The sequence below is a fragment of the Nothoprocta perdicaria genome, unplaced genomic scaffold (assembly GCF_003342845.1).
Source record: "Nothoprocta perdicaria isolate Ctin4 unplaced genomic scaffold, notPer1 scaffold_111, whole genome shotgun sequence".
NCBI lineage: Eukaryota > Metazoa > Chordata > Aves > Tinamiformes > Tinamidae > Nothoprocta > Nothoprocta perdicaria.
Window position 1 is genome coordinate 48764 of NW_020454217.1, and position 72089 is coordinate 120852.

The 72089-nt window shown below is 39.7% G+C and overlaps 2 protein-coding genes across 2 annotated transcripts; both read right to left on the minus strand.

The window, feature by feature from the left end:
* Positions 1-5571: 5571 nt before the first annotated feature.
* Positions 5572-10532, minus strand: LOC112958058 (bone morphogenetic protein 7-like). The gene is made up of 5 exons (XM_026051867.1): positions 10223-10532; positions 9863-10002; positions 8463-8579; positions 7098-7299; positions 5572-6020 (listed from the first exon to the last, which is right to left on the minus strand). The coding sequence occupies exons 1-5, from the start codon at positions 10530-10532 to the stop codon at positions 5572-5574; spliced, it is 1218 nt and encodes a 405-aa protein (XP_025907652.1).
* A 5701-nt stretch (positions 10533-16233) lies between these two features.
* On the minus strand, positions 16234-54422 carry ERCC6 (ERCC excision repair 6, chromatin remodeling factor). Its single transcript, XM_026051458.1, has 21 exons — positions 54372-54422; positions 53032-53465; positions 51515-51635; positions 49882-49990; positions 48501-49257; positions 41926-42051; positions 37729-37887; positions 35148-35283; positions 30044-30214; positions 29493-29669; positions 28013-28129; positions 26454-26549; positions 25481-25699; positions 24731-24841; positions 24155-24274; positions 23055-23149; positions 21044-21189; positions 20215-20943; positions 19428-19629; positions 19015-19093; positions 16234-18578 (listed from the first exon to the last, which is right to left on the minus strand). Exons 2-21 carry the CDS (start codon positions 53460-53462, stop codon positions 18144-18146), a joined length of 4536 nt encoding a protein of 1511 aa, XP_025907243.1. The 5' UTR covers positions 53463-53465; positions 54372-54422; the 3' UTR covers positions 16234-18143.
* Positions 54423-72089: the final 17667 nt, after the last annotated feature.

The following is a 72089-nucleotide window of genomic DNA, read 5'->3' on the forward strand; positions in this document are numbered from 1 at the left end:
CCAGGCCACATGAAGTTTAAACCACACACACACACAAGCAAAACTTACTCAGCAATCACATGTTGTTATTTCACCTGTGTGCGCTGTGCGTTTCTTTTCGGAGCCAGTTGGGACTATTCTGCTGTGGTCAGAACTGCATGAACATGTAGGTGATGGTCCATAACCCATACTTCACCTCCTTCTCTTGGAGAATAAGAAGATACTTCGTGGCATCTTCAGTGTCCTGCATGTTAGTGACCTGGTTTGCTAAAATTGCCAGGAAACTTTATTCAACAGCAACAGTCCCTACCTGGAACTATGCTTTTACCAAATACACACCTCATCCCTTCACTGCTTACCATTTGCAGTGATTCAGTGAGTAAAGACTGGAGGTATCTCCTTATCTTTAGACATATGGAAAGGAGTTTTCACACTGGGTGTGGGTGAGCAGTGAAACAGAGGCCCACAGAGGCCTTTGGTTCTCCATCCTTGGAAATTCTTAATTGAAATTGAGCAGCTCAAAGGCCTGAGCATGAACTTGAAGTCAACCCTGATTTGAGCAGAAGTTTGGACTACGTCTCCTGCAAAGGTCCTTTCCAGACTAATTTTTTTATGTAAATCCATTCTCAAGTAGTTTTTGATAAATCAAACAGAAATGTATTTTTACTATATCAAACTAAACCAATTTTTCCATTTCTCAGACTGCTGCATAACTCTCTTCATTTTGAGGTATGTTATGCAAGACTTTCAATGAAGAAATTGAAACAATTTCCAGAGATACATTGGCTTATCTTGTTAATTTAGATACAAAATAAATGAGTATCTAATACGCTTAAAACATTATAATTAACATACTGCTTTAGAAAATGCCTGCCCTCTTCTGTCAAAAAAACAGGTTTTACTGTCTATCCTTCCATTCTTTTTCTCACATCATCATCTGTTCCAACACTGATTTTGTCCTGCTGAAGTTTTGACACCTTTCACTGATGGCTTGGGACCAGCAATGACTATCGGTGGCTTAGCAGATTATATAGCAAATTTGATGTGGACTAGGTACAGACAAAGAATTGCACTTCTTTCAAGCTAGCTAGATTACACAGTAGAGCTTATATTGACATTTAAGTATATATGATGGTTTTGAGCTGCCTGATAATTCTAATTGATAGTTCAGATTTTTTGTTTGTTTGTTTGTTTTAAAAGAGCAGATCTGAACCAGTAGATTGGGATTTATGCCATAACAATGTCTTATGCTATGAAGTCAGCACACGTTTGGATTCTAAAATTTGATTTATAGTATCACCAAATCATGGTTTCAGTTAAACGTCAAACACACTTTGGTAACAAGTAATTTTCCTACTTGCAGGGAAATCTTACAGCTCTTTTTTTCTCACACAAGAAAATACAGACTGAGACCTAGCTCTGAATTAGGGCCGTTAGTATCTGCACGAATCCATATGCTCACATATCCCTGCATCAACAGAATTTAGCAGACTTTCTTATTCTGTGAACTACTTCTGGCAATAAACCCAGGTGGAAGAAAGGAAACATTTAATAAGCTGCTTGAAGGCACAATTGTCTTATTCAGCAGCGGTCAGTTCACACCTGCTAACTGCTCTCCTTGAAGGTGAGCTGCACACACCAGCAGGGGACAAATGGCCTAGGCGGGACATATTTTTTTGCACAAAGCCATTGAAATGCATCCCAGGGATGTGGCAATGTTCTCCCATTAGCCCTGAGTGCTCCACCTCAGTTATGGGTAAGGCAGACCAGCCTTCGGGAAGCAGTTTAGGATGAACCAGGAGGAAGGGTGTCTCTATAGGAAGAACACCATGGAAAACATTAATGTGTAGGTATTTGCTAATGGGTGCACATGTGACCTTAAAGAAGCTCAGCTGGGCACCAGCTGGAGAGTTCAGTGTCAGTGACAGAAACTCAGCTTCTCTCCTCCTTTCAGGAGACAAAGCTCCAGGGCTGTGAGCCAAATCCTACCCTCTGCAGACCTCTCAAATAAAACACACACTTAACACCTTTCCTGCAAAGAGCACAAGGCCATTACCAAAACAACTACCCAGTCACTTTGGAAACAGCTCTGACTCTTCCTGATAGATGTCCCATGCTGAATATAGGTTTTCAAGGGTCAGAGTAGAGGCAGCAGGGCATAGACCCGTTGGTTACAGCATTGCATGTGCTCCAGACTCGTCAAGCAGGACATTTAAGACAGTTTCCTCCTTGCAGAGGAAGCCACCAGTCCACCCAGGCCAATTCCTTCCACCCTAGTAGCCACCATGCCCTTACTTTTTATGATCAGTCCCACTTGGGCTCTTCCATTTCAAACCCGGGCCAACATCTGAGCTATGGGAAGGGCTTTGCCACCTGGATGGGTTCTTGTGCTCGCCACAGAGTCTTTCTGCCTCTGAAAGCTGCCCGTGGGAGTAGAGAGCGAGTTGTGTGATTTACCAGATGAAAACAACAGGCGCCACACTGACCCCACACATGTAGGGACAAGGCAAAGACTCGTGGTCTGGCACAGACCGGGCCTGAGTGTGCAGCTGGACGGGCGCAGATCCGCCCATGTGAGGGCACCACGACATGAGGCCTCCAGCCATGGCCTGCCCACAGGGATCGCCTCTGTTTACCTCTGATTTCCTGGGTGTGAACAGTTCCTGGCGGCTCCCTTAGGAGAGATCTGCAGTCCCTCCCTTTTGCTTCTGCTGCTCCGCAGGACTAGGTGGGGCCCTCGCTGGCATCTCCACAGCATCCGTCATGATCGGGGCTTGCTGCCGCTCCCACCTTCGTTTGCTGCTAGAGTGGTATAAAAAGGAATAAAAACAGAAAACCCGACTGCATCACTGGTCCTTCTCCAGACTCCCCATTCTGAATATTAACTCTATTCCCTCCCAAACTCTAGCTGCCGTTTCTTGCATGCCGCCAAAACACAAGGTGCTGTGAATAAAGCAAGGCTCAAAGGGGAAGTATTTATTATTTGGGTCTTTGTATTCATTCCAGTTAAATAATAGCAAGAATATCACAAAAAAAAAAAAAAAAAAAGGACCTGACTTGTGCCTAATTGTTATTCTAATTACAAGTCCTGCTGTAGTGTAAATTTTTTCCCTTGGCATTATTATGAACCTCATTTCCTTACAAAGTCCAGGATAAACAATTCCAATATATTTTGTTTTAATTATCAGAGTTTAATGGAGCATAATGAGACTATGTTGAGTGGTGCAGAAAAAAATAATAATTTAATGCGTGCAAAACTACTGAGTGCTTCTAGCTTGACTGTGCATATTTCACCTATTGTGGTGCAGCACTTCGTTAGCTAATATTCAGTGTGCCCATCATTTATTTATTAATTATACCTGCTTTTCAATGGAAAAATCTGTCTTTTTTTCCTGGCATCTGAAACAAGAGGAAACCCATTAAGATAGTCTGGAAAAAGTGGGCAATTTTCTGAGTTGAGCAGCAAGAGATGCAGCAAATATGCTGCTGATGGTGCTTGAAGGAAGGTTTACCATGTTACAGATACAAGACCAGGGTGTGCTGGATGCAGAAACCGTTCCAAACGCAGCCCCTCTCCCAGCAGTACCTCACAGTGCAAACTTGAGGCTTCAGTTTGTTAAGATCTCTACTAACACAAGCATTGATAATATGAGCTGAAGTCACCGACCCACAGTGACCTTGCCTGGGCTCTCACTCTGGACACCTTTTCCCGGTCACAAGCTATGGTTCCTGCAGATTGAAAATCCCACAGCCATCTTTGCAGTAAAAGGGAAATACAGCAAAACGACATCCAGGAAAAAACAACTTAGTAAGGTAAAATTATGACCTTTACTCTTCCCAAGTCCCTTTGACTGAATCAAACAGACAGGAGAGGCTAATAGCCCCATTGCATTAGCAGTTAGCACCACCCAACTACTAAGCACTTCACCTTACTAAGCAAACCATATACAAAGATAGGTTTTTTTCCTTCTTCTACACAGAAATTCTACTTAGGCCAGGGAGTATTTTACCCATTTGACTGGGAAGCCATGACATTCACACATGCACGTTTGCACAGAATCCTGCACACTTCTGAGGGGTGGCTCCTCCACCTCACACTGCTCCAGGCTGCATGTCCAAGTAAGTACATCCGTTGAAGTCACAGGGAATGACCTCTCTTCCAGAAAGAATTTGATCATAGCTTTAGGAAGAAGGTTCAAATAATAAGACCAATATTACATTGTACACTTTTATTTGAAAATTTATATTTTATATTACAGATTAAGTTAATATACTCAAAATACTTGTTTTTTTTTTAAATAAAATTATATAAATCAGTATTTACAGAAAAACATTTACATGAATATTTTTCTGGTAACTTCCCCCCCCCCCCCCTTTTTTTTTTAATCTCACTGGAGTGAAAAATTCTCCATAAACTTTCTGTCCATGGGAGGTGCCCAGTGTCAGGTGTCAGCCTCTTTCAGTGAGCAACGGAGGCAAGGAACCTAACTGGGCCTAAGATACAGTTCAGTGAGCTGATCGGGGAGCTGCTGTGGTCTGATTGCCTGCATGAAAATGTAACCAGACATCAAGAAGGCAGGGGTCCTCTTCTATGCCTGTGTCCTATGTGTCAAGGAAGAATGAAAGGGACTTCCCTTTCATTCCCATGAAAGTTTCATCTCCCATGAAACTTTCCTTGGACACAGGAGCAGGGCACCATCCAACACGTCCTCACAGGCTTCTCAGGTTGGCTCTTTTGCTTCCTTCCTCCTGTGCGATACGGGTTCCTAGTCAAGCTGAGGATATTCAGTGTGTACAAACACACACTGAAACACAGGCTCTGTTGTCCCAACACACAGTTAAACAGTTACAGCAGAGCACAGTGGAAGAAAATGAACACAAAGAGGGACACTTGCTGGCCCTTCATTATGCAGAAGAGCAACCCTCCAGACAGAAGCCACATTTCCTAATTCCCACATAGCTACTACCTCTATGTTCCCTTGGATTTCTTAGTGGGCAGCAAGTCCCAGATGGACTCCATGTCCCTCTGCGTTTGGCAGATAGAAAAGTGGCGTGAAGTGCTGTTCTGGCAAATGCATAAATTGCAGATGGAGGCCTCTGGTGAGAGCTCTGAACAACTTGTCCCTGCAAAAGTTCAAGGTAGGAAGGAAGAAGCCTTTTGGATCACACAGCCAAAGCTGAGTACTGAGGTTCTGTTACTAAGGGAGCTGCACCCCCATCTGGCCTTGAAGCAGGAGGAGATGACTGTTGAGCTGTCTCCATATACTAAACAGCACCTTTGGTTGAAAGTTCACTTCACGTATTTGGATTCTTTTACACAACAGCCCTAGTTTCTCATGTCTTCCTCTGGATCTTAGGCAGTCAAACTGCTTTCCATGCAGGTCGGCACACCCACGGGAAGCCCATAGCTCTTTGAAAGGCAGCCTTACACTTCTTTCCACATGGCCACAGGGTAGGTTGGTGGATCGGAAACACAGCTGAGCTGCTGGCTCTCTTGCCCCATAATCTGAAATGCCATTTCTCTTGATGTCTTCAGCAGCAAATGCAGGTACATGTAAAATGCAGGGGAAAAAAAGCATGGGGGGTGCCCTGTTAATGACATCCACACCTTGTTGCCACCATGTCTTTATAATTTTTAAGGACCACATTCTCTTTGTCATCAAAGTAGAGAAGATTGAGGGACTTCAATTCATCTGGCACACAGCATGGTGTGCTAACATCTTGAGACAACTTGAGTGTATGGACTATGGACTGGACAGTTGCATGGTTGGTTGCGTTTTGATTTTCCCCCAAGGGAAACAGACAGGTCCCTCTGCAATAAAAGGCGTTGTAGCCACTCGGGTAAATGATCCACCCTGACCAGCCGATAGCGCGGAAGTCCACGTAGAGCTCCCTTCGGTGACACGCTGCTCCCTGGCCGGTGGTGGAAGGCACTTCGGCCGCCCGAGGTCTCCTGCCTGCGTGGTCGTTGTGGCCGTCGACGCGAGTTTGGCGAGGCACCCGCAACAACGCGTTAGTTCTCACAGGGTTCGGCTCTGGTTCTGAAAGGAAGTTGTTTGTTAAAACTTTCTCAAAACAAAACTACCTCTTTTCTAAGCACAGTAAGGTTAATGTTCTACAAGAAGGTCTATCTCATGAAATTTCATCAAATTCTTTGGAATAGAGTCCAAAATGACAAACTGTGGAAGTGCTGAAAGGCAGGTATATCCATTTCAACTGTATTTCACAAACTGTCCATCTTTCCCAAAGGGGAATTTCCTGTTTGTGGCCTGAAAAGCCACAGCTCATCAGAAATATAAAGCAAAAAATCACAGCCTACTACCCCATGCAATGCTTGTTACTGACTAAACCTGAATCTAGGATTCCCTTGTAATGTCTGTCTTTAATGTCCGGACACTTTTGGAAACTGATTAAAAAAATGACAGTGACCTGTTCAATTTTATTTTCAAATAAAATCATTTTTGCCCCTCCTCTCAGGTTTTCTCTGCCGTGTATCAGGCTGTAAAACCCAGCCTTACTTGGTTTTATTGGAAGACCAGTGGGAGTGGTAAGAGAAGAGACTGTTTGTAATTTAAGGGATGAGGGCGTTGTCTGATGAAAGCAGCCTTAGTCACAATGCTAATTAGTCACTGAAGTTAAATAGGTGCTTAAACACCAAGGCAAGGACAGAGAGGCTTAAATTGCTTATCTAACAACCCCTTCTACTCTTCAAAATTGCACTTAATGATGCCATGTTTAGTCGCATTACCGGCATTTTAGAAAACTTTTCCAGGTCACCGAGGTTTCTAGCCTAAACTGAATTATACATTTTGGACAATAAGTATATGTATAGAAATTCCTATCATATTTCAAGCAAAATAAATCAATCTGGAATAAAATATTTCCTGCAAACATTCTTTTTTTTTTTTTTTTTTTTTTTTTGAGGAAGGTAGAGGTGCCTTATAGGAGTTGAGTAACCTACCCACAATTTTATCAAAGCAAAGTGGTCAGTGATAAAGCTGGACAGGCATTCAACATTGCAAGTAAATACTGAGGAATATTATCAGGCAGCAGAAGGCATTAGAAAACGAATAAGAATTTCATGTGCTAAAAAGAGAGCTGTTTTTCTATGAACCTACTTGCAGAAGAGGGTACAAAGCTGGAAGACCTCCGTTTGTGACTGTTTGTGAAGAGGACAAGGAAGGCATTTCTGCTCTCCTGCAGAGCTCCCTGGCTCTTAGCAAACTTCACCAGGTTGTGCTCAATTCTGTTGTTGAAAACGTGTGTTGTAGTTATCAAAAAGCCATGGTTATAGCTGCTGTTTCCAACCCATTTGGAAACCTGGTAATGAAAATGAGATGAGAAAATATTACTTCAATAACCCCACCACAGCATTAAGGAATTTCCATATTCAGAAAAGGGAACAGACTGTGAGAGTATAAGAACATACATATATTATCACAGATGTGAGGTGGGAGTATAGTTGAATGGATTGAATTTAACACTTAAGCCAATAATTCAACATTTAAAAGTAAAAAAGACAGTATATATTTTTCCAAATTATATTCTCAGGATTTTTCCTGATAATTTCTAGCACAGATCAATCTGTGAGTTAACATTGACATTATAATTTAATATTTCCCAGCTTTTGCCAGAATTTTATTTTTATTAGTAATCAAAGTTTCTACATTTTCTCCAGATTTTTACTTAGTACTATAAACACATTTAAATGTCTCACATATACACGTGACTTGAAGAAATTAACTTGCTATCAAGCAAATTTACTTTACCTAATTGTTATAATTGTAGGCTAATAGATGAGGCCAAACCATTCTCAAACAAGGCTAACAATGGCCTAAGATATAACCCTGCCAAACAGCCAACCACTATGTTGAATCTGACCTTAAAGCTTAAAAAAAATAAAAAACACTATCAGAGATTATATATTTAAAGCTGAGATTTTTTTTTCTAAAATCGTTTTTGTTTGCTATTAAAAATAATTCAGACACTGACAGTTTAAGGATATCTACAAAAAATCTTTTAAACTAACATTAGGAATTTTATAGCTTAAATGAGAAGAAAAATAAGTCAAACATTATAAATTCCGGAAAAACAGTGTTAAAGCCCCAAAACAACCACACTTTTGCTCTGTAGCAATGCCACGAGGACAAGAAAAACTAAAACCTACTATTGCCCCACCTGCAACACCACCTGCTTTGGCAGCATAAACACTAACATGTTTTAATCATAACGACATTTTAGCCTCACGTCCCTTTCTGACTTTCTTTCTGGTTCTGGGTCTTCCTGTCTGTGCTGCCGGCAAGTAAACATCTCTAATTTATGTAGCACTGCCTGTACCTCTGAGTGAGGAGGCTAAATCTGTCTGTTTGCTGCCACCCCAGGGCTCGACTTGACCCAGCATAAAGGCAGCACCGAAGTTGTGACCTGTCCATTATCATAAATGGAGTTTGAACTAAAAATGAAATTCAAATTTCTCTGCTTACTGTCTGTGTGACATTGAACACTTCCCAGCCCTCCGTGTACAATGACAATAATCTTGAGGCAATGAGGTGCTTTTTCTGCGGCTTACTTCCACTCTCCAGGAGCTCATACACTTCCACCTACAAAAGAGGAAAACCACCAAACTGGAGATGAAATTTTTTTTTTCCTTTACAGTGTTAAAAAAAAAATAGAATCGGGATTATAGTAACTTCTACCACATCACGGGTGAAAAACTATTCCGGAGGCCCAAATTAGGCAAAAAGTTGCTTGTAGCAACTAAAGTAAAAGCTAAACAAGGACCACAGGCACAAAGAACCCCCTCGACCCATCGCAGGGGATGACACAAGCATTAGTGTCACAGAGTGATGAACTGCACCAGGAAACAGATCCAAGCAGAAACCTTTTCCCTTCTTGCCAGTCAGTTTTCATGTGGATTAGGGAACTTCGGTGGCTATTGAAACGCTTGCGTTACAAGCAATGAACACTGCAGGGTGGGAACAAGACACTGAGGGGTGGGGAAGGAAGAAATATGGGTTTAATTGATGTCTTCTATTGTTAGTGGAATTACAGCCTAACAAATAAGAGTATTTATTTTCAGATCGTAATGAAAAAATTAAATGTGCAGCAGAGCATTTATAGTTGCACATAGTCCCTAAACATTAAAAAAATTAACTCAAAAAGAAGCGTGCACACATAGAAAAATATCTTGACCAACCTTTTCTTTTTTTGCACGTATGGCACCACTCTGTGCCTCTGCCCTCAAGTTTGCAAAAAGACTGACTGCAGCTTTTGTCACTGGAACAGGTGAGCTAAACTTTACAGTCCAGGCTATTTTCCTACGATTACCCCTGCTATTTGTGTGATTACAAACACACACAAAAATAATACTCATATATATATTTATATACACACACACATCACTTTTTTGAGTTTTTATAAATGCACACACACACATGTATATATACAAACTCTTTTTTTTTTTTTTTTTTTTTTTTTTTTTTTTTTTTTTTTGGGTGGTGCAAGCAGAAAACTTTGAATCTGGGTTTCAAAATATCTCAGTAGTCAGAAAAGCAAAAGTATGAACTACTTTCTAGGCAAAAACACCCTGACAGTTACGCCAAGATAAAACCATAGATTGTAGTATCTGCAGGGAGAGCTCAGCAACAGATAGCGAGAAGCGGAACCCGCTGCCTAAGTCCACACCGACGTGCAGTCCTCTGCATGCTGGAGACGGAGAAAGGCCCTGCCTTTTGCTTTGGGGGCCATAAACAAGCACACAAAAGTAAAGTAGGTTTATCCGCTAGGTGTTCACACTAATCCCTTTTCTCTTTCTCATTTTCTTTCAGCATTATTATCAACAAAAGCCTAATTTACTTAATCGAGAGATTATTTCCCCCCTCACCTTGCAAAAGTGCGACGAATCCGACCTCCTAGCCAGGGCTTTCTTCTTGAGCTTGAAGACTCTGAACTCGGCTTTGAGCATCTGCTCGCCCCTCTCCATGGCGCTGATGTCGAAGTAGAAGTGATGCTGGTCTACGAGCACTGCGGAGGGAAGGCGCGTTAGGCGCGGGCTAAAACCCCACTGCACTTTGCACCGTAGCGGTTAGATCTGCTCAAAAGTGGGTTACAACTGGTGACCGCGGGCAGGAGGTGGAAAATAAGCCCGGGTTCCCCAGCAGAGCCCTCAGAGCACGGAGGCTCTTCCCGCGGGGGAAGCGCGGAGAGGCTCCCGCGGGCCGCCCCGTCCCCGTCCCCGTCCCACCTCGGTCCTCGAAGCTGCGCACCACGTTGCCCTGCAGCAGCCCGGGCGCGCGCGTGATGCCGTTGGCGTCGGCCACCTTGTTGAAGAGGTCCACCATGAACTGCGGCGGCTTCTTGCGCGGCAGCACGTCGGGCGGCAGCTCCTCGATGTCGAAGACCTCGCGCAGCCGCTGCAGGGCGGCCGCCAGCACCTCCCGCCGCGGCCCGGGCGCCAGCGGCAGCGCGGCCGCCGCCGGGGGCCGGCTCGGCAGCCAGGGCAGCGCCAGGGCCAGGGCCAGGACTAGCGGCAGGCGCGGCCTGCGGGGCGCCATGGGCGCGGGGAGGCTGCGGGGCTGCCCCGGGCCCCGGCCGCGCCCCGAGGGGCCGCGCGCGGAGCTGCCTCCCGGCGCTGCCCCGAGGAGCCTCCGAGCCCCGGCTCGAGGGGCAGCCCCGCGGGACGAGCCGCTCTCAAAGCCCCGTCCCGAGGCGGGCTGCGGGAGCCGGAGCCCGCGCCCCCGCTCCAAGGCCCTAAGCCGGACCCGGCGCTGGCCCGGGCGAGGGGGTAGGAACCGCGGCCCGGCCTCCAGTACAATGGGCAAGAGCAGCCACGTTTCAAAGCAATTAGACACGGCGGGGAGCGGAGGGGGAGGGAGGAGAGAATGTGTAAACACACGCATTTAGAAAGTCTTTTCTAAAACTTCACTCTGAAACAAGCTTCCAGTAGCAGTTTTTTCCCCATGATTGATGAGAACTGCAGCAATCAGAGCAGCAATCATTTTAAGGCAGCTTCTCTTAAAGAACAATTTTAGATACCTGATTGTGCCACATAACCCAGAATCCCTAGGATTTCCAGAGAAAGAAAAAGGAGAGTAAATTGTCTATCAGGTAGAAATGTCTCCTGGCTCCTTTCCTTAAGGCACCCTCTGTGATACTAAGAGGCACTTGCACCATGTGAGAAGTATGCGGCAAGGAGCTAGGTGGGGAAGAAGTGGCACATCTGTGCCAATTAAGGGTATCAATCCACTCTTACAACTGGCCATTTGAGGGAGAGGGAGAAATCATTCATTCCAAGAGTTCTGACAGGGAAACTTGCTCACCTTTTGCTGCTTTAAGGCTCAGGTTCCTGGGGCACTCACTCAGCCATGGGTTTTTCAGCTCCAGACACCCTCCTGCTTCCATCCTTCGAGCCTCCGGCTGTTGCTGTAGCCACGTGGCTGAAATAATTTTGAAATAGTTATTATTGCATTTTTCTCCCCCAGCAAGCCAGTTTGCCATGTGAAGTGCAAGGGCTGATGGAAGAAAACAAGAAGCACCTCTGGGTTAATGAAATCATTTTAGAGAGTTCTATTGCAGCACATACTGCAGCAAGTCTAAAGCCAATGTTGATTCTCAAAGCTCTCCGTTGCCTTGTAAGGGCTGTAATGGATCTCATCTAACAGCAGAGCTCGTTTAAGTAAAGCCATTGCTACTACCTGCACCAGGCTATTGAAGGAGACTGGTAATACACGGGGAAACCATCACCAGACTGTTTTTCAGTTATCCCAAAAGCTTAGTTTCCACTCAACTGTTTCTTTACATGCTCATCCTCACAAACACCACCCTGCCCTTGGGCTTCTTCATTTACAACCAGTATCTTCCCTACACGTATACTTCCATTCCTTCTCCCATGGTGCTGCTTCCAGACATTAATGTCTGGAAATGCGTAGCTAGGGTTCCCGAACAACCTTAAGTCTGCCCTAGAGGGAAGGATTTATGAAAATGTCCTCCCGTTTAATATAAGCTGGGACCACAAACAATGAAGTGCCTCAATCATAGTAGTACAACTGCAGATTTTCCAGCCTACTGCTAGCCAAACATAACCCACTGAGTGCTGTGTTCTTTTATTTTCATATTTCTGATTAGGCAAACAACATAATGAAAGCCTCGCTCCCTATTCTTTCGTAAGCCTGCATGACTCACCACTTATGTAAGCCCTGCACCGGAGCGGGTCTTGCCTTCCCGACGATCCTGCCTACTGACTGCAAGGAGCGTGAGGCTTCAACCACCTTGCTCTGCACAAGCAAAGCAGAGCTCGTCTTACGTGTGATGAACAGAGCAGCTCTGGGAAGCCAGGGGTATGGAATTTGTAGGGATACTTGGTTAGTGACATAACATTCTAGGCAAATTGTCTAAAATATTCAGTATTCAGCCTTGTCCTTCTCTCTTTCAAATGAGTGTATAAAGAGTTGGTCTATAGATTCCAAAAATCAAGCATAGCTTACAGCTGAGAACAATATGATTCTTATATGGTCTCCCTTTTTGATGCTTTCTCCATCTTCGATGCTATTGTAATTAATATGGGACACCATGAAAATATGGGATAATATGGGACACTACTGAAATACCATGGCTATTATTAGCCACATGCTATTATTAGCAGATAGAGAAAAGTTTATTTAGGAGCTTCCACCAAGCATTTCAGAGTCTTAACAATTCTGGATATGGATAATGGATAAATGAAAGATACAGAGATAAAGAATATACTTCCCCTTAATTTACCAATATTTTTTTCATTTTAGCACCACCAACAAAACTAGTGGACAGAAGAAGCTGAAAGTTGCTTTTTTTCTCCCCACAGTTGCCCTGACACTTCTCATACACTCATTGTATCCAAGTTCTGTCATTCTTAGCTCAGTGACTCGCTATAGATATCTTCTTTTCTGGAAAAGAAATGAAAAAGACTGTTTTCTGCTTGCTCAATACAGCTTAAAATATTGTAGTCCTCACTCTGGCTTTTGCAGGCAGGGAGAAAGAAAGCACTCGAAGCACAGAAGTTCTCTCATCCACATTTAAAAATGAAGAGAAGAACGACCTCTGTCAGACTCGACCTTGCTTGTAACTACAGTAGAGGCAGCAAAAGCATTATTGCCAACAGGAATTAGGGATTATCCTCTGAGTCTCAGGTGAAGGAACACAACTATACCACATCAGCAATCCATGTGAAGTAGGAGTGTTGACCTCACCCCAGAGCCTAGAATAGCAGTCCCTGAAGGGGCAGGTAGATTGAGAGCACTACAGAGCTTGTAAGAGTATATTCAGCATTTAGCTTGAACATTGGAACAGGAAAATTATAAATGGCCTTAAGTAGCAAAGAGTGTTTTTACCATGTACCTAATATATAAATACCTTTCCCTGAGGAGATAAGCTCCCAAGCGCAGACTTGCCAGCACATCCTGACTCCAAGGCATGTGCCCTACTCAAGCCCTTCAAGGAAGTGGACTGTCAGCATTTTGCATGATAGTTTTGTGCAAAGTACAGTTGCTGAAATCATGTTCCAGAAAGTAAGATGCTATATTATCTCTGCTTTTCCAGCCAGGTCATCTTTGCACTCTGCCATCACTTCCTGGAGCATCTCCCAAGGCTCGAAAGATTTCCTGCCTTCCCTAAGGGCTACACCTTGGTTAAATGTGGGAAACAAAGCGAAAAGGTAGTAAGGCACCTCACCCAAGGTCACCCAGCAATTAGTGGCATTTGAATCAGCTTTCTCTTAGAAGATCAAAATAGGTAGATTATTTCACATTTTAAAGCATCTCAGTGACTATGCATGATGATGTACTTCTCTCCCACCAAGGCTGGCTTCCCTGTAAACATCACCCAAGTAGAGGCTAATTGGGTAATCTTGTAGACACAAACCCTTGACTAGGATTGGATCCAGCTGCACCCAGACTCCTCTCAGGAGAAGTTTTGAAAGTCAATTTTGTCAACTCAATTGCTTAAACTCCTGATTCCTGTGACATCTTTCTCCCAAAGACGCATTCTGCAACCATAACTATCATGGTGCTTTTTCTAGTGATACGGGGCTGAATGGACATTTTGTTTCAGTCAAGAGCATCCAAAAGAGGCAATGTATTTCTCTAAAAGTAAGCTGTATCTTTATACTGATTTTTTTTTTTTTTTTTTTTTTTTTTGGTGATAATTTCCAATGAGTAACACTAAAAGGTCTATTGGAAAATTCCCCTCCTTGCCACAAAGCTGTCACGAAGGCTCCTCTGCCTCATTTTCAGTTACACACTAACATCATACTTTACTGAAAAGATTTTGTGCATCTGCTCTCTTGGTAAATGCCAACCACTCTGCTTCTGTATTTTCTTTCCATACTAGTGATGGAGCACTACTGATCCTAGTAGTATTCTTTCACCACCAAAGTGAGCTAGCTGCTAGAGGAGGTAAAAGACCTATATTCAATTTTACACTACATATTTATATATATTATGCAGTATAACCAGCAACTCATATGTAACTTCATTATGTTGTGATTAGCAAGAATGTGAAAAATCAAAACATAATTTAAGATCAACTGTTCCAGTCACTGTCATCATCATCTACTAGTCAGATTTTTGAAAAGCACATCTCAAAAAACTGTCTGCAATCCAGTGAAGGTCCTTCTTTGTGAGGGAGAAAAAAAATCAACCAAAGCCCCCATGCAACAGACTATTTCTTTTCAATAACATAGCCATGGATAACGGTCCTTTCCATTCAGCCGAGTCAATAAACACATGCAAATTGGAGAAAAGTCAGCTTGTAGTGATTGTGCCAATCATGCACATATAACACCCCCTTTTCCATGTCGCAGATATACCTTTTTTTGTGTTTCTGATGAAAGCTTTCATCAGAAAGCTGGTCTTCAAGAAATGGCATAATAGGTCCATCATTGGTAATATATTTACAGCAGCTAAGGATCTGAAAAATTCTTAGCTTTTAGTTGTTCATAAAACCCTTCAGCACTTCATTTCTTTGAACTATTAAGTACTTGTTCTTTAACAACAAACCCACCATGTCCTTCTGGTAAAAACAAACAAACAAACAAACAAACAAACCCCTAACCCTTCTGCTGCAGCTCCTTGTAAAGAGAATAATTACCCTACTAATACAAGTCAAGATCAGCTAAATTCTATCCATTTTGGAATCAAAAGAGTGCAAAAGTGCAAATTAAGAGTGCAACTGTCTATAGGTGACTCCCAGCTGAAACCAAAGCTTACAAATATGAAAGCGCCATTCTTCACAGGTTTAGTTGGGAGGGTCACATTTCTTAGCTGTAGTAGACTCATTTCTCCACATGGTGTAGCCCTTTGAGAGATGCTGAGCCAAGTATCAGGTTGTGGATTTAGAAATACTCCCTTCCATTTTTATTACGATTTACCTCCATCCTTGCAGTCAGCATCTTGCCAATACTTCTTGTTGCTTACTTGAGACACACACACACCCCCGCCAGCACAACATTCACTTCTCTGCAGGTTTGAGTTTGCACTCGGGTTTCAAGGTTAGTTTTGACATTAGAAATGAACTGTATACAGCCAACTCATGCAAACGCTCAGCAAATGGATGAACAAAGGAGAACAAAACAAAACAACACACATCTGAAAGCATGCAAGGGAGGAAGGGACAGAAGTGGGGAAAAGGCAAGCAGTTATTCAACTTATTAAACAAACTTTCCTCCCCTGTCCCCCTTTTTACATTTATGCCTTGAAACTAGAGCAAGCATTATGATAATTTCTAACTTTACCTGTTGACATACGCCACATATTTAATCCAGCAAATAGTGCTTCCAGTTGACACTCCCCATAATCATCTCCAATCCAAATTTTTGTCCTTTGGCTTTCTAGATTTTGGTAATTTAGTACTTTTATCTTATATAGTCTTTTAAATCTCCACCAATAACAGAAATACTTAGTTGCTAGAATTTGTAATTTGGAGTTTCATGGAATAAAATATACATAAATACAATAATTTGGTCAAGGAGTCTCACGCAACACAGGAAAAGACTGTTTCCCCAAACCATCCCTATTTGTCTAAGTAAGACTTCTAGAACAGTTTTGTTTTAGTTATTTTAATAACTCCATAAAAGTCAGAGATTTATAAAAGCACATGCAAGTCCATTTACATCAAGTAAACATCAGTGAGATGTGACAAACTTTCTCTAGGACAGAAACCATGTCTTTAAGACTGAATGTAGTACTAAAAGAGGACACACAAACTGACAGCTAAGGCAACAAGGACAGCTTTGCTGACAGCTGAATTCCTGGGTTATTTCAGGGTAGGGGGAAAGCTCAAAACCAATTAAAATTCCCTAGAGCTCTGGAGAAGAGCAAAATGGCTTTATTTATACTCTTTTTGCTGATCCATTATAAGTCATATCAACAGACTTACCATTTTCTGAGCATTTTTGTTATTGAAAGCTAGGTTTTTTTATTTAATCTCTCTCCTGAAAGCCCTTATGAACTGGATCAGAAAAAGAGATGTCAGAAAAAGGTGCCACAATCCTGCATTCAAACTCCTGGACTTCCCGGGCTGTCTGCCCTCTCCAGCTCCAGTCTGAAAAGCCTGGTCCTGTGACAAGTTACTGAAAGGGTGATGCAGCATCTTCTGCAACCTCTCTACCCATTCTTTAGCATGGAGCAAAAACAACAGGAAAAGCTCCTGGAAGCATCTGAAATACCACCTTTCTTTAGCATAGCAAAGTAACACAGTTTGTATGCTTGCTTCAACACTTATCTTTCACGTTTTATTTGTATTTTCACTTGTAGTAAAAAAGATGCTGTAACTTGTAGAAAAAAATGCTGCAGCTCATTTTTTCCCTAAAGCTTAGGGAGTAGAAGGACATTAACCACATTTAGCTGATACTAGTTTAATCCATACAACGATTCAATATTGCTGCAAAAATGTGCAAGAATGTCATTTTTTTTTCTCATTATCTATTCAGTACTTCTTTCCCTTCTTCACAGAAGATTTCTTTACCTGGCACATCAACACCTTGAAAACAGGCCCAAAAGAAGAGTCAGGCTTGCCAAGTTAAACTGACTCTTTCATCCTTGGAAAGAAATGAGAGTATTAATTTAAAGCCTAACTGATAAATAGGCTGATATTTTCTCTATTTACAGAATACATGTGACTTGTAACTTTGGAATGTGCTCCCATTATGCCTCTGGTTGACCAGAAGTGATTATGTTTAGTGACACACATGGAACTCATTCTCCTTCTGAGGAACGAACATCTCAGTTCTTGCCAAGGTAAGAGATTCCAGGTGCTAAGAGGGAACTGTAAAGATGTTCAAATTAATAACAGAGAGATCCACAAATATATCTCACAGAATCCCACTACCAATCCATAGTGTGCAAGCATCATCTTTATCATTACCCTAATAATACAAGGGTACTGTACATTGCCAGTGGTGTATGGGACTGTAACCAAATCACTGATTATGGGTTAAAATGGGTTTTCCATAATCCTGTCTATTTTTCATAAATAACAAACTTCAGAGTCATCTCAATACTTTGCCAAGATCTCAACCGTGATTAAACTTCCATGTCAGTAAAATTATTTCCAAGAAAATCAGTCATGTAAGCTATACTTCATATGCTAGCTTCTGACAACAGTGAAAACAGCGACATCAAAACACATCCCCATCATTGATGCCAATTTTTTACAGTGATTTTGTAATATGAGTACAAGTGAATTTCTTACACTGACCACCTCAATCTTCTTATTCATGTTTCTTTTGGTGGTACGTGGTGTATCCCATGAACATTCAAGTATTACACAGCAAATGGAGAAAAAGTTCTTGGAATTTCACAGAAATCAAAAAAAGTCTCACAACCCACGGTAGCATCCATGGCTCTTCTTGCAAGGAAAATCAGTACACATGTTCATCATCCATTTATATTTTCTTTTCAAGAAAATGCACTGATACTGTGTATTGTTTTCATCTGTGAGGTAGATTGCACTTTCATATAAATAGTGTAAATTACAGTGAAGTTAGCCCTGAGCCTGCAATGAGTACCGTGCCACTGACTGCGCTCAAACCAATTAAATCAGGACCACAAAACAGCTCCTCATTTTGAAAAATAAATATTACATCTTTGCAAGTGGAGCTGAAAACACCCCTAGGTGCCTTCCCTTAGCCAAGGTCAGCGGAATTCTGGCTTCAGTCTCCAGACACCTTCACCATTTGGGCTCCTATGGAAAGTACAGAGATTGCGGAGAAGTTCTCGGAAGACGCAAGCCTGCGCCGTGGGCAGTTTGCCCTCGAATTCCTGCAGGATTTCCTGAGTACTGGCCTCACCATCCACACGAGCCTGGAAGGCGATGAAGTTCCGGACATCCACTAGCAATTCATCATACTCTGTTGAACCTGGGACGGGGGCTGAGGCTTGTTGAAGGTTCTCATCTGCCTCATTCCCTGTCCTTTGTGGCAAAATAAGGTGGTTTCTTGCCCTCATCTTTGCCAATAAAGATGAAGAATCTAGTGCACCAGAAGATGACTCTCCAGTGACTGATTTCCCATCGAAGTGCTCATTGGAATTATTCCCCTGATCATTTTCTTTCTTTATTGTACTTGGATCCTGCAAATAAACATATGGATTATGAAAAAAAGATGCATTTTGAGATCCACAACATCTGTTTAGTGGAATCTATCTAACTACGACTGTGAACATACTGAAGCCACCCATCTAAAATACATAATAAGCAGGCAATATGCTCTAGTCACAACTTAATTATGTACTTTATCCCTGAGGAAGCCAAAAAGAAAAGCAGCCTTGGTCTTGAAGCTGGGTAAGCAGAGAATGTTTTAATTTGCAACTGCTCGATCTGTTTAGATCCAGATGCCCTATGAAAACAAGACAAATCAAGCTATAGACTGATTAAAATTCTGGAGTTCTGCATAACTGTAGGGCAAGTAGATATGGGAGACATGCACTTATTGCTTAGGTCAGATTCCTTGTTCAAATAAAAACATTTAATTCATCATCTAATAGAAATCTAGCTCCTTTATCCTACCTTGCTCTTGTTTCCAGGTGATGCACAAGCAGAATGTGGAGAAAGCAGCATAGGATTTCTTTTCTGACCAAACCGACTCCTAAAAACACACAAACATAGAAAGTAATCAAAATAAACCTCTCGAAAAGGTCTGGTTATGCTTAACATAGACACCGACGGGTTCTGGTTTGAGAGCTCTCAAGCACTCTCTGCCAACCTCTGTTCTCTACGGTACAACAGTAAAGCCCTCCTTGTATGTCAGGATGGACTAGCTGCTGCTCCTGTGATATGCCTTCACATGCTTATCAAATGCCAAGCACAAGTCTTTGAGATATGATACTGCAAATATCAGGTGCAAAAGCCAACAAAATCTTGCAATAGCAACATAAGGAACTCTATTCTCTTTGGAAAAGCAGTGCAAAAACTGAACTTACTTTATTCCTGATGGTGCACCTGAAAGACCACTTGTGCCTGTCCAGGTGGGCACACCAGAAGCAGCTCCTAAACATCGCTGTCGAGAGACTTTCAAGGCTCTTAAGGCATCCTGGGCCACTCGGTTTGCTTCTGCTTCCACCAGCACATAATCCGCACTAGAAGCTTCCATAATGGCATCATGCTTCATAACACTGTGTACCCCTAATGGAACACACAAGGAAAAGATGAGGGAAGAAATCTGTTAATTTACAGGTTAATCTGTAAAAATGCATATGTACTAAGTGAATGCAACAATCACTCCCCCCTCTTTTCCTGATTGTTTATATTCCAGTTATTTCCAGTAACAGAAAGCTCTTGCATCAAGTAAGCAATCAACTGACAGCAAATCACTCTGGGTGTGCTGATGAGGTCATTATTCACAACAGACTTAGCGATTATGTGTGTCAACTGATCATTTCTCTTGTCATGTACAAGACCGAAAGAAGTGAAGCCCTAGTATGAATATAGGTTGACTACATCCTTAATTCCAGAAGAAACAACATAGTACCAAATCCATAAATCCATAGTACCATATCCAAAAGTGTTCCTGGAACGCTGCACATATTCTGAACACTTTGACAGGGAACATTTTAACTTTTCATTAATAACCAAATGGATAGAACCCATTTTTTGTACTACAGGTTTAACCACCAGGATAAGGGAACTGCTCCATCCCTCACTTGCTAAGTTTTATACACATCTAGTTAAATAGTGTGTCACTGTAACTAACTGAATAACAAAAGCTACCTGTTTTTTTGAAAAGTTTCTCCAAGACATAATCGTCATTTTTCTTCAGCTCTTCCTCCTTTTCTTCACTGTTCTCCTTTCTATATTGCTTTTGTTTTACTAGATGAGGAATACGCTCTCCTTCAAACTTGGCGTCTTTGGGATGCTTCTTCCTCTTAGACTTATCTTTGGGGCTCTCACGTGGCAGCACATCCACCCTGTGTTTTGTTTTTGAGGTGCATTTATAATGATTATTATTTAACTGGCCATCTTCAGCTTTAGCATCCTGCTCTTCCCAAGAGCCAGCTGCACCAGAGGCGAGACTAAAACCTCCCTCTGCATTTACACTGACTGCTCCACATACTTCCTCAGGTGCCACGCTGCCAAGGCATTCTGCATTCTCTGAACACCCCACATTATTTGGCAATGACTGGGACACAGATGCCTCATCTCTTTCCAAACCCTTCTCCTCACTTTCACTCCATGAATTTATATTAGTAATAGTTTGTGTATTATCTTTTGCAGAGATATTTTGGTCAAAGTTTTCCAAATCTCCTTTCATTTCTTCACTTGACTTTATTGCTTTAGAAGAAGAACTAGGCATGGGGCTGGCTGAACTGGATGGCTTGCTGTACTTTCGTGAGCTGCTTTCTGTAAGATGGAGACCACCTTTGGAAGTGTTATTATCAGGTGACTTTTCAAGTTTCCTTTTCAACCGGTGTTTTGGGACTTGAACATCCGAACCAGTACCTAAGAGATGAATTAAATTAACATCAATTTATATAACATTTCAAACATTTTTGCTTTTAATAGATTGGAGGAAAAAGTAAAAATAATTAAAAAAACGTACCTGCAAAAATAGCACTAGTTTCTGTTCCCTGAGACACATCTGGGCTGCTCAGAGTAAAAAGCTCATAAAGGTCATTGGATTTGAAAAAGCGCCTTTGCTTGGGGTCTTTCAGCACTCTGTTTGTTAAAAACTGTTTGAAGATTTGTCTAAAAATGGAAATAAAAAAAAGTACTCGTACTCTGCATATAAAACAATGTTTAGCTATGTTTAAGTATTGAATAGATTACTTGAACAGAAAACTCTATCAGCACAAATTTTACCCTGCAGAACAATTAAGCAGTTGGAAGATGGTGATAGTTTTCAGAAGACAATCTTGAGTTAGTAACTTTCAAACAACCCACAAAATCGTTAAACACAGGCATTTATTGCACAGCAACAATCCCTTAACACAACAGGTAACCACCATTCTGAAATGTCCTATGAGGTATTCCTTAGATAAGTAATAAATAAGTTCACAGCTAGCAATTTCTGTCCATTAAAATTGAAAGCCTACATATATTATAATAAAGCCATCAAAAATTTCTTTCCAAGAAAAACAAGACCTTGTTAAAATGCCAACATTTAAATAATTCAGTTGGTTGGAGGAATCAAAAACAGCAGAGGAGCTCAGTGGGATGGTGAGGAATGTAAGAAACATTGAAAAGAGAAATCAGACACAGGATGTGAGAAAGAGGAAAGAAAAAGACATCTATAGAGGATGGAAGGGAACACATTTATACGAAAGAAAGTTGTCAAGTCTGTTAGCAGAAGTAAATCTATTCCTATGCTAGGCTTATACTAGATGGCTTTTGGATGGAAGTTTTAAGCATCATTTTCCTGTCAAAAAAACCAACCAACCAACCAAAAACGCTCAAATTAAACACAGATTCCAGCTCCATGGTTTTGTTCTGCTGGCACCAAACAGGAATACTACATCCAAACCTACCCGGCAAAAAATCTATGTTGAAAAATTGTTTTCAGCTACCATAATGCATCCATTGGAAGACTTTTATAATCTGTAACAATTAACTGAGATCCATAGCCTCCCGAAAGGCTGATCTAATACTTACAGAGAGAAAAAACAGAGGCAAAAAGGTAAGAAAACTTGTTTGAAGTTCACTGTACTGCTCTCGTAGTAAAATTCATTTCTGATGGTTGTCCTAAGACTCTGAGCTCACTTCCTCAATGTGGTCAGTGTTTTTCAAACCAACATATGCCAGGGGGAACAAAGCCAACTAACAGCGGATACTTTGTGTCCATGTGGTAAAGCAGATTTAAAAAATGCACTGAATAAGTGGAGCTATTTCATTATTTAGAGCTTTTCATTCATCTGCATTTTCAAAGAGGCTATTCCAGTTCTAAAGACTGATGCCTAGCCAGAGGATTCCCAAGTATATTCATTTGGAATTCATGTGAATGAAGCTAACTACTCGAACAGTTGGATGGGAAACCAAGCAAAAAGATTTAATTGATTCAGAAGCATAAACACTTTAAGGCTCTAGCTACATTGTGGAGTAAATAACCTGACTATGAACAGGCTGCTCTTAAGGACTTAATTCTTGCACTTCGAAACAATCTTGGAACAGCATTAAACTATGTTTGCAGTGTAGGAAATGCATGTATGTGCCACACTCCTCTTCACATATCCTAAGGAGAGCATACCTAGTTTATTTCAAATTGCATTGCATTGTCAAGTCTAAAATTCTAAATAAAAGTCATTTTCTGGTGTCAGCCTCATGTTCATGCCATTTGCAGTGAATTCTGGATGTGCTGCACACAATTGCAGCCGCCAGACAGACCGATGTTTGGCAGGTGGTCTCACAGCTACAGAAGCAGCAGCAGAGCTAGAAATGCGACACTCCAAGGCAAACTTCCCAACAGAAACTGTGTAGGCTTCCCCTGTTACCCTCCATCACCACAACCCAGATTAGGGGTTGCACACCATGGGAGTGCATTGCAGATGTGCCACTCAGGCTCACCGCACATACCTTCTTGATCATAGACCTGTACCCAGAGAATCAGCCCAACTGACCTGTGGTAGATCTTCTCTTCAATGGTACCTGCAGTGAGAAGCCTGTACACAGTCACCTGTTTCTTCTGGCCTATTCTCCAAGCACGCTCCCGAGCCTAGAATAAAAATTCGTTTATTACACATTAACCTTCCGGACACACATCTGATAGGGAGATACAGATACCATTTTAGATCTAGTTTGAGCATTTGGCAAATAGCTCATGAAGTCAGGTCCATTTTATTTCCATAACATTAGGAAAATAAAATTGGAAGCGGAGCGAAAAAAACAGGAAGACAACATAAGTAGAAAGACAAAAATGACTAGGCAAAAAAAGAAGTTGCTCTGTTAAAATTAGAACTCATATCTGGAATGTTGTACTTCAGAAGTCACCATTAATTTTATGTGTACATTGCCTGCATTTTTTCCCTTTTTCTTAACTGAAAGCTTGAACCAACAACTAAAACGGACTATCCCAAATGTGTATAGCCTGTCTTAGAGAAACTAATTTTCACCCCTGCTCAAACATGTAAGTCCCATGAATTCTCAAGCGATCTGATAACCCTGAATCCATCACAGATCATCACATACAGAACAATTCCTCTAGCATATCTGCAACGGCAGCCTGTCTCGAGAACTTATATAACATGATCTAGTGACAAAGTTGTCTCTCCCGCCTCCCTCTTCTTGCGCCCAACAGTGGCTCTGTTTTTTCTACCCTGCACAGATCACCACTCCTTCAAGTTGCTTGTTCCACTGCTCTGTACACTACCTTTGGAAACATGTAGTAAAAAATAAATAAATAAAAAAACAAAGCAAGCAAAGCAAAGCTAGATAATTTTGACTACTTATCTGACTACACTCTAAATTGCATACATGAATCAACAGTATTGAGGAGTGATAAGGTAAGAGAGTTTAAAAAGGATGTGGTAGGAACCACTTAAACTGGCTTTCCCATGCAAGCAATTATAAAGTGGAACTGCCCCCTAAGCGAGCATTTCTAGCAAGTGCAACTTCGGGAAGAGCAACACAGTGCTTTAACAAACAATTTATGGAGAAAAATGTCATTCCATCTCCAATTTTATTTTCAAATTAGCTAGTAAATGTAATGAACCAAACACACCTGTGTGTCTGTACTGGGATTCCAGTCAGGATCATAAATAATAACCCGGTCAGCACCTGTCAAGTTAACTCCAATTCCACCAACACGAGTTGTCAGAAGAAAAATAAATATGGATTTGTCCTACAACACAAGAGAAAATTTTTAAAACTGGAATTACTAAAACACAAGCTTGTTCTTGTTATTTCCTTTTTTAAATTGAAATAACATTAAATTTAATAAAAAATTGAAAAAAATCTGCATTTAGCAGTATATATCGCAAGTATGCAAAGTGAGTCAGGAGGAGAATTAAACTCGCCAGATGAAAGCAATTTGGTATTAAGTTTATTGAATGTATTTATTTACTGTTTTTCAGTTAAAGCTTCTTTTCCTCCTCTTTCATTTCTTTTCCTTAAGCACAATATCTAACTTTAGTATAAGGAAAATATGGTGACTACTTTTCCTCTCACAAGGCAAGTGGTTTCACTTAATTGAACTTCTCAGATTCATTTCTCAGAAATGAAGTAGTGTATTTACAAACAGACAAAAACAAACAAACAAAACCTTAAACAGGCATTTGTGTGGGATGCAACATCTTACCTCATTATATCTTGTTATAAGGGGCTGTCTGGACGCTATTGTTGTGGTGCCATCCATCCTGAGGTAGGAATAGTTTCTCTCTCTCACAAAGACTTCAAGGATCTGCAGCATCTGTTATGAGAGAAAAGGAAAAAAATAAAGATCAAAAACAGTTTTAGAAAAGAAAAAAGAAATAACAATTTGTGAAAGCCAAACAAGCAGAAAATTCATTATCTTATGTAATCCAGAGAAATTAGAGAAATGAGTAGCTATTCTGTTGCTGGAGTGCAGGAGCAGAATGCTTTTTGGGGATCGTGCAAGTGTTGGCCATGTTTGGTGTGGGAGTGTGGGGGCTATGGGATCAAGACAGTTTAACCAGGTAAGGGGCTGTCCACCAACCTCCCAGAAACAAGGCAAAGTCATGAATATTTAGGAGGCCAAAGGAAGGTCAGTGGCTGTGGTACTCATGTAAAGTACACAGTTCTGCAGCCTGGCTGTGCATGTGCACTAAACAGTGAGCAAAGAGTCATTTTGTTCTGTTCAAAGCAGTTCTATCCTCAAGCTACAGAGCAGGGATAATAAATACATCACTGCTGCTTCAGCCTGGTATCGTACGAGTGTAACCGATATAAGCTTTGATGCAGTATATTCAATTGGGGTAAATTTGCTAATTTTTAATTAGAAATCTTTGGGATGCAATGACAGGTTTTGCCTTTAGTAACTAAAATAAACTTTTAGTAACTAAAATAAACTAAAACCAGTTAATCTTACCTGTCTTGACTGGGTGAAAAACAGCACTCTGTGCCCTTGCTTATGCCATATTTTCAGCAAGGACTCGACCACTATCATTTTTCCGGAACGTTTCCAGTACCCAAACTGATCTGCTTCTTCCACTTCAGTATCTGGGAAAGCCTTCAAAGTACTGGGACCACCAGAGAAGAGATCAGGATGGTTACAAATTTTTCTCAGTGCTACCAGTCCTGAGAAAATCTAAAAAATATAGAAAAAAAGGGAAATATTTTTAGGAGACTTTTTTGTTTTTTTAATCTATATGGGTTGTGATTAAGGAAAAGAAATAGCAATGCGTTAATCTACTTATCTTCAAGAAGGGTAGTTATAATGTCAGGTTGCTCTTTAGAAGAGTCAGACACTAATATTGATTTCAATGAATATTTCAGGAAAAATCAGTATAAGACAGAATCAATGAAATTCTACATTATTTGGGAGTCTATTACTAGAGTAAAACTAAGTATTCTGAAAAAACGCACATGTGCAGGCAGATACAACCTGGGAGAAGAAAGAGAAGCAGGAAAGCCTATTTGCTTTGCGGTATCATAAGAATCCGTGAAATCCTCAGCTGTCACAAGCAGTAGTTACAATCTCTCTATTGCAGTCTTGTCAGAGCAAGCTCCTCTTCTTCCATTCACATTTGCAGTTTATTAAGAGCACACATACAGTAAACTATAGCAGGTCATCTAGCAAGCTCCAGTTTGTTCCAAGGACCACAAACATTTCAAACCCCTTTCTACTTCTACTTTTGTCCTGTCACCCCACTATACAGGGAACACTAAGGATTCCACAAAACAGCTGTGAGATAAAAGAGAGCAGACATTCACAACAACAGAATTGAGATTAATGTGTTTGGTTCCCTTTCTGTCAGAAACCAGCTAGAAGCAGGCAAAGGTCAGTCTATGATTTCATGTATCAAACTCCACTTGCCATCACTGACTGTAAGAATGCCAACCTGCATCTCCCCATTGAGGATCTGGTAAACTTCCTTAGAGTCGATGAAATTCTGATAGACTCGACGCTGCTCATCTGTCAAACGACAAAACAGGACCTATAAAAACAAACAAAAAAACCCCTCAAGCTGTAAACTCCAGATATAATAAGTTACAGATATAATAAGCAACAAGGAAACTTCAAAGGCAGGTCTAGACATGTTGATATAATAAGTTAAAACATACCACTGTACTACACAGAGATCACCATATACTGAGGGGGAAAAAAAATAAGAAAAAATCTAACAGGCATTTTTTCTAAGAACTAACACAATCATTAAGATTGTTTCAGTATCTTTTATAAACCCTTTTCTATTTATTAAACTTTTCTCAGAAATTTCTTTAATTTTGGAAGTGCTGCCACTTTCCAGTTAAGTACCTGTACCTTGTTAGCGTTGTCTCAGTGTTATGTTTATAGAATACACTTTCCTGTGCGTCTACTACGTCCCTTACAACTTGCAAATTCTCTTAGTACCTCATGGGAAAACAGTAAGTTGGAATACATAATGTGTTCTGTCATTAGCCTTTGAGCATGAGCAAATAATGATTTTTCAAAAAGTCTGAAGGCTAAAATGGAACAAAATCTCTTCTTTGCATCCTGCAAGTTACACAATATCATGTTGTAAGTCAAACTTAAGATACAGCCCTGTGACTTGTAAGAAGCAAAATCAAGTTCTTTTAATCTGCTTATGATTGTGTGCTTGGAGTAAAAAGCCCAGATTCCTTGAGGTACATTGAAAAGAGAATTTGATTAAAAAGCATATGAGGTTGTAGAGAAGAAACAGAGCATCTACCCTATTTATTGTTGTCTGCCTTTCAGCACAGAAAAAGAAGCACTAACACGTTTGCTTGTCTTTGAGAGGGAGGAGGTAAGACAGAAAAGGAGTCAGGATAGGACAAAATAGGATAGGAACAAAAATTTAACCCTTATTACAATAATTGTAGAAATTTCAATTGTTCCAACTATCCTCTTAAGTCATCCTCTCAACTTTAAGTCAAATATTTTCTAAAAATATCTAAGCTCTTTGTAGACAAAAATATTAAATTTTAGATGAAGAGATTTTGGTTACTTATGAGAATGTGTGGGCTCAGGTAGCTTGCAATAAGAACTACTGCCATTTGGTATTTTTCTATTATTTGCTGCCTAAATTAACCTTTTACTAGTAAACAACTTCGAAATGTCCAACAAGAGAAGCACCGCAGAAGACACCTCACAGACAGCTTGCTTCTATGCCTTTATGGCCTGTGAGGGCTGCACTAATGAGTACACTCAGAAGCATAAAATAGGGCCAAATGCACTTTATTATACCCTTTGTTTTTAGAGGGAAGCACAGTCGTATAGGTCCTGCAGGACTGGGCATTGCATAATCAGAAAACGGGTGAAAAGGGCAAGCGACTTAAAAGTTCTCCATCTTATCTTTTGCTAAACAGCATTTATTCTGCTAATAGCCTGCTAAAGTCTGTGAAAGAGGAAGATTTGGGGAGCAAAGGGGCTCAAATCTAATGGTAAAGATAAGCAAACCTGTTCGTTTTTATCTGGAAGGGAAAGACTCATTTTTACATCAGCCTTCATTCTTCGCAGCAAATATGGGTTTATGGTGTCTCGTAAGACACATGCACACTTGTACGCAGTTTTTACCTAAGAGTGAAGAAAAGGCACAAAGTTGTTTTTCAATTATTGATACCAGTTTTAGCAACAGGCAAAATCCACTAATAGTGATAAGAAAATATTTGTAACATGAGATACTATAAACACTTATGATTTGTGCTGATACACAGTTAATTGCTAACACGAGATTTATTGTAATTTATGTTGTGCTGAACAATATGATTGATTAGTCTTCCTCAGATATTACTAATTTATCTCTCCTAATTCAGAAGAATTTATTAAGAGAAAAGCAAGAGATAGCTTGGTTAGTAAGAGATTATTTGCCCTTTTTGAAATCAACCTGTGAGTACAAACGAAGATTCACATGGAAAGAATACTAATACATATACTGAAGATCAAAAGGAAACCTAGAGCAATGGTGGTTACTAGACAATAAGTGAAGATTAGTGTCCACTTGAGACTATTATCAGTGCAGGGGGGAGAAAAAAAAAAATCGGTACAAGAAAATCCCCATGATCACGGAAACAAAAGGTCACTCTGGTCTTAAATGGAGCATATGGCTCCATAATGGGTAATGGCTGTGTGAGATGGGTATTAACTGTACGTAATGGCTAAAAATACCTTCATTTCTCTTAACACAAAGCAAAGATGACAATAAATTATTGATACATAAAACCCAAATTGGCTACACAATTAAGTAAATTACTGTTTGATGACTGTGCAAGCACTTAAACTCAAAGAGAAAATAAAACTTTAGAAATTTAGGTGCATAAAAGATTAAAAAGAATGTTAAAGTGGAACAACTTTATTAGCGTATGTACAAAACTTTTAATCTATACCGACTAGCACTATACAGACCATTTCCCTATAAACCAACATGAGAGATGTTTAAGAAGTCATAAATATTGACAACCAAAACTATGAACCCATATACTTATTAAAAAGAATATTCTAAAAAAAAACATCTTTTGCAGTTAAATAGTTTAAATACTTTAAGCCTTCTGGTCAGTCTTTTAATTTTAGTCTTTTTCATGGAAGTAGTTTTCAGTTTGGATTTCAACATTGCTCTGTAAGTATTTAAAAAGTATTATTTTCCTAAAGCTCAAAATTAAATAGGAAAACTCTATTTAGTTACATCAAAATATAAGATTAACCAAAATCCCCATACACGCTTATTTTTACTTAAATACTTCAGAGAATACTTATAATAAATTTCATGTTCTTGAGAGGTAACACATATATGCTTACATACATACATGCTAAGCCTGTACAGAACAAATAGTGCAATTTGGTTGCACATTCCTTTCAGTATAGATAGAAATAAACACATGCAACAATAGTTGTTCCTTCAACCAAAGTATTGTCAAGCACATGATATTTTGGCTGCATTTACCTGCACAGGAGAGGCATTGGAATATCCTCCCATGGTTATTGGAACAGAAAATTGCTCCATGAATACAGGTAGTGTTCCCAGTTTCCCTGGGAATACAAAGTCAAAGAGGGACCAGAGCTCCTTTAGATTATTTTGCATAGGGGATCCAGACAAGATGATTCGATGAGGTGTGCGGAACTGTTAATAAATAACAATAAGAAAACAAGATATTCAATCTCACTACTCTTTTTTTTTTTTTTTTTTTTTTTTAAACACAGAGCCTTATATTTCTGAAATAAACAAGCGCTTTTTGCAGGATATTGTTCATAAGCTGTTAGCAGAACCTGTACTTGTTTTGCAGAACATGAACACTAAAAAGCAATTTCACATTTGTTCCTAATGCCAAATTATTACACAATACAACATTTCTGACTTTTCTTCTATGCTTTTGCTTTTATAATAAGGCTCAAACTAGTACTTTTATGACAAAACAATACAAAGCTATTAGATCTGGAACTCCATCCTCATCCTACAAGCACTGAAAACTTCCCATTTGCTTCATGATAAAGTACCTGCTTGCATGCGAGTGTGACTGCAGCATTTGGATTTCTGATTTTGTGACCTTCATCCAAAATCACATAATGCCAATCATAGCTGTGGATGTTATCCTGCATCAGTCGAATGTACGAATAGGATGTAATTAAAATTCCATGGCACGAAGCAATTTCACGAATTAGTTTAACCTAAAACCAAAAGATGCATATTGTCAGTAACAGAAACTAACAGTTTCAGTAACGATACACAGAAACTGTCCTAATGAACTATAGGTTTGCTGTTGAAGATATGTACCAAAATTTTTCAAAAAGTAGATAATTTACTTTGCCAAGAATAAGTGTTGTCTAGATTTAAGAGTAATCGATTCTTCAATCACCTGTAGAAAAATGAAGCACTGTAGACTGAGCTTTAACAGATCAGAATTTGAACTGACGTCTGGGGAGAAAGGAGCTTTTTTTTTTCCAAAAAGTCAAGTCTGGAATATACACATATGAAACCTGCCTGACATAACTGGTTACTCCAAGTTCTCCTATACTTCTCTCTCAAACTCAGTTTTTCAGGTTGCAAAGACCTGGAACAAATGGGATGGAATGGAATAAGAAACTAAACAAATAAGGGAGAAAAAAAAAAAATCACAAAAATCTGCTTTGTTAATCCTATATTCTATCCTACCCTTCTTAATAACAGGGCTAATATATTTGTTATTAACAAAATGGTTTGCTTCTTTTGTAAGCTGTATTTTTTCCCTGTTTACAGTAGTTTTTAGGTTGCAAATGACGACAGGCAAGGACAGTCTGTCCTGAGATACCTTCCTTAGGTACTTCCACAGTATTTCAGGATCTCATCTTTCCTACATTTATCCTCCCCACAGAGCTGAAGTAACAACTTCATAGAAATGTATGTATGAATTCACCTCTGGAAAGCATTAGCTTTAGTTATTCAGTAGTGTTCTAAGAGCTGCCTGTATCATTTCCTCACATGGGACCTACTCCTACAGTGGCAAAATAAATGGCAGTTCTACAACTGACTTACTGGGTGCCCTATTAGCATGCTGGGGCAAAAACAGAAATAGAAAAGATAAGAGGCTGCAAGGCAGCTTTGAATTATGCAAACTTTTTTTTTTTTTTTTAATTAAAAAACCCATAGAAGTAGCAAACAACAATCATGTTTCAAAAGATTTGCATAGCCTAAAACAAGAACACTTAATAATAAGTGTGCTAAAAAGGAAGAGGTGTGAAATCACATCTATTTCATTTTTGTAATATTTCTTGCTATTACTATCAGATAAAAGCATTGATTACTCTTTTGCACTTAACTGCTTCAGAATTTCTACTCACCATTTATTGAAAAAAACATAGCACATAATTGAAAGTTGGCATCATCTTTATTTTCTCAAAAGGATACATAATTTTTAGAATAATCTGTATTATGGAGACAGTGGGATTCCTAGACTGGGATGAACCTCCAAAGCTTAATTTTACCCAGTGTAATCCCCATAGACTGCAACTGTGTCCTCAAGTCTCAGGAATGGCCTATTGCAGAATATTGTAGCATCCTCACCCAAACACTTAAGACAAATCATCTCGGGCGATTTCAAATTAAAAGCTTGTGAAATATGTAACCTCTCCTAGTTTTTGCAATTAATAGCGTATGTCTGCAATTAGACTGACTTACAGAAAGCTACACTGTTGTCATTAAAAGATGTTTTGTGAAAGTGCTGCTGTTATTACGGAGACTCAAGAGACCAATCCCTCCTAGAGGGCAAACAGTGGACTAGCAGAAAACAACAGTCATAAATCACACTGTCAGGTAGCAGAGAGAACAGGAGTGAAACACAGGCACATGAAGGCCATTCACTGTAAACAGACCACAGAAGAATCCCAGTCAGGATTTACTGAACCTGTAATTAATTAAAACTTCCTTCAAGCTAAATCTTTAATAAACAAGGATTTGTGCTGACAATGAAGAAATAGAGCACAATTTAAAAAAATTCACTCTGCAACGTTTATTAACTATCATTTCACTGTTATAGGTTACACTGCTTTAGTTGCAGTCATTGGAATACTTTAAATCTTTTGAAATATGGTCATGAATATAAAGCCTCTCTGTTCTTTCACATTTATTTTCTGAGCAAGAGGCTGTGTCACTAACCAAAATGAAACATAAGGCTTTGCCAGGATTAATTTATGAGAAAACAATTAGCTCGGAAGAGATATTTTTCCTACTCTTCTCTATGAAGAAATAAATTTATGGACAAGTTCAAAGAACTGAGAGGTAGGATTAATCATGTCAGTTTAATCACTGACACTTGAGCACCTTAGAAGGTGCAATTTCTAGAATAGAAAATACCTGCCCATAAATTTGCCACTGTGCTGATATTGAAATATCTAGTATTTGCAAATATTCCAGGATGCCTGGCAATGAAGTAGTAATAAGTAGTTAGAAACATCTCAAGTAGGAGAGAAACCTAAGCTTTATCAACTGCAACTCCACCGCTGCCCAGTAGAACATCCATCATTCCTCACTTCTTTTTTCTTTTCCCTCCATAAATCTCTTTCTTTAGTGTTAAGATTATCTCTTGTTTCTTAGAAAAAAATTCTCTCTCTCATTCATTAAGTCTCCATAGATCAATGTGTCCTACTGTATTTTAACCATGAACATCCTATTGTCCAACAAGAACAGGATAAAACTTTCCAAACGTCAATTCAGATCTTCATCCTCCAAAACCTAGCTAATTTAAGGGACATTCCTCTACTGCTCCGAACCAGTAGAATTTCGGCTAGAGATGACAGAACCTTTCTGACTCCAAAGCAGAGGACAACACTAAGTTTCCAGATCCTACCTCTTTTCAAGTTAGTTGTTGAGTACAAAACTTTTTATTTATTTTTTATTAAAACATAACTCATTTATGTGTTAATAAATTACAGTACACTAACAGAATAACAAGCCAACAGGTGCAGAGTGACTTGGCTACCGCCCAGGTAAAATTAATCTCTACTTTGAAGAACAAATATATGTTCTTACGTAATCTAATGACAACTTCCTTATTTATTTCTTAAATTCATTGTTAGTCAGAGTATAAAGCCAGTGTGGTCTCTGGATGAATATTATTCAATCTAAACAGATGCAAAGCAAAATCCTCTAATGCCACTGGTAATGAGAAGACGGAACCATCATGACAAGAGTAGATCAGCACTAGTATATTCATAAAAGGAGGGGAGTTTCAAAAGTAATTCTAGGTAGAGAATAAAATTTCATCTGACAAATTCTGTGTACGAATGTTTTTCATACTAGTAAATCAGTAGCAAATTCCCCTTTACCAAGGTATAAGCCCATTTAGAATGAGAAAGTATTTTTACAATTTACTTCAGTCAAAAGCTTGTTCTTTTTTGATTAGGAAGTAATTTGGGAAAAGAATACAAGAGTTAAAGACCAAACCAACACTTTGGTTTAAAGCAAACTCTTTCAGCTATTGAAAGATGAAGGATATGGGCAAAACTGGAGAACTGAACCTATTTAAAGTCAATAGCTAGTATTCCAGTTCTTTAGGTTGTTGAAAATGGGGTTTTGGGAACACAACAGCCAGATGTAAATCTGAAAACTTGACTATTCCTCTATTCCTGCAGATGGAACGATTCGAACCCATCTAGGACTAGAGGAAATGGCTTCAAACTGAAGCATCGGAAGTTCCACAGGAACTTAAGGAAGCATTTCTTCACTGTGAGGGTGACAAAGCACTGGAACAGGCTGCCCAGAGAGGTTGTGGAGTCTCCTTCTTTGGAGATCTTTAAAACCCGCTTGGATGCAGCCCTGTGCCACGTGCTCTAGGTGACCCTGCGTGAGCAGGGGGGTTGGACTCGATGACCTCTGAGGTCCCTTCCAACCTTCGGCATTCTATGATTCTATGATTCTAACAAACTCTTTAATTAACAAATATGCCCAAATAAGCATACGTGATTTACTTTAGGAAGACATGCAAGCATGGTGTTGTGGTCAACAGACTACTAGGACTTGAAGACGTACACCAAGTTAATTGAACAACAGAAACTATTAGCACATTAGAGTTTTTTTTTTTTTTTTTTTTTTGCCAAGTACTATAAGCGTATCAATTATCTCAATGTTTAATCTAGTGCAATTAGGCATATAATCAAGTACAATTTTAACATTATCACAAGAGCCGCAATAAATATTTAAAGAGAAATTTTAAAAAATGGTAAGGTGAATCCTGTAAATCCTTTTAAGTATCTGAAATATGAGGCCAAGGGTTGGGGGAAAAAAAAATCTATGATTTCCTTGCTACTCTCCTCCAAGCTACTAAGTCTTGAAGCTTCACAGAGGTCATGCTCATCAGTTTAAGGATAAAATAAAAACACACACGGTAAGACATAGGTTAAACAAATAAAAGGGCAGCAAATACATTTCTTGAAGAAAAACGAAAAGGAAAAAAGCACACATCCTAAACAAAACAGGCAAAAGTAGTAACGAAGTTATACTGTCTTCAAAGAAAATGAGAGTAGGTGATATCAAGCAACAGACTGGCCTACTGATGAAAACTTAGGATGTCTGTGCATATTAAATGAATGAATTTGTAAATCAATGATATTCTTATGCACAAAAATGAAAGGAAAAAGAAATCACCACGTAAGTATGCCAATAGGTTCTTAGTTTGATCAGAAGCAGCAAAATTTGCTAATAATAATGCAGACTGTTTCATAGCAGGCATTGGAAAGAGATGGATCATGCACTTGAACGACAGCAAAGTATTTACTGAAGAGACTCTTCATGGAAAATTACAGAGAAGTTCTTCAAGTTATGAAAAATAGAGAAGATTTTTCATATTGAATGCAGAGAAGGAAGGATACTTCCATCATCTTTCTTTCTTAATCATCTGAACTACAAATTGCAAACATTTTCTTTTTGCACAGGACGAATGCTTAAGCTTTACTGCACTGTAAAAATGACCTGGAGAATCTACATACTACATACACATATGCAATGAATGTTTCATCCTCTTAAAACAGAGAAAGAGCACAAACTTGCACAGCAATCTTCAGGAACCAGGAATACTTTTCTTTTAGCTAACACACAAAAGCAAAATGCTTTTGGGATGTCAGTTGTTACCTTTTTGTTGGTGTAAGAACCAGTTTCATGGAGAACAGCGACTCTAAACGGAGGCCACCAAGTATGAAATTCTTTTACCCACTGATGCATCACAGTAGCTGGACAAACAATCACTGTTGGACCCAACCCCTGGTACCTAAAATAAAATATTCAAGAAGAGAATTTCAATGTCAAATAAATATTCTGTATTAAGTGGCCTATTAAAATAACCTGACACAATAGTTCAAGTTGAATATGAGAGCTACAGAAATCGATTGGCTTTTCCTTTTTCTAGAAGTCTATGTTTTCAAAGCAAGATGAAAGAAGCTCTAAAAGCCCACTCATTGAAGAATTAATGTACGCATCTGTCAATAAAAGCACATAAATAGTAAAATTCCAAACAATACAGCAAAAAGGAACTTCCTCCTGTGGTAATACTACTACAAATCAGATTTGAGTGACTGCTATTTCTTTGGGAGAAATAAAATCATTAACAAAAATTTTTATTACTTCTATTCATAGAAATATACGGATACAGTCTTGCAAATGGAGTTAGTGAACACCTATAGAATGACAACCTGGATGTTGCTTATCTCTTTCATCAACCAAAAAGTACTACATACAAAATGCATAAATGTACATAGTTTAATTAAAGCTGATGAGAGATCTGCTACTTTGTCTTTCCTGATGAAAAGACCATTGATCTGAAATCCCATCTGCTTCTTCCCACTACCTCTACTTGTCAGCTCCAGACCTTTCTAGCCTCCAGCTATCTTAACTTTTCTAACAAACAACCTTTCCTGTCCCTGTAAGTCCAGTTGCTCTTCTATCCTGAGACCATCACGTGTGCAAAATTTCTGATATCTCATATGGCATCTGGCTTTGCCCGTCTGTGTGACTACTAAAGTGAATATATTAGTATGCTGAGTAACAAAATTGTGCCATGCTTCAAATAGTCTTCAAGTCTTTGAAATCTTAAACTATTTGAAGTTTCCAAGAAGTATTTGAAATACTTATTTCAAGTATTGAAGCATACTTCAAGATGCTTCAAAAACAGAAAAATTCTGGAATCAAAAGTAGCTTACATATAAGAGTTTTGACTCATCTTCGAAGTAAAGAATATTTTGCAGAGTCTGTCACTGATAAAGTTGCATTTTTTAACGTTTAAAAAAATTCACAAAGATTTTACTGTATTAATACCCAAGTGCCTGCAAAAATACAACAGTATTAATAATCCTGCAGCATAATCAAACTGCAAACTGCAGCATAATCAGAACTGAAACTGCAAGAGATGACAGGAAAGACTGAGCAGCAGGTACATGCAGCAGCACACTAGCTGCATCTGCAAACCAGGGCGACAAGGCGTGAGCTGAGCTGGAAGCATTTAGGCATTCTGACACACAACTCGGTCCACTCAAGTCCTACCTCTCTAGCCAGACTGATGGGAGAGTTGCTCTTCTGCTTATTAGATTACAGAGCCTTTGGACAGAAGTCACTGAGTGCTAACACCTTCCCAGTTCACACTGCAGATACAGAAAATGCTTAACCATGCAAAGAGCAAGTAATTTAGACCTTCTGCCTTATGAAACACAAGTAAAACAAGGATTTTCATGCACAAGAAAAACCCTCTACTTCTTGATGTCACAGTGGAGCTACTAGCTAACTGCATATATCAAAAAAATGAAAAGCAGCTGGAAAATAAAATGATTCTGAAAGACACCAATATTCTCTATTTAAAACATTATTTGACATTTCATGTTCCTTAGAAGCATGATTTAAATATGCTTCTACATAAAGCAAGGTAAAATCTATTTCCAGTATATTACTACTCTATATCTTAAATTGTATGCAGTAAATTACATCAAGAAATCTGGCCAACAGAACCAGCATGCACGTATTTGTAAATCCAACAAGTATCTTTTCCCATCATTTCATCTGTGAAGAAACAATTTTTATATATTGTTCAATAACATAATACGGAAGATCATTGGAAGAAAGGTGAGTCAGTCGTACAGTTTTCAAAAGCAGAAGGAAAAGAAAGCAGATGGGAATTCCTCCTGTACGAGTTACAGTTGTTCTTATTATTACTATTTTTTTTTGCCATAGAAGATTGCTCACTGATCAGAAACTCTAACTTTCATGACAAATCAGCTTGTTACTTCCTGTAAAGCTTTCACCTGGTGTCTTGCCAGAACAAATATTTTAATATAAAATTTAATAAATGGAACTAAAGGTATTATATCTAATTTAAAATTCCATATTGTGTAAACTATTGATATTAATGTAATTGAGTTTGTAAACAATCCATTTGTAGAAGCTAACCTTAGACACTGTATTGACCCAAAATATCTAGTGTGGCTCATCTGCAAAATGAAGCATCAATGCCTGGAATTCATTAAAAGTGTTACATGTTTAATTTTTCCTGCCCTACAGCTCCATTGTCTCGTAAAATTTTTCCTTTGATGTCCCCCACTAAAAGAATTAAAGGAATATTGTAATTGAAATGTCATTAATAATTCACAGGGCCCTCCTCCACCAGCAATACATCTGATGAAATATTAATTGAGCTCCACAGACTGACAGTCTGCAGAGAAGCACTTGCCTGTAATTTGAACCCCGAGTCCTGATCTTGCTGTAGCTCAGACCTGCCAGGAAGGCAATTATCTGGATGGTCTTGCCCAATCCCATCTCATCTCCCAGGATTCCTCCCGCCTGCTGGCAGTGCAATTCCCAGAGCCACCGAACACCTGTCTGCTGGTACCTAAAACAAGGAGAAAGAAGATGGCAAATGTTTGATACTACACATCAGAACAGAGAGTCCTCATGAATTAATCATTTGGTAGGGTTCTCATACTAGCTACAGTAACATGCTGGATGTGTGTTTTACACAAGCGCTGTATTTACTAGGTCATACATTTTTGATGCATTTAGACATTGCATGTGACAGTCATTCTTTATGCCATGCTAAAACATTTCTAATTAAACTCATAGTCACTGTAATTAGAGGGTATTTTATTTCATGTATATTTTAAGTGACAGAAGTAGCTTGAGAAGCTACTCTAACAGAGCATTCTCCTTTCAGAAAAGTAGTCATGTAAGAGTGTAATAAATTGTTTTATTTGGAATGCAAAAAGTTAAATGAAAAGTTAAGACTTCCATGAGACAGGGACTTTACACTGCACTGTGAAACAGATCTCATCTGTGAAAGCAACTTTTGGTTTTACACAAATTAAACGACATGAACCTCCTTCAATAACGGAAAAAAAGGCAACAAAACAAAGTGTTCTGAAAGGCAAAACAATCAACCCTATTCTAGCGAATGGGCTGCCACAAAACACTGCTGTGTGGAAATATCAAGGTAGTTATAATTTGCAGTGAAAGACCAGTAATAGAATTAGCAATGAGGCAAAATTAACTCCAGTTAGAAGTAGTAGTTTTCAAACAATCAAAACAATCATTTATGATGACCGTCCAAAAAGGAGCTGTCAGGGTCCTGGGCTGCAGAAACCCAGTCACGAAACAGACTGCTCATTTCAGGGCTTTCTCCTGCACACACTTTAAATTGCGTTTCATTCTTTGGACAAAGTATATATAAGAAGACTGACAGCTGATGACACAGTATCTACAAAGTGGTATTAAAATCAATTTATGATGGGAGCTTTCTGCATTTAGACGAATGTTGACACGGGAAAAAAAAGGATTGAGTAGTTAGAAAAAAAATGATCAAAGAACACCTCTAATAGTTCAGACGTTATCACACAATATACTGGTACCTCACGTATACTACACCAGGAAGTCTTTAAAACAAAACAAACAAAAAATTCTCACCATTTTATTAGGGTGGAATTCATCTTAAAAATGAAAGACTCCCAAAACAACTATGAAATATTTTGTAAGAATAGTTATGATTGCGATAAGATGCTCCTGTTACTGTATTTTTTATGAAGGCTACATTTTCTGACATAAATATTAAAGAATTGGAGAAAATCTTAATTCTAATAAGTTGCTTGCCTCAGACTAATACTTAGCACAAATCTTCAAAAGAAACAATGATTCAAGAGTCCATGATGTCATTTTGTGTTATTTCTTATGATTACATACAGTGTTTGATAGCTAGTTGCAATTATATAAACATCTCTCTCCCACTCTTTCTCTCCACAGGAATCTGCACAATAGAATATCCATGGAAAATTCTGTTCCAAGGATATCCCAAAATGAAAAAAAAAAAAAAGTGGGTTCTTTCATCAAATGCATTTAGATAAAGAAAATAAAGAGAGTTTATTAGTAACTACTACTAACCATAATAGGTCTAAATAAGCACATCAGCAGAGGATAATTTACCAGGAAAAGTTTTGAAACCTGTAACTAAAAAAATTCAGAATTAATTTTTAAGATGGAAGGAGAACAGCAAGTCATGTTATTTTATATAAAATCCTTTAAAAATATATTTTTCTAGAAGTTCTGAATGTTACTTGTCATTAAGGAAAAAGAGCAGCCATCTGCAGCACTTCACTCCCTATGCAGAGAGTACACTCTACACAAGATTTTAAGACTAAATATAGGATTTTAATTAACTATATAGATTTTTATTCCTCCTTTTCTAGATGCAATACTAAAGCATATTCATGAAGGTAAATAGATGATTCCAACTTTCAAATGCTCCTAATACAGGAATACTGTATGTCAATCCAAAGAAGAATATCCTAGAACATATCAAACAAAACCAGAAACATGGTTTTAGAGAATGTCTTGCAAATACAGTTCCAAACTCCAGGTAGACAGGGTTCACTTCCTAACTAAAAGCAGTCTTCCCGCTTCCCTCCCTCCTTTTTTTTTTTTCTTTTAATATATATTTTCTATTATGCATGGGAAGGATGGAAAAGATTCCACACAAAGTACATTTTCTTTTTTTTTTTTTTTCCCCCCCTCTTCTCTTTTCGGTTATAAGCACATCCCAAAATAAAGGCAGAGTTACGTTTGGATTGCATTTTACACGAGTAACCATGCTAGACTCATCCCTTAAAATTCACTGTTGTAGCTAGCAGAGTTTAGTGATATTATCACCACGACAACACTATTTCAATTGTACCAGGGAAATCACATACTGAGAGCAAGGAATGAAGAGAACTGATTTCTGGTTCATGTACAACTTCCCTCAGGCTCGGAGCATATAGTGGAAGGCAAAGCTAGCAAGTTAGTCCTGCTCACTAAGTTTAGTTCTGCTCACAGCAGCACCAGCACAGTACACCCAGCTGAATATATTTTGGAGTGGACAAACATCCAAAAAAGAAACATTATCCAGTTTTAACAGGCTTATCAGGAAAAAACAACTCAAAAATCTACTGTTTGCAGAAGTGTTAGGTAGCTTCTTTGGAATTCAATTCAGCAGTGCAGAAAAATCACTTACACTACAGTGAGGCACATCTCCTTGGGTCAATACACTTGCTGCTTCTGGAGTGAACTTGGTCAGAACTCCCAGTTTAATGTCTATTGACTGTGAATCTTCCTACATTGGGGATTTCAGCATTTAACTTACAAGTCAGACAAATCATTCAACTCCATTGATCCTTCTAACCACTTAGGAAGTTTTGCCAACTGACTCTTGTTTGCAGGGATACCCTTCATTAGTGAGGCTGATATATCTGATTAATTTTTAGTTGTCTGCCTCATTTCAATTCCCTTCAGACTGCTCAGCCCATGCATCCGTTCTCAGGCTGATTACTCCTGCAGTACCTTTGCATAAACAACTGTAGACCGCACGTTGGCTGTGCAGGGTCCTGGCCCTGAAGTCATTAATTCCATTCCACTTCAGAGCCAGTGCTTGGCTTTTTAAGAATTACAGAACAACAGTAATAATTTCTTTGAGGTTAAGACTAAATGGCCCTGTTGAAAGGGATACCATATATGCTATGCCAGTTAGAAACCATGGCTGCTTACAACACTAATTGTAAGGATTTAGTGTTAGCTTTTTCAAAGAGAAGATGGTTGCATGAAAGGCTGCCAACAAAAATGAACTCAAGCAAATGCTGCATCCAAGTTAGAGATTATGCAGTAAGTTAACTTGTCAGCTGCTAACTTGTTTGAAGTCTTTTGTAAATTGCCTACTGAGACGAAGCAGGGTTGCTTGAAAGCATCCCTGAACACAAATATATCAAAAACCAACAACACAACCCTAAAAAACAGACATCAGTCCTGTTCAAATGAAAGAAAGAAAGAACTGCATAGATGTCAATCCAATACAGGAAATAAGAATGTACTTTCTTTCTGAAATTTTTGCCCACTGTAATTTTAAAGAAAAACTATTATCTGCTTATAAAGCAACTTTTCAGAAAACTGTCCATTTTTGGACATCCCATCATAAAACATCTATATTAATTTTATCACAACTTGTCAGCTTATCTTCAATTTCTTCTCTTTCCTTTCCATACCTAACAGAAAACTTACCAATAAAAAAAAAAGCATGTACAGAATCAGACAAAAACATCTTCTCAAGCCTAGTTTACTAACAAGTATTTCACAAAATTTTCAGAAGTTGGTTCTTAACTGTACTTTTATATAACTACACTTAACTTTTAATTTCATTAAATTCTTTGTGCTTGCAATAAATTAGTTTTAGAGAGGTTTGCTCCTACATTTTTTTTTCCAGAAATAAACCTATTGGAACTTAAATGATTGTTCCCTGAATGAAATTTGCTGTAAAGTGCACCTAAAAATCCCTACTATTACTCTGTTGTTACTCTAATATTAATAACATATAGCAGTGTCTGCATAACATTAAAATAAGGTGTAAAATACATACTTAAAAAGTTTTTTGAAGAGAAATCCTGGTACTTTGAAACCCTCTTCAAATTCAGTATCACTTTCATCGGAAAGTTCCTCAGCCGTATCATGATCCTTGTCCTTCAGACGTTCTTTTTGCCACCTCCTAGAATGACACAGGAGCCAATGTTTGATTATTGCAAATAAAAGATATTACATGAAAACTACACTCAATCTCCTACCAAGCAGGAAACAACAAATAAATACATTCAGTACGATTACCATTTAATTTAAGATTACCATTTAAATAGTAAATATAATATTCAATAGTAAAATTTTGAATAATTAAAAAGTAGCATGCTGAGGAGAATTATAATTATGCAATTACATGCTCAAAAGACTGACATGCTAAAAAGAGCATGTTCTGATAGTCCTGGGAGGAGACTTGATAGTCAAAAAGGCATTCAAAAAGACATGAAAAGTGAAGGTTTTTGTGCGGAAAAGTCTTAAGTAGCAGCATTGAGCTGAAAAGAAACAAGCGTAACGAGTTACAGAAACCAAGCAAACAAAACTTTTCAGATGAAATACTGGAAAATTTGGTTGTTTAATCACTCAACTCCGCATTGAGGAAACAGATGGAGAATATACACTTTAAAGCAACTGTGTAGTGGCTGGATGGAGGAGGACTTAGTGAGAGACCGCTCTCCTACTCTCAGGTTATTCAAAGCCACCTCCCTCATGATCTAACAACTCTCAATCAGACTTGAGCTAAAGCTGTTTTCCCCAACCAGGGTGGGTGTCTTCCTTTCCCGACCACTTACTTGGGCAAACTAGCAGGAACTTCATTTAAAGGCTTCTGTGTCTGTCCTGTTTTCAATGTGAAAATGCATTTGTTTTTGGTCTATACTGCTAGAGTGCTGTGTCATCAGGCTCAGGTGATCAGCTATTCTAATTCCAGTAAAAAATCCATGATTCAAACTGACAAACGCTGACAGTGACTGCTTCAGACTTTATCATTACTGCAATTGAGAAATGACTGATTTTGTCAGTTATTTTATCTGACTGGGTTAAAGACTGAAAACAAGAAAGGAAACACCTGGTTATCACACTTACAGTCAAACAACTGCAAATTGCAAAGCTTATGAAGTGACAGCTAGGTAAAGAATCCATACAAAAACTAAATTAAATAAATACAAGTGACAAAGTGGGCAGTAATGTGTGCAAGAGGCAGCCTCTAATTCTATATTCCGGCACAAATCACCACTAGTGAACACCGAAACTTCAGTCTCCCCTGGGAAGAAAGAGATTGCCCTCTAGTGTACACTAGAAAAAGTGATTCCAAAATAGCCAAGAAGAAACTTTCCTCAGCAGGACTAACAAAAGCCAAGGGCTCTCCCAGGTTTGGCTGTCAGTCATCATTGGCAAGAAGCTATTTGCTTCACTTTCTTTTAGCTGATATATCTTTTATATTATTAGACGCCTAGGAAAATCAGTACATGCAGAATTTGAGTTATGCTCCTAACTCTCCTAGAGAAATGTTTCCTTGATGAACACTGCATTCAAGTGTGTAACTACAAGAATCATAGAACTGAAGGTTCTGGTGCTGCATATCTACCAAAGCAGCTCAAAGGAAGTAGAAGAAATTTGTTGCCAATGCTCTACAGTAAAACTTAACGACCTCCTTTTTAAAAGTGTACATATTACTAATGGTTGAGGCAATGGCAAGATAAAACACCATTTCCTAGAGCAGACCAGGCAGTTGGCCAATCTGGCCCTCCACACTTCCACAGATGCTGTGTTTTGGACAGAGCAGCAGATATTGTACTTGACTACAGAGTAATAGACAGACCTAATAGAAGATTCCCTACTAACCTCAGTTAACTGTACTAGCACGCCAAAACAAACAAGAAATAGAGATTCTGCTGTATTAAAGTTTCTTGAAAATGCAAGTATGATCTTTGAGAAATATATTTTTATATTGCCCTTGGTCTCTAACACGGGTATGATTGTATCCTGCAAGTACAGTATGAAATCCATATATCACACAATTAAATCTTTCTTAATGTAGGATTGTGTTCATATACTAATCTCATTTCCCACTTACTGCAATACCCAAGAAAGAAATTCTACATCTAAAACACAGTAATGAGCACAAGTTGATTTTTTTTTTTTTTTAAATACAGTCAGGAACCAAGCTGAGTGTTTAATATAGTTTGCATTTTTGAAGTACAATATATTTTCTGTTTTAGACAGCTAAGAATCCCTTACAGATTATTTTAATTTGCTAAATTGAGGCATTTAGCATTACTTTTCTGATCTAACTTTTTATGGTCTATATGGGCGAATTTAATTGGTACATCCTAACAGATGAAATACATGCAGTTAGTAGCACAAGTATCTGCAAGTAAATTGAGACTGATGTAGACAATTACACACTTGAGCTTAGAATGAAAGGTGTACTCAGTAAGTGAGCCAAAATATATCTTCATTTGTGTCTTGGCTTTGTCATTTTAAAGAGCAGTTAGATGCTCTAAGAAATTGTCTTCTAGGAAAGGTAATATTTAATCTTTTTTTTTTTTAATTTATAACTCGGAAGCATTGAAAGATTAAGTGACTCAGATATTTCAAAGACAGCTAGCACATTAGAAATGAGTTAATCAAAGGAAAATACAACTCATTTCTGGCCTGTCTTTGTTTTTGGCATGATTCTTTGCATCAACTACTCTATGTATTGTAGCCACAGTGTAGCCACAATTTCCAGCAATTCAGTCTCTTGGATGTCACTTGAACGGTCTGGAAAGAAGCAGCTTTTTGAGCCTTGTGTGCAAGTATTTGACAGCACCTGAATAAAGAGCTATCCAAATAACTGCAGTATGTGCATTATTGGTGATGCTTATAATGCTTTAACTGCATTTATTATGAGCAGCAAGAAGTTATTCGGTTATAGTTTTCTTAAATGCACAGGAAATTTTTGTAAATGATCAGGGGCGAGGGAAGGGGAATTAAAAAAAAAGGAATCTTGACAGCCTGCACCTTCCTCACCTGCAAAATCTTCAAAAAGAGTAACCTCAGAAAACCATGTTGTAGTCTGGTTGCAAATTTGGCACTTCACCTGCATAAATTGCTTGTATCTTTTCATTCTAGGTAGAAGCTGCCAAAGAGCAAAAACAGGCTAACAGAACCAAAACCAGGTGCAATTCACCTCGTTCAACAATCTAAAAAAAAAAAAAAAAAAAAAAAAAAAAAAAAAAAACAAACACCTGTTCTGTCTGACCGGACAATCCCACCAGACAAGGGCCGAGATGCTCACTTTCCATCAGCCCTAACTCTGGGCCCTTCTAAACCAAAACAGCCACTCGCACACTACACACAGCCACTACCTGGCTGCTGCTGGAGATCAGGCGAGACCTTAGGCTCCAATCTAGTGGCTGCTTATCCAGGCCTCTGGATTCTGCTGGTAACAGCTAATATCAAGAAGAGTTGAGAAAGATGGATCTACCACCTTCTCTGAATCCTAATTTTAAATGTTTGAGTGTCTCCTACTCATCTACTTTACCTCTTGAGAAAAAAAATAAAATTTATAAGGTTACTTAAGAGCATGAGCTGAATTCTGTACAGTTAACTTTCTTTTACTACCTCTTAATCACATTTTGCTTTGAGGGGGGGTTATTGCTGCAGAGTAACCTTTGCAATGAAAGGAAAGAGCTTAGTGCTCCCCCTTGTCTGCCCTGTTTACTGCAGGAACACCAGCTCCCACTCCAAACACAGTCTCTTGTTCTAGAGTTTCTTAGCAGTCCCACAGTGAGCTAATTATCACGCTCTAACAACATCACACGATTTTCCCCTTGACACAGACCAATCTCTTCAAGTCCCATCCCTGAAAAGTTTTAATGTTAAGAAAACTCATTTCCAGTCTTTAAAAGTCTAGGACTTTATCCAGAGCACAACACAAGACTAAATGTTCAGAAGACTAAAGTAGCCCTAGCGGATTTACTCTTGCTCTCTCTCGGGTAAAATACACTACAATCGCACCCATTCATTTGCATCCAAAAGTAAAACTGACATGAAACAAGACATGAACATAAGCAAATGACAGCATTTCTATAGCATTCTTATTATGTTTCTTAATTCACTACATTTTATTTTCTCATGGCATTTCCATAATGAATATTACCTGGGGGTGTCAGCATAAAACCATCAATGTGGACAGCTGCAGCATAACAGCTACAATAACTTGAGCTATGAAATTTTTAAGAGATGTAGTGTTTTGGTGGCAATTACAGTTATTGATATTTCTAAAATTCATTTAGACTTTTATTGTAACTTTAGTAACCAAAAGAAATGTAGTTTATGATATGACTTAGCTAAGGATAAATTGTCACAATCTTAATGTTATTAAAAAACGCATTTGAATGAATTTAAACTGTGAGTCATATTAAAACTTTCAATCAAAATAAATTACTCTTGATGAAAATACTGAATTAAAAATGATTTAATATTGGTCTAACTTAAATGTGAGAACAGTTTTATTCAATAAAATAGTACATATTTTATCAATTAATCTTTTTTTTCTGTTAATGGATCCAATTAAAAAAAAATAAACCTATGGACCTTGTTCACATTAACCTCTTGCTCATATTTCCCTTTTCTCAACTGTTCTCAAGAGTAGTAAACTATGCTTTTAACATTGAAAAATAGCATCCTTGAATTGCAAGCCTATTGCCTCAGTCAGCCCCAGACCTGCCTTGGTAATCCCAGCTCTGCAAGCAGAATTAGCTCTTCCTACCTGAGGTTCCCTGCCCAGCAATAATAAATCTATAATTGCAGTACAAGTTTTCTGCTTTCAGCAGAAATCTGCTTTTCTACAGCAAATCATGGTTCCCATGGTTCTCCCCATGGGAAAAGAGGAGTATTAGCACCTTTTCCTCTTGAGTTCTCTTATACCACCTCATTTAAATTCACAAGATTTTATTTTTGTGGAAACCTAATTTGATTCTGCCAACCATTAACTAGGTTCTTCTGTTATGGCCTTATCATTACACCAGATCAGCCTCTCCCTAAGAACCATAATGTCTATGGTTTCGTCTGCTCTAGAGTAGTGCTTTTCAAGTTGGAACCTATGACTTTCTCGAGGACTGTAAACTAGGTGAAACACATCCAAAAAGATAAAAGCAAGCAAGACAACGGTATTTATATGAGGTTCAGCACTTAAACTAGAAACCAAATAAGATGCCACTGATTACAGAACTAAATAAACAAACAAACAAAAAATTTTTAGTCATCTTCGATCCCACTGCGGCCAGAAATATCTTTCAACTTTACTAGCATATTAGACGGAAAACTTGTACAGCTTTCCTGTTAGGAGGTCAATAGCTATGAAAGTGCTCAACAGCTAGAGTGATACCATTCATTTCCATGTTAGACAACTTTCATAAATCATCAGATTAGCAAGAAGTCTTTCAGCTGCCATTCTGAAAAGTAACTTGCGTTCCTGACAACTTAGTAACATTCTCCTCTGAACTACATTAGTTTATTTAATAAAAGATGCTGTCTCTTTTTAGAAATCTTACAAGAGTTTGTAACTGTAGCTCATTATAGCAACAAAAGACACTACTACTACCATCATCATCACTGCCTCTTTAAGGACATATTTACCATTACTCATCAAAACCAAGAGAAAAAAGCCTGTCAAACAGGACAGATCTTTTTAAGTTTGAGTAACAGCAACATAAATGTCCAGTCCTTACTATTTACATTATCCACCATAATTTATGCAAGAGATATCATGCACTAATTAAAAATAATACAGGCTTTAAGTCTTTCCAGTATTTCTTTTAAAAGATATAAATCTGAGAACCATTTTACACTGAGTATCAAGTAAACATATTGGTCTGCCTGAAGAGAAAGCTGTAAGTTTTGTCGGAGGATACACAATCCTTACAAAACAAAGTGTTTGAAAATCTGCTCTGACAACTTCATCAGTGTAAGTGCAGACAGCTCTGTGCAACACTGACAACAGTACACAATTTCTGTAGCTTTCACCTATACAAAAAAAAGTATAAAAAAAAATCTATCCAATATTGAGTATATTGTGATGAGCATAGGTACAGAAGTAAAGAATATTTGATTTAAAGAATATACATATTGCAACTAAGTTCCTCTCTCTTATACGAAAGTGAAGTTTATTTCATAGCACTTTCGAAGACGTTCTGCAACAGACGATAACTTCCCATGGCTTTGGACTTTAATTAACATATTCTACAAAAATAGTACGTAACCAACATTTCTTCAAGCTATTTCTTCTCAACTAGCACAGTTAACTATTAGAGCAGTAAACTAAGAATTCCACCTTAACCTAAACCAGACTTCACTCACAATGTGTAAAAATGCCCTCCTCCAAAGATTCAGTTTGCTTGCACTGCAACTTCATCTATCAAATGGAAAACAAGATATATTATCCTTCAAAAATATATGATCTACAAATGAAAACCCTACTGAAGAGTTATTCAGTCAACATATTGTTTTATATACTCAACTTTGGGCGTATGCACAATTTTACAAACAAGAAACACCAATACTTTTAGGACTAGGACACCAAAAACTTCTAGGACTAACCTTAGTCTCTGTTTATAATAATCTTCATCTCCATCATCTCTCCATCTTTTTATTCTGCGCTTTCCTACTGCATGCTCTTCTTCCTCCTCAGAGCTTGGATAGAAGTCAGGATCATCATCACCTTTAAAATCTTTCTTAACCAAATTCTTTCCCTTCCTTGACAAAGGCTTAAGTTCATAATCAGAGTCATTCTCAGCATGAGAAGAGGCCTGCTGTTCCTCCTCCTCTGCTGCTTCTGGATCAAAGAGCTCCTCATCAGGTACATACTCAGACTCTCCACTATCATCACGCTGCTCATGTGTCAACTTCGCCTTGGCCTCAAGATACTTTTTTTCCTTTGGAATCCCTGCCTTTGACTGAAACTGAAGGGCACGTTTCTGAAGTCTGCTCATGTGTTTTTTTAAGCGCTTATCCGTTTTTGATAGAGTTCTGGCTTTACTCCTTTTCTCCTTCGTGGGAGATTGGATGGGTGTGGAAGTTGCGTGCTGAGCAGTTTTGGCTTGTGCTTTCCTCTTTGCTCCTTTCAGAAGTGATAATTTCTTCCTTTCAGATGACAGCTTAGCTTGATCTGCTAAATACTTCTCAAAGTCAGATGTTTCATTTAGCATTAACTGCCGTGGCTTCCTCTGTGGCTTCTGAGGTATTTTAGTTCCAAAAGGAGTCATCTGGCCCGTACGAATAAGCTCTTCCCACTCAGTCTCCTGAGCTGGCATAAGCATGCTACCAAGATGCAGTGGACTTGATGATGGCCCAGGTTCTGCAACAAAAGTGGGAACATCCAACAGATCATTAAAAAACACCCTGTGAACAACTCAAACAGAGCAACAGGTTTGTTTTCAAGCTTCAAACACATGCAGTTGTTTTTATGTTTTTTAGGTTTTTTTTCTGTTTAGTTGTTTTTTAAACTCTCTGCTCATAAAAATCCTTTCCTTAAAGTGCAGCCTGACAAAGGGGAAACACTTCCCTCCTTCCCTTTGTAGTGATATTTCTCACCAAGAAAGAAAAAACAATTTTGTTAATGCTGATTGATAGCATTCAGGGTATAAAAAGTAATTCAATCATGATGTTAGTCATCTTTATCAAATTAGCTGTGAAAATTGTTAAGATTTCCAATTTATTAAGCTCGATACACAAATGTGCATCAGCTATCCCTACTGAGCTGAACACGGATTAACTTCCATTTTTAAAAACTTCCCATGTGAATACCACAAGATCTGCAATTTTGCAGGTGCAGAGAATTAAGTGGTTTTAAATCTCTCTTTGGAAACAAACTACTGAAATTTGTTTCCTTTTTGGCAAATATCTTGCCAATTAGCTTCCAACTACAAAAAATGTAACAGGAGAGTATACAGGATACATGGTTTGCAGCTTTCCCCCGTACCTTCATCATCCTCGATTTCACCATCATTAATTTCATCAAGAATCCCTGTTCCAGCAAGAATTGCTCGGAGTCGCTTTTGCTTTGCTTTGATCTTCTTCAACTGTTGCTCCTTGAATGACAAGGTGGTACATCATTTAATTTTTAATCTGATTTATAAATTTGCTATCTTTTTAAACAATTCTCATGTTATTATGTTTACAGTATTTTCTATCAGAAAAGTAAATTGAAATATCGACAATATCCCTTTTGAAAAAGATGTATGCTACACCATTTATCCAACTCTAATACCCTGAACTGCCTATTTACCAGCAATGTAATGATTCTTTGGTGGTATTCCAAACCCAGAGAGGGTAAAGATCAAGTTAGTTAATGTTTTTGTGAAAAAAAAAAAGAAAAAAGTATATACATATCAACTAGCCTGCCCACACCTCTATGTAGGACTTTAAAGAATAAGTGGACTTTTGTATGGTACAATATATCTCACCGCTCTTGTAACTTACAGATTCTCTAAAGAGATATTTTTTTAAATACATTTAAAGACTGTTAGAGACAGCTAACAATGGATTCCCAATCAGGTTTGAGTTTCACATGCAATTAAAACATGAGCAAGTTACTTCAAATGCAACAAATACAAAATACAAAAGGTCCAATTGCACAATCACTCTTCAGGGAGTGGTCTGGTTTACTGTGTCTTTACCCTGGCTTAGTGTGGCTTTCCAGCTACTTGCTCCCAGCACCACGCTGTAACTCAGTACCTTCCCCATCTCTCTCCTATTCAGATAAAATGGAAACACAAAGAGTTGCTGAAATGATCAAAATTAAAAAGTCATTGTCAATGGCCTAAGACTGGCAAGAAGCAACTGGAGGCAAAGGAGATGAACTTTTTCAATCAGGTTGATCAATATTAAAAATATTAGGGTTCATTTCCATGAAACAACAACCTGTTCTAAGAGCTCAAATCCTGACAAGGAAAACCTCCTCTTTCTTCAAATTTCCATTTTCCTATTCACAGCTGTGTATGTCCTTTGCTCAGCTTTTATTGACACCTAGTAGATTCCTCTACAAGCTATTTTGATTTAAAAAAATAACAACAACAACAACAACAAAGCTGCACAGGCTTCTGCTAAATCAGCAAGCCAAAATGGCTTACAAGAAGGAATGATGAATACACAAACACATGTACAAAGAGAATACAGCAACGACAGAGGATTAGGTAAAGGAAGGTGGGATTGAAGACCCTGAGAGCCAAGATGTAGATGAACTATTAAATCATGCCCTAACAATGCTGCGCTAATGCTCCAAATACTACCGGGAGGGATTTAATTAAATTAATACAAAGTAGTTTTCCAAATAGCTCCTGGAACTTCAGTAGCGGAGCATGTGCAGAAGTTTGGAGTAAAAACAAACAAACAAGCACCGCTGGCCCTCTCCCAACTTCACATCTCTAAATTAGCTTTTCCTCTTTTTTTTTTTTTTTTTTTTTTTTTTTGAGAAGTAAACTGACCCATTAAAAATGTGAAGAGGAAGTTCAGACTGACTAGATTATAAAGCACAAACTAGGTCACATAATCCACATCTTAAACCATTGTACAAGTTAAGCAAACTCAGTAGGAAAATAATGTAGACTAATCACCTTGTTATATTTTTGGCGTTTTACAGAATCTAGTTTTCGGTTGACATCTTTGCTTGTGGCAGCTTGAGGTGAAAGTTGCTCGATGATTTTATTTATTTGTTTCAGAGATATTGTACATGATCTGAAAAACAAAAGATTGCAATATACTGCTCAAGTAAAGAGTTTAAAATTACTTAAAATATTTTTTCAAATTATGCAAAAAGAGTTGATCCTTTCTACCACCTGCAAAGCAGCCATTATCCCCCTACACAAAAAACAGCACAACACAGTCTCTTCAGCTGTTTTAGGGAAGTTCATTTGACCACATCTATCGCTACCTCAGCTTTGCTCTCTGCAAATTTACTTGTAATTTTCTGAATTCCACCACTCGTCAGTCAAGATGCATTCTAGCCAGCTCCTCAGGTGCCATTTACTGCTCCTTGATTTCATTTGATTTCAGTGTTTTTGAACCATCTCATGTCCCTTCTTGGGCTTTTTTTGCTCTTTAAATACACTATTCTCTTGAAAGTCTCTTCTCTTTTTGGCTGTTACCTCCTTGACCCTACAGCCTCTTACCATGTATTGCTACTCTCCTCTTTTATATGCTTCAATCATTTAATACTTCAACTTAAATTTGTGAATTTGTGTGGATGTCATCTTATCATGTACCTTTTACTACGAACTTCATGCCAGTTACAAAAAAAAAACCAAAAAAAAACCCAAAACAAAACAAAAAAAAAAACACCCACCAAAACCACAGTTCTCACTTGGTTTTATCTTCAGTCATTCATTCACATTTAGACTCTTTCAAGAGTCTATCTAGAACTCTGTCAAGTTCATCACACTCTGCTCTCACATATTTAGTTTTATTGGTCCCTTTGCTCAGCAAATGAACTAAATCTTTGCCCCTTTTCTCCAAAATCATCTTTCAGACATGCACACATGCACATGGCATTCCAGACAGAACAGAAATAGACTCAACAGGTTTCTTCAAGCCATTTGCATATCCACATGTAAATGCCTTAAGATGCTTTGTGGCTGGTGAAAATACAGAATTAAGAGAAAGATCATAGGATGTTTTTAAACTAAAAAAAAAGGGAAAAAAATCAACCAATTCACAATGCTGTGCCTATTTCTCTGAGTAAGTACACAGTCTAACTACAACAGTTACACTGCTCCATTTTTCCTCTCAGCTATCTGTGTGCAGGTACAGAGCATCCGAAATTAGGCTGCAATTTTGCAGATTTACTTTACTTATCTCTCTTCTGCCCATGTAAACTGGAAAATTAATCAAGTACATAAAATTAAGTATATGACAAAATCATATATTGTGTGTCAAAAAACATTTTTTCACGTGACATTTTTTCACTCAATTTTTTTTTCTTTTAAAGGCGTGTGACTCAGGACAGGAAACATGATTTACTGGTTGAGTGGTTGCAAAGCATCTTTTCCTCTCTCAACTTTTCAAGCCATGAGACACTAAATACCATTAGATATCAGTAAGAGTGGATACTAATAAGAAAACACACAAAACTTACCTTACGTCTTCCAGCACCGACTGATATTCTTTCTCTGCATCAGCTATTTTCGCTGCTTTGCTGGCTTCATTAATTGCATGATCTACTTGCTGAAGGACTCCTTGCTCCAATACATCCTGATCATAGACATCGACGCCTAAACCTCTGAGCTCTGCAGCCTGAGCACTATCTGAAACAGACTGTATCTGCTGCCTGTTGATATGTAAGAGGGGTTGTCCTCTTCTGGAGGCCTCCAAAGGAGCAGCCATAGAAGTGGATGGCTGATTAGCGGAGTTGGGGACACCAAGACTATCACCCTGGTCATTGCTGCAACAGCCATTTTCTTGTTTGACTCCCAAATCTTCTGCATTATACAAGCAATTATTGCTTGCAGTGGTATCAAGGTCTTGTTCTTGGATACTGCCTGGCAAGTGGGTGTTGTCTGTTGGCATCCTCTGCTCAAACACAGAAAGAATGATAAGAATCAAGTCATCATGAGAATGCTCAGGTACATAAAATTCCTCAAGATGGTTGTGCTCAAATAAAAACAAGCAAAGCAAGGAGCATATTGCTTTATGAGCAAATTCTGACTTCTAAATAACTAGTAGTCTGTTCCTCCACAATATTCTATCTTGCCCCAAGTTTCTCCCCAAGATTGACTTCAATAATCAAAAAAGTTGCAAAATACTTTGAGAACAACTATACAGAGTAATTCCTGTATCAACATGTATAAAATGGGTAGTAACATTTGTTCTCCTTGACATCATCTGACCTGGATGGATTACACAGATATACAGTGGAACTCCAATACTGCTACATCACAATACAATTGAAAACTGGAAAGTACAAGCTCTAGATACAGGATGAACCACTAGTTTAGGAAGCATCAATACCTACTGCTTACAGTAAACAGCTCAACGCAAGTTTGCAGAGCAGTGCTGTGGTATGGCAAAATCAAGGTAACTCTGGGATGCAGTACAAGGCTCAGACCTAACCAGGGAAGTGTTTTTGCTTCTGAATTCAGCACTGTTGAGAGTAGAGCTAGAAAAGCAACTCGGATATTCACCTACTTTCCTTTTGATAAGCAAGGAAAACATGTTACAGGTATAAAACAGGTATACAGCTATTAGAGAAATCCAGAGCCTCTGGTGCTACAGTGCAAAGGTTACACAACTCAGAAGGCAGAAAGGCATCGTGGCCAGTGAACAGAAAACAGGTAAGATGTTCAGAAATGTGACTGCTGAACTGGCCAGCACAAGCACTGCCTCGATCCACTGTCTGTGTGCCAAAGATTCAGAAATTGTGCCCTGAAGGAGTACAGAATTTCCTCACAAAGATGCCTGAACTCAGAAGCGACTTACCAAGACACACACAGAGCTGGTTCTGCTGGGAGCATTTGGGTTGAGCCCTTTTTCACAAATGATGTATTTTTGGTCCGCTTTAGGAAGACACTGATTTTATTAATTCGCAGGAAAACACTGCCGAGGCGGGGGGGCCGCCGTCACCTCTGCTAGACGGCGGCCAGCTGAACCAGGCCCTCTCTCCCACCCGCTCCCGCACACGCAGCTGGCCGGGCCCTGCGCGCAGACAACACGCACCCGCCGGCGCCTCGGGCTCATCCCCCTCCGCGCAGACCGGGGCCATTTCCGAACGCTAACGGATCTCGCGGGCCGCTGGGCCTGGCCGGGCCCGGCTGCAGGGCCGCTCCCCGCACGGGGCCCGCTCCTCGCGGAAACGCGAGCGGCTCCCGCAGCGCAGCGCCGCGGCAGGGGGGCTGCCCGAGCGGGCGGGCCGCCGCCGCTCGCGGCCACCAGCGGGGGACACCCGGGACAGGGGAGAAACCCCGCGGCCATCGCGGCCCGCGCGCGGGAGGAACCCACCTCGCCGCTCCACCGCCCGGAGGCCACGGCGCATGCGCAGCACCCGCCCGCCTCTCGCGCCCCGCTCTCCGCCCAGCGCGTTGCGTCACTTCCCGCACGCGCCGCGCTCGTGCGTGGCGGCGGTTTGTGCGCATGCGTCACTCGCGGCGCGGGCCGCCATGTTGTGGTGTGGGGTAACGGTCGTCGCCGCGCTGGGTTCCCGGTTTGGCGGGGCTCTGGCTGGTGCTGGTGCGGGAGGTGAAGCCTCTCCGGCATCTCTGCGTTTGGGCCATGCATCAGTGTGGTCCCCGTGCACTGTGACTTGCGGGCCCCTGCCTGCTGACACTTTGTGTCTCTGAGAGCAGCCCTGCGAGAGTGTTTTTGGGGATCAGCACTGCTGTGTTCTCCTTAGGGATTGTTCGCAGATGCTGGCCTTGCCGTAATGCCTCCTGGTTACTGTGGTTCCACCAGGCAGAGCATAGGGTCATTGCCATGGCACCTCTGCAAGCACCTTGCCTTAGCAGGTCAGCCCAGGGGTGTCGCTTGTAGAGGTGCCAGCAAGGCTGGAACCTTCAGAGAACTGCTTGGGGCCTTACTGTTTTTCCCCATCATGTGCTTTGACACCATGTTACTGCACTTTGACAAGTGGATAACTCAGGAGAGAAAACATGGTACAGTGGTTGCAAAATTAGCCCGGGACTCAAAAAATAAGTGACACTGAGCTAATCGTAGGACTTCATTGCACCAAGACCCTTTCTGGTAAGATAGTAGTGCTTCACTGGTTCATAGGAGTTAGAAGCAGGATTAATTATAGGCAAAGTAGAAAGTTGCCTAGAGAAGCTGACCTCTTTAGGGCAAGGAAAGGACACAGGTGCTGTGTCTTGGTTGTTCTTTTCCGTGATTTTTTTTTCCCAGCCTTCACTTGCCTTTGCAGAATCTCAGAATGGTTGATGTTGGAAGGCAGCTCTAGAAATCATCTAGTCCAACCTTCCTGCTCCAGCAGGGACACCCAGAGTGTAACACAGAGCACGGGGCACGGAGTGGCAGCCAGGCAGGATTGGAAGATCTCCCGAGGAGACTTCACAACCTCTTTTGGTTGCCTGTTCCAGGGCTCTGTCACCCTCACAGTGACGAAGTTCTTCCTCACATGGATATGAACTTCCCATGTTTCAATATGTACCCACGGCCTCTTGTTCTGTACTTCTTTCCCCTTCCTTCTGCCTGTCAATTCTAATGACAAAGAGTCTTGGACACACCAGTGCTTCCCTTGCATGGCAGAACTGAATTTTATTTGCAGAGAACTTTGGGCCAGCTCTGAGAGGATAAATGAATGTTAGATTTGAAAATATTTTGCTAATACAATGCTGAGGCAGCTAGATTTCAACTCTTGTCTCCAAGGGAGAGTTTATATGATTGTTTGACCACAGAGTTGCTTAATTTTATAGCTCCCTTTTTTTTTTTTTTTTTGTATAGTCTTATTGTTTTGGAGTAGCTCGGGAGCAGGTGTGGTCTCAGAAACCTCTCTGCTGGGGATCCTGAGGCACGAATCAGCAAGGGTTTTTCCACGAGCTAGAAAAAGTATGATGTGGACAACTCTAGACTGAACATAAAGAAGCCTTGATCTCAGTGGCTTTTATGAGGAATCTTTTGGGTATTTCACAACTTTACTTCCCAGTGTTTTCATTATCCTTTATTTAAGATTTGTTTGTTTTTATATTGTGTGGCTCATCCTTATAATTTCTCATAAATCACCAACACAGATAGTTGCATAAAATTTTATATCTTACTGACTTCTCTGTATTGCCAGTCAAGAAATTATGAGAAATTATACCATTTCCTTTCATACCCACTGGTTTTAATATCCACAGCTTGAATGAATAACTCTCAAACACATTCGTGGTCTGACTGTTCTAAGCTACAATCAAAAGTCCTTGGCTAAATATATTCCTTTCCCTTCCTTCCATTCCTTTTCTCGCTCTTGTCTCCAAACCCTCTAAGTCTCCAGGGAGCCCAGAACTGGTCCTCTAAAGTTCATAAGGCCAAGGCCTTAAAGGGCAACAGACAGACAGGACACTACTCAAAGATATATTCTTCTTTGTCTTACTTTGAAGTAGGCTATTACTGCAAATTTGTCTTCCTTAGTATTTAATGACTAGAATGAAGTGGCTTATTTTTAACCTTTGTTGCCATCTTCTAAGTACAAGGAGCGATGCTTTGTAATTGCAGAAACAATTGCAAATGTGGAGCTCCAAGCCTTCCAGCGGAGTGAGAAAGATGGCAACCAGGGAGCGTTTAAGGACAGAGCAACATCAAGCTACTGTCAAAACAAATCTGCTGTTTGAAGAGGTAGGCTCAGTTTTCTGGAAACGGGTTAATGAGAGGAAAAGATAACTTGTGCTGGAAGAAGTAAAAAGATGAGCTTTGTATTATTTGCCCAGTGAGGAGTTTTCAAATGAAAAGCTATTTCTTTCCTGAGCTTGAGTGGAAAATGAGTGAAGATTTTCTTATATATTAACCGATTTCCAATGTGGGAGGGGGTTGGTACTAAGTCTAGAAGGTAGAGAATATGCGCCAGCATTAAATACTGCTGCCAATGAGAACGTACTGGCAGAACAAAGAACTGGAATCCTGACAGTGATGCCAGATTTGACTGGTATAGTTTACGTGTAAAGATTCCTATATGCTGTCTGTGCAAAGGGGCTACTAGAATATTTGTGACTGAGGATGATCTCTGTAAGAGTCTTCGGAAACATGTCAAGAACTTCAGGCAGAGATTGATCAATGTCATCTGTCTCTGAAACACCATACACATAGGGAAATGATGTATGAATAATAAACATATTGTGCAATTAGTCTGTTGCAAACTGGGCCATGCTCCCAGGTGGTGTGAATGAAAGCTGTCTGACTCAAGTCTATTGAAGTCAGCTCTCCCAGCATTTGAAAATCAATGTGACTCAATTAAAGTCCTAGCACAGATGGATTCTTGTAGGCCTTGAAAGCTCATCCTGGGGTGGTCCAGAACAGATGCAATAGCCTCAACCTTTTTAGAGGGATACGTTTACAATTTCAGAAGCTTCATTTACCTTAAACACATGGTTGTGCCTAAGCAGATATGGTCTATAGCTTAATACCCAGCCTCAGCTATTGCTTGGAACTATCCACTGCGAGACTGCAAGAATGGAAGATCCATATTATAAAACAAAATGACTTTGTAGTTATATTTCCGGTAAAGTCATCTTCACAGAGATAATTAACCTCCAATGAACTAAATGTTCAATTCTGCTCTCAGCTACATTCACGTATGCCGGCTGGTTCGTTCGTCCAGTGATCAGCAGAGTTCCATGCATCCATGTCTCTCAGTATTTTACTGCAGTATTGCATTTACCTTTGTTTTCCTTTTTTTTTTTTTTTTTTTCTCTGTGAACATGACTATGAGATGTACTGCAGCATCTCTGCTAAATCACTGGTGGTGTGGTTTCGTGGGCAGGACAAGTTCTGCTTGTTTGGTTAATAAACAGTTAGTTGGTTAGGGCTTTTTGTTTGTTTTTTCCTAAATGTTGTCTATGGTACCACAGTCTGTACCCCTTAGCATTAATGGTGATGCTTAATCCTTGCTGGGGCTGGTTCTGTCAGCTTTTGACCTAAAGTAATTATGCTCTTTGAGCTGAACTAGCAAGGCTGGGAAATTAAACTGTGTGGACCTCTTCCTTTTCCATTAGCCTTACAGGATTACTGAAAAGGATCCTGGCAGAGTACATAAAACAAGAGTTCATAGCTCTGCTGTCAATTCTGGAGGATTGTGAGGAAATGCAAACAGGCTTCCAAGGAAGTTCAAGTAGGATAGCTGCTTGGAAAGGAAACAGGTAGTTGCTGGGCTTCAGAAGTGATTTATGAAAAAGCAACTTCTGTAATTTATTGTCATGATGAGATGTAAATAGGCAATGTTTTCATTTTTATTCCATCATTTTTATTCAGTAAAATGTTATCCTTAGTGTCCTGGCCTGTGAATTCCGTGATAAGCGTCTCTAGGCTATTGCTCTACCCAGTAATAACTTGCTTTATTTCCATGTATAAGCCCCAGGTTCATAAAAGGAGACGATTCTCCCCGGTTCCTTAGTAGCCTGGTTGTTCTGTTAATGATGTGCCATGCTGACAACTGGTGAAATCTTCATTCTTGTTTTTTTAAATTAGGCCATTCCTGCAGAGGTTTCGATATGTAATTTGGCCAACTCGAAGCTAAGAAAAGATTTCGTGACATGATATGTGTGGATTTCATTCTCAGGAAATCCTGTACATCAAGTATGAGTGATTGCGAAGGAGTCAGCACTCAGAAAGGCTTGGACAAACCAGCTAAGAAAAAGGTGATCTGAATCACTATATTTTCATAAATGAATGACCCCAGGATAGGAACATCTAACAGTTCTCTTCATGCAAATATGTACATGCATTAAGGCATCCTGAAACGGATGAGTTTCAGGCCTGTGATTGTTACTCTTATTTATAGAGCAGTCCCTGTGGATGCGGTGTCTTGCTAAATATTTAAAGACGTTACTTGTCCCAGAGTGCTTAGGTCTAAGGTTTTCATTTATTCATAGATTCATAGAGCTTGGTGCCAGACAGGACCATTAGATCATTTTTTTTCTGACCTCCTGTACGACACATGGAAAAAAAATGCAGTAATTCCTACATTAACCTATGTCTTGGAGCTGAGGTAGCACAGATGACTAGGTAAGATTATTTAGTCTAAAATACATTGAACAATAGAAAATTCATTGTATTACTTGGAGCTAGTTCACCTCGCTGTAAAGAACACATGGTTTATGTAGCTGTAAAATTAATAGCATTAGAGACCTATGTGTCTAAGCAACAGGCCCGTCTTTAAAAATAGAGGAGGGAAGGACCCTGATGGAATTTTGGAATGGAATCATGTGCAACTTTGATAAAATCTTGGCACTGAATTTTAGGAGAGTAAACCTTACGTCACATGCTTAGAGGTCTGCAATGGCACAGACAACTAAGGACTCAACTAAAACTTGCCTGAGCGGTCAGTTGTGCTATGGCCATGCTTAGAAATGCTGCTGCTGTGACCGAGCTGGTTGTCTCAGTGCCCGTGTCCTACCCAAGGCCTGTTTAGAAACTGAATATCCCAGTGTTGTGCTAGAAGGGTTGGTTTCCTAGGCATGAATTATCTTGGTGTCCACAAACAACTCTTGATTCTGTACATAAAAACAGGTAACAGTGGCAGCTTTTAATGTATGCCAGTTTAGCTTCTGTAGTTTTCAGTCTTTTCCCAAGGCAGTATCAGCTGTGGGTCTGTGCTAACACTCTGGGATGTTTCTGTGCTAGTGGTGAAAATGCTACCAACTGAGACATGCTGACACTCTTAAAACGAGTGCTAAAACTGTGGAGTTGAGATGAAAATAGATAATAAATGATTTAGGGACTGCATTACTTCTCAGGAGGGTACAGAAATGCTGGCAGCATTGGCAGAAATGGGAATTACATCCACAGTAATAAAGCATCTGTATCTCTTTGTACCAGCAAGTTGAGTGGCAAATATCTCTCAGAGCCATGCCAGTGTAATAAAGCTAATATATCAACTTAAGAGAGATGCTAAGCTCTTTGAAAATAATTGTGTATTTGGCAAACAACAGTACTTTTTACTCTGTATATTACTGAGAAATAAAAATGTTTTTTTTTCTCCCTCCTTCTCCCTGCTGTGCTGCATTTAAGAAATTAAATGCAGAAATCCAATCCTGATGTAACATTAAGTTTGAAAAATCATGACTACAAATGGGAACACGTTCCACAAGTGAAGGTTTCTCCCACCTTACTGTGATTAGATTGCTCACTCTCTACATTTCCTCCATGTTAGCAGCAAACATTTCTTTACTAAGGTTGACATAATATCAGCATTCTTGAGGATAGCTTTTTCTATTTCTGTATTTTCTATTTCTATATTTCTGTATTTTCCTGATCTTGCAGCCAGATCATCAGATTTTGGCTTTGCCATCTAATTTTTGTAGTTCTATGTACACTGCATTTTTCAGGGCCCTGTCTAGAAAGCAGATGAGTTTATATTACTTTTAACTACTGAGTAAGCATATGCCAGGCTCTTGCTACAGCAGTTGTATCCAACTGCTGGAGACAGGGCAGTAGAACCTAGATCTTAGCAAACCGCCTTTCATGTTTTGTGTATTTATTGTACAGCTCTTTACTGGGCATCTTATCAGTAAGCTTTGGCTCTCGCCCCTTTGTCAGAGTCTGAATTTTCTGCTGCTGCCTTACCCAGACAGTAGCAGGCTGCTACTTTATCATCTGGTGATGACCTGTTTAAATGTCCTTGTAGTGACTAATCATTACGATGATTCCTACAGCTCATTGGCAGACAGTCAGGTTAAGACTATATTTGAATTGTCAGATGATGGCAGGAAGAGAAGCATGTAAATATTCAAGCATTTGAAAATCTTTCCACCTCCTCAAAAAATAGTAGCTGTCTTCGGCCTGCTTTAACACTAGAGGGAGTCATCATCCAAAAGAAAACACAAAGGCTTCTGAAATAGCACAATTTAAAGCGGTTGATGCGTCTTGGAAGAGAACAAACACTGATTTCTTTTTAAAGCCTCTGGATGCATTATAGGAGGCCTCATTTGTTGCCCAGAATGCTCTTGGCTAGAGTGAAATTCAACCTTCCTGATGAGGCAGGAGGATTCAGCTTGCGCTGCTCTGCTTTGTCTTGCTTGGAGTCTCCCAGGGAACCTTGTGCAGGGCCTGCAGGCAGTTCAGTCTCTATAAATAGCTCGTTGCTGTATTCTTATGTGAGCAGATTTTGAAGGCTATGCCAAAGTATAAAAAGTTGTGTTTTTCACTTCATACACACTGAAACAGATTCCTCTGGCCTCTGTCCCCAAAACAGAGGCCAAAGAGGTGACACCTCTCTGCCTCACGTTTTGTTTATTTCTCCTGAACTGCAAGCCTGGATGCAAAACAACAGGGATTCACTTAAAGAGGGAAGATGGGAAGGCTTGTGCTCCCTACGGACACTGTTACTGTCCTCCATTAGCTCCTCCTGTTGCAGCATGGATCCTCTGCCACATGAAGGGATAATAATGCACAGCTCCTTCATTTGTAGTAGGGTTACTGCAGTTTTGCTTGGTTGCCCAAAAGGGCCATAAAAATATGTGAACAGTTATATGAGAACTCGGCAGCAGGGAAAAGTAACCTGGGGTGGGGTAAGGGATATATTTTGCTGAGTAGAGAATGGGAAGTCACATTTCTAAGGTAGAGACCAGGTAGCTGAAAGTTCTGCAAGTTAATTCTGCCAAAGAGAGAATCTGGTTGCTTATATAAGTGTGTATATATGTATTATTTTTTCCTTTCTTATTCTGAAAAGTAAAGGTTGTTCTTGGATAGGGGGAGTAGCCTAAATCCCGGAAACTCTGAGTATTCTGTCCATGTCTGTGCAATTCTTTCTTTTCTCCTAGCCTTGTATCCCACAGGTCTCAGGTGCAGAGCACACGTACACCTAGGAGGGAAAGGAGAAAAAATGCTATGATGCAGTCTTCCCCAGTCGGGCAGATGGGATGAAAATAGAGTTGGGATGGGGGAACTGGGACTAAATAGATGTGAGGGGAAAATGTGGGGACTTGAGGAAAGAACAGATGCAGAGCCTGAGGAAAGGACTTCCATGACTTCTGTCTGGGGACCAGAATTAGTTGCTGAACAGGGCAGCACAGAGGTGTATGGGTGGCTGTTTTCAGAAGACTTAAATCATTAAATTTAAGTGTGCCATAGCATACGTAGTGAGGGGCCCAAATGCTTTAAGATAACTGCGATGAAGGTCTTGAGAGACAGAAGTTGAAGATACTTCATACAGATGGCAGGAATTTAAAAGAATAATAAAATGTGTGAGCTACAGCTATTAAGACTCTGTTTAGCGTCACTTACACTGTTGTCTGAATATAGTCTTTAACAAGTTGCCGGTAGTGCCCTTTGTCCTTTTGGCAACATTTAAACTGTCCAGAGTCCCTGCTAAAGTGAGACTTCATCTGTGGTTCCTTATGCACCATACTGCCCTCACTCTGACGTGTATCACTTCTAATAAAGGGATTTTCCCAGTGTTTGTCTGCAGTTTTGATCTGTTGAATCCCTTGGACACCTCATCATCTGCTCTTCTCACCTAAGGCCTTGAGATACATTTTGTTAAACAACTACAGGAAAATTGCGCTGGGAAAGCTGCTGATGTTGTTTCTTTTGCTTTTCAAGCTGTAATCTTGCAGATCTGTAGTTAATATAGAAGATCTCTGTTTAGAGCAAGAAAGATTTCTCAAGGTGCTGGTTAAGACTTCCTAGTTTGTGCTGCAAATTGTTAATCAGTCCATGACAGCATAAATAAAATTAAAGGGTTTAATTAAAACTAATGAATGAGTGATTGGAGAATACACAACATGTTCCTTTTGCAGACCCCTGGCGCTCTAAATAATTAAAATGTCACAGAATAGGAGATGTCTTAGTAGAAAATGTTTGAGCTGCAAAAATAGAGGCTCTTAGCCTTAGGTAGTTTGGGAGGGTTTTCTTTTAAAAAATGTTTGAAATCCGTTTATGCAATTTAGGGTAAAGGTGCAAAAATATATGCAACTTTGATTTTCATTAGGATGGTGTTGAAGTCATACTTAGTGACAAACAAACCCTGCTTCATTTTGGATCAGTGTTTGGATGTCTCCAAAGATCTGTTTCCATGCTATTTTAATACTAAGCCCGTATCACCAAGAGGATTATTTTCTTCTTTTCACTCATCTGTGACTACGTTCTAGCAAAGCTCAATTATTATTACAAGCTATTACATTGTTATTGTATGTTACTCTTCTATCTAAATCAAAGAGAAACATTCTTTTGGACTTGAAAACAAACCTTAAAACCACTGCTTGAACTGAATCTGTCTTTGGCTCAGGTTTGGTGTATGTGACATGATCGAATAACAGGCCAGGAAAATTACTTTAGCTGGACTGTTCTATCCAGGGGGCGTGAAGTGGGAATTATAAAGATGAGGCCATAGACTGAGCAGATTGTTGGAAAAGTCCACATTACATATTGGGCTCAGGATATCACTTATATGAATAATGATTCCTTCTCTCTGCTTTACAGTGGCTTCCTTTTAGTCTGCAATACAACATATTTGATACCATCCCTCTGTGATCTGTTCTAAGGCTGACTTTCTCCTTCTCTGTAGCTCTGGATTTTTCCCTGAATCTGCTGACCCCGTGAGATCTTCTGAGGCAAGAAGCCTGTTGGAGAATGAAACAGGATCTGGATAAATGTCCTGGCTGCTGCCATCCCTGATGAAATAATAATGCTCCTACCACTGCCCCTCTGTGGCACAGTGACCCAAGGTGAGCCTCAGTGAGGGACATTACTGAGTGTGGAGATTTAACTACATGCATTGGGAGCTTTAAAAGGTAGGATACCTCCATCAAGTGCCCCTAGAGGCCTTTATGTAATGTTAGGCAGTACTGGTTGCAAGTTAAAGTGGGGTGAAAAGGTGAAGAACATCTGTAGAATAAATGGCTATTTTCTTGCATAATCGTAGCTCTGTATGATGCAATTTCCTAACATGACTGACCAAGTTAATTTACCTTGAGAATTTCCCCCAATTTAGACCGATAGGTTAAGAATAGAAGAACAGTGAAATAGCACAATGGAGTCTTTGATGTCCAGACTGGGTATACCAAGCCTCGCTGCTAAGGATATCTACCAAATAGCCTCTCTCTCAATGCTTGGCTGTCTGTTTAGAGGAAGATCAGAATAGATTATGATAATGGTCCCTCTGAGCCTTGAACATTTATAAAGGAATGAGTAGACTTTGCCAGGAATTTTAGTGATTTCTTAATGTTACATTAAATAATATTTAAGTAACCCTAACATATTTGTAGTTGGCTAGTTCTTTGACATTATAAATAGTGTGGAGAAAAGGTATCTCAAAAAGTTTTTCTTTGAGAAGGAAAAGGTTTTTGAAGAATATGGAGAATTTATTTTTCATAAATGTTTTGGCTTATTTGGGTCAAAAATTCATGTATTTTGGAAGCAATACAAATTTGCTTTCATGGATCTTCTATCTAAGTAGGAAAATATTTCCCTGCACATCATTCTGGATGTGTTTACGTGGAGGGGGAAATTACACTCAAGAATATCTGGACCTTGCAATCCCAGATATTTGTAGTTTATGAAAGCATACTGTGCTTTATGGCTCAGCTTATAGTATTTCCATCCTCAGTTATCCATTAAAAAAGTAATTAATAACCAGCAATAGGAGTCAATTAGGTATGGTTGCTTCCTCACATAAATTATACTGATTTATATGAATTCTTAGACTTTAATTATATTAATAGTTAACTACAAATTGAAAATAACCACAAGTGCCATTGAGAAAATATATTCCCACTTGTTACTTTATGATTCAGTTACAGTTAAAGAGTTCAGTACCCATTTTCAATCAGTGGGACTTGTGTGTGATTCCTGGTGACATGAGTGTATTTTTGAGGTGGCTCTTACAATGTCAGTGAAATTGCTCCAAATATACACAGACGTAGCCAAAAGCAGAACAGAGTCTGTGGGCCAAAGCATTTCCTTATCTTCAGAGGGAGGGTACTCACATCTGTAATAAAATATCCCAGGTCAGCCAGGGTTAAGACCAGCTAGTTGGTGTCGCTGTGGCTCTGTGAATGAAACTTGTTAAATCTGAACCTAGATGGTTGAAATCCACTAGGAGCTTCCATAGACTTCACTGCAGCAGATCCAGCTCTTTAGATTAATAAAGATTCATCATATGCAAAGAAGTTTTCATTACAGCAAGCTGTAGTTAATTTTGCAGCTTTTCATAAGCACACATACGAGAAGAAGCAACATTTTATAGAGTACTCTATTTCCTAAATTCCAGAAGCTGTCAAACATGATTACAATGTTGCTGAAAAGATAAAAGGTATGAGATGTTTGGGAGCTATCCATGCTGGACTCATTTTGCAAGGCAGTGGGGAGAGTTCTGGTGTAACTATATGCTCCTGCTCTATTTATCAATACATTTTCCAGAAGTGGTTCAAGCAGTTGCCTCTTCAGTTGGTATTCGTCCTAGTAGGGAAATGACCAAGAGCCAAAATTTCAGATTGAGATTCTTTAGTGAATAGTCCTATAATAACTTTTAACTTAGACTACTTCAGTTTAATGCTTTGCTACCAAAATAGTCAGATATATGGCATTACGCATTTAGGAAGTAGGAGCTTTGGTCAGTATTTTGCTATCTGGCCACGTAGAGCAATTCTTATACAAAAGATATTGCTCTGCTTTCTTTCAGGACAAAGAGTTGGAACTGCAAGTAAATTCTGAGTTAAAACTTACATCTTAATTAAGTCCATTCAGGACTTTGGCACAACTCTTCCCCATTCCTGTATATTGTGTAATTGGAGAATAATAGGAAGTAGATCTGGGACCAGTTTATAGAGATCACCTCCTCCTCCAGCAGAGCTAAAGATTTTTATTTGATGGATTATTTGCCCCCATTCTGTATAGGGAAAAAGTAACATGGTGCAGCCTTTCTCCTGCTCCGTAGGGCAGCTAGACTGATACTCCTGGAAGCACCTGTCACACTAAACATCAGTTTCACTGAATATCAGCAGGGTCAGTATCCTGCACATGGGCAGGAAACCCAGTGCTCTCAGAGCTGCTGGGTCAGAGCAGTCGGCTGCACTGTGTGTTCGCCTTACGCAATGGCTGCAGGAGAGCTGTCCAGGAGTAGGTGGCTGACACAGCTGGGACTGCCAGCGTTCAGCCTGCATCCAGGATGCTCCTAAAATTGCTCCTAGTGAGTCGTGCTGGAAGACTCCCCCAGAAGGGCAACCACAGGAAGTTCACCAGGGTATTTTCAATGTATGTCGTAGCAACCATGTGGGAAAAGGGGGATTTTTCCTTTGTTTGGATAGGATCCGCCCTGAAGCTTTAACTGTTAGGGATGCCTTTAAGTCATCCAAATCTTTTGGATGCAGGTATACTATCCCACAGTCATTTTCTCTGTAAAATATCTGAGGGATGAGGTTAATTTATAACCAGAAGTGTTATGATTTTTTTTTTTTAAATTAGACTAAAGTTCAAATAACTTTGTGACAGTTTAATTTATTAGAACTCAGCCTGAAGAAACAACAGAAGCCCTGTTGCATGGCTCATGTACAATTATGATATGTCAAAGTCTGAGAGAATATGAGGCAAGTAGACTTTTTCTATCTGGATGATTGAGAAAAAGAGCAAAGACAGCTTTGTTATTTTTAAATGCAGCATATTTGCCAAATATGCTTATTTTATACTTTCTCTAGTCTGAATAAAGCCTGGCACTGCTTTATTCCACATAAATCTTACTCAAACCCTAGGTAACAGGGAATAGCCAGCCTCTGTGTAGTTCACAAGTGGTTCAAGCCTGGCTCCTGTGCTGTGGTTTACACTGTGTGACTGCGTCAGTGATCTCAGCTACAGAAGGAGGGGAGTCAGCTGGGCTTTCTGTAGCAGAAGGTGGCTCAGTGTTTACTGCTCACCCAGCCAGGGCTCTGTGGCACCGGTGCAGGTGTGTGCTTGGTGGGCTGTTGTCCTGTCACAGCACTGCTTTCCCCTGGCTCTCTGAAGTATGGATCCTTTGGCTATTGGGAATAATAGCCAAAGGATCTTCTGTGTGTGTGTGTGTGTGTGTGTGTGTGTGTGTGCGCGTGTGTGCTATATGTACATATATATATATATATAGTGTGTGTGTGTGTGCATGCTATATATTGTGTGTGACTTGTAGAGTAATGGATTTCATCTTTCGTGTTTTGTATAATGGGGGCTGGAATATCTTTATGAGAGTGGCCATTTGGTGGGCCTTCCTGAGGCTGAGTGGATGATTAGATCAGGTTGAAGCTTTGAATATCCTCAAGAATGGAGATTCTGAGGGGTATCTGGGCCCCCTAACAGTGTTTGAGCATTCCTGCTGTGCTTTTTCCTTTGCTTGTTATCTAACTGGAATTGTCCTTGTTGCAACCTGTATGTTGTTGATCATAATATTCAGCTGATTTGAGATTATAACAGCAGGCCATGGAGTCAAGCAGCTGCGAATCAACCCCAATAAGTAGAATAGACTCAATAACAAATTCTATAAAGAAATCCTCCTAAAAGGGACCAGGAGACCAAAGCTGGTATTAACAGAGTCTTTGAGTGTGCACCTCCAGTGGCACATCAGAGAGTTGTCAGTATCCCTAGTACAATTTACAGTGTATCAAAAACACAAACCTCAGCAAGTACAGAAAGTGAAAGCAATTTTGGAATGATCTGTGCTGGAGCAATTCCCTCCACAATAGGTATAAACTAACCCAAACTGATGCTTTTTACACAAATGATTATAAATAGAAGCCAAAATTTTGTCAAACCAATAGTGCAAATGTAACATATTGGCCCCTTGGTGTCGTTTGAAGAAAATTAATGCAGAGGGCCAAAGAGACAGAGTCTGCAATATGTAATGCTCCGGAGACATGGCTGAGATTTTGTTCCTAGTATAGCAGAAATAAATGCTCTTGGCAAGTCATAAGGGAGAAATAAGACATGTGCATAAGTAAGATTAATCAGTAAAGCCAGTGTCTATCTCATGAGTCATCACTGACATCAAAAAGCCCAAGGTTGTTGCATGTCAAATTTGTGCTACCACAGGAAACGAAAAAATAACAAAGAATCTCCCAAATAAGTTGTGCTCAAGATCTGGAGAACAAGCAGACATTAGTGGGGATGGGGGTAGCGAAAGAGTTGAAGCCTTTTTTTACCCTCCTCAACAGAAAATGAAATGTTGAGTCAAGGACTATGGGTATTAATGGGGCCGGGTCCTGCTAGTGGTTTATCTATGCAGTTGAAACATTGATTTTCTCACCCTTTACTCAGATAAACTCTCAAAGAACTAAATGGGAGTGAAACAGAACAGAGCCTGATTCTTTTTGCTGAGATTGCTGTATGTGTTCATCAATGGGGGCAAAAAAGGCTTTCCCATCACTTTTAGTATGCTACCTTTTTGTGATGGAATAATGGAGGGAAAAGCAGGGGACAAGTGGCCGCAGAAGTGCTCAGCTTTGGCCCTCAGGCTGCAGGCTCCTGCCTCATGTCTCCTTTCATGCAGTGTGTGCATGTGTTGGCCGATGCAGAACTGCCTCTTCTCTGAGTGCCAAACAAGGAGGGCTCAATGCTGCCTTGCCTTCCTTTGCAGCACAGCACTGCGCAAGCTGCTCGCCCTTTCCACAAGGACAGGGAGAGAGTGGAAGGTGAAGTGCTCGTTTTTTGCAGCACCATCCCTGCTTTCCTCCTTGATTTCGTGGAAAAGTCCGAGTTTATGGTTCACTGGGCATGGCTTTGCTTTGCAATAAGGACAGGGCTGTCTGCAGGGTTGAGCAGACCTCAGTTTCGGAGCTCAGTGGACCTGGCAGGCACAAGCTACCCTCCTTGTGAATAAGGCAAGAACAAGTAATGCAGTAAGTGTAATGGAGCTGACTGTGGCATCTCCAGGGCAATCCCATGTTGAGCTTTTCCCCGGGAGATGCCGCACTGCAATGCTCCCAAACGGGCACAAACCTTGAAGACACAACGTGGCTGTACTGGGTTTGTGACAGTGGTCATCTGGGCTGGTTGACCTGGGGCTCAGGCCCCGTGTGCTGAAAATAACTGCTCATATTGAGCTAAGGTGAGCTCTGTAGGTTTGTGATAGACATAAATCCTTCTGGGAGTGAGCACAGGGCTCGAGTGGGGAAGTGAACTGAAACTGGCCAGACAGATGCTTGTAGGAAACAGTCACATCAAGTGTCAAGAAACCTGGGCACCAAGTCAGGAAGGTGGGTGGATAAGGAGCCCTATTTCATTTCTGCAGCAGGGCTCTTACCAGCCATTGCCTTGGAAAGTGCTGTAGAATAACGGCTGCTGCTGGGTCAGAACTGAGCTATTGAGATGAGGTTTTAGCTTGCAAAGTGCTGTCATGCTCCCTTCAGGCCAAGAACTATCTTGCTCTTCAGGGAGACTTTTCTACTTTTGGTCATTTCCATTTCTCACTTGCCAGAATAGGAAAAGAACTTAAAAGATCAACCACTGCACAGGCAAACTAGGACTCAGAATAAAACTGAAAGGGCAGAACTCACCCTACTTGCCTCAGAAGCTCATTCCCTGGGAAGCATTTGCAGACGGTTTCTGCTGCTGGCAGTAGGAGGGCCAGCAGCTCCCGCTGGCGCCTGGGCAGCGGTACAGTGGGACAGGCTGGTGAGAAGGCAGCAGCAGCAGCAGCGACGCGCAGGAGGGATCCTGCCCACAGCCCAGATAGCCCCAGGGAGCCCCTGAGCCGGAGCCCAGGCCGTGCGAGTGTTAAGGCTGAGCACAGAGGGCCAGGCTCCCTGTGTATTCGCAAGACACCACTGCCCAGTTTACCAGGTTGTGAGGGGAAGTTTTTGAGCCTTGTGTCCAAGCCAGCGTGCAGACATAGAGATTTTTAGCAGCGATACTTAAGGCTAGCTCTCCCGTGTGGGGGAGCTTTCAGCAGAGGAATGCACTAGCTGTCGTCTCATTCATGTTAAGTATCTTGAATGCGAAGCACAGGCAAGGAGAGGAACTGGTTGCCAAATGCATTGCTAGATAAAAGATGCAAAAATGGAGTTAAAGGTGAAGTTTCATATCAGTCATTTAAAGGTTAAAATCATTCAGAGATGTTGTAATTAGCTGTGGAGTTCCAGCAAATCCTGAATGAAAAATTATATTGGCAAGACATCCCATCATGTTAAGAATGCACAATTAAAACCACAGTGCTAAAAGCTGTGAGAAGGGAAGGTCCCACTCATACAGTGTCTGCATGGATTTCTGCAGTTAATGGACCTACCAGCTACCCTGCAGTTGCTTTCTTTGCCTGTGTGGAGCCACTGTGTGCTCCTTGGATGTAGAGAGGGAATGAATATACCAAGCATTGATAAACTTACCTGCTTCTGGAGTCTCAACACAGAGCAAGTGCCGTGGGACAAAGTACTTGCCCTATGTTAGAGAGTTCAGTGATTTTTGTGCCTCTCTGTTTTCTGGATGGGTTTGTATGGTCTCACAGCAGAGACATCCTGTGCTCTGCAGCTGTCATAACAGTCGCAAACCACCCACTCTTCACAGGAGCAATTACACGTAACCCAACCCCGTTCTGGGCCTGCAAGCTGCTTGCTCGCACTGCCCCAATTCAGGCTCCAGAATCCCTTTGTTTGTCCGTGCTGTCACCTCGCTAGCAATCACAGCAGAGCAGCTTCATTATTTTCCAATTTGTGCTCTGGACTCTGAGACCTCGCTTAAGGAACTCAGGCAGGGTGCTCTCCGCTTGGGATTCCCTCGCTAGCCTCTTCTGCAACAACTAACAGGCCAATTTATTTTTCTTCTAATTTTATCAAGTTATTTGTCATCCATATTTTTTGTTTCTGATTTAATTCTGTCTCCTCTCTTCTTCTGCACAGCAGAAATTTGCACGATAGGTTATTGACACTAATTTATTTGAGCACTTAAACCAGTTTATCATCACCTTCTTTTCATGTTTCTGCTGCCACATCTCTTATTATATCCTGGATGAATTTGAGCAGAGACCAGGGAGAGCTGTGGCAAAAAAAGAGACCTCCCCTGGAATTCAGATAGTTTTATGTTGTTTCACCTTGCATTTTAGATCAGGAGATTTGCTATGGTGGGCAAACCTTTCTCTAGTTTTGGCCAATTTAAGTTTGCTTTATGCTGAAAAGTTTGTTTCTAGAGTAATATGTGTGTAATGTTGAGGTTTGACCAGAAGAGCTTTTCTGTTTCTCAGGAAACTCATTGTAGTTGAAAGCAAATCAAACTTTGCATTGACTTTTTAGTTCACTGATGTTTGTGATAATTTAGTTCACAGTTATCACTGATAATTTATTTATCCAGCTTACTCTGCATAGCTTCTGTATAACTTCTCTGGAAAACAACTGGAGCTGGAAATTGTCCAAAGAGACATTCATGTGATAAAGATAATCCCTCTTCAGCTCCTTTCTTGGGAAGTTAAGTGCCCTTCTCAAGGCTATTAAGGATCTGATCTGCTGGTGTTGTCTCCGAAGCCTGAAGTGCAGTTACCTGCAGGAGGGCCTTTGCTGGGGGGCTCTGCTCCTCTGCTGCATTAGTACCGACCTTGTGGTAGGTGAGGGCTGA

Bases quoted from the DNA above. Each gene is read 5' to 3' on its own strand.
- ERCC6 (XM_026051458.1), bottom strand. From the start codon at position 53,462: ATGCCAACAGACAACACCCACTTGCCAGGCAGTATCCAAGAACAAGAC. The intron at 42,052-48,500 runs GTTAGTCCTAGA...GTGTCATTCTAG, and splicing joins TATTATAAACAGAGACTAAG to GAGGTGGCAAAAAGAACGTC. The intron at 30,215-35,147 runs GTAACAACTGAC...TTTTGGTTTTAG, and splicing joins GTTCTTACACCAACAAAAAG to GTTAAACTAATTCGTGAAAT.
- LOC112958058 (XM_026051867.1), bottom strand. From the start codon at position 10,532: ATGGCGCCCCGCAGGCCGCGCCTGCCGCTAGTCCTGGCCCTGGCCCTG. The intron at 8,580-9,862 runs GTGAGGGGGGAA...CCTCTTTTGTAG, and splicing joins ATTCGTCGCACTTTTGCAAG to GTGGAAGTGTATGAGCTCCT. The intron at 6,021-7,097 runs GTAGGTTCATAG...ACTTCCTTTCAG, and splicing joins CTTTGTACCCTCTTCTGCAA to AACCAGAGCCGAACCCTGTG.